Below are 72,089 nucleotides of genomic sequence, written 5' to 3'. Positions count from 1 at the left end.
CATTTCAATATAGCTCTCCGCTCACCGCTTTTCCCCCTCTCCAAAAACATTTTCCTGCTTTTGATATCAGTTGATGGAATATAAATGGGTTGGAGCAGACCGAAGGTAACCACCTATTGGCCTTCATGCATTTCTAATGTAACCTGTTCTGCCCATGCTCACAGAGTAGGGCTGGCTTCATTACTCTAAGGTGCTGAGTCTTTTGCCAGAACCCTGCCTTTTCAGCGAATAGATCACCCTTGTGACCAGGGTCTCTGATACTGTATGCACCACCTGAAAGCTGGAGCTGTTTGCCCAGGTGCCAAAATAATCAAGTTCAGCTTGCATGGCAGGTTATGAAAGAATATTAACTGTGGGAATAACCCAGCTTGACATGCGTCGCCCGCATGCATGATCAAACGAGAGCACTCTCCGAAAAGGAGTTTTCCAGGTAGGCCTACTGGCAGGGCAGCCTGGGCCTGTGATGACACCAACTCAATCATTGTTACTTTGAAGTCAGAGGGGTCAGTGTTGTAATAGGTTTGGACAAAGGTACAATGATTCCCTCTTTTTTGCTTTCCGACCTTTTTCTGTTAATCCATTTAGCATTCTGTGTCTGTAATGGATTTCCCAGCGAAGAGGTAGAGTGAAAGCTGTTGTTGAAACGCGTTTAATGACGTACCGAAGGACGTAGAGCAGAGGTCCACATGATTGCCACTATCAATAATACAACTGTTTAAGTGGTCCACTTGGAATATAGGCAAATAATACTTCCCTTTCTCCCACTCTGCTGCCTCGCACTGTGAAAAGTATTTTGTCCAATGAGCTCCGATGTGAAGGATTAGTTTTGAGTGCTCGTTTTGCAAACCGCACCAATGTGAGTTTGTTTCTGTTAAACAGACCTCAACTTTGATTTTACTTAGGAGAATTTAAGGTTTCCACCTTCATGTTTTTTCTTCACTGCTTTCCATCAATATTTCTATTTTCCTCCCTCAAACCAGTATTTCAAGCTTAAATTATGGCAACTGATGTGTGTTTGGGGTATTGTGAAGGAAAACGGAATAACCCCTGATGACTGTACTGTAACTTAACATCCTGACCGCGAAGGCGTAAATCAACCTCACGCTTCAGTATGTTTCATTACAGAAATGTTAAATCGTATTTCAGAACCTATATGGAAACATGGAAAATGAAGGAGGCATGAAGTTATGTGTGTTGTGCTCATCGAACACAGAGAGAGAATTCGAGGAGATCACCATATAATTGGTTAGAGTGTGTGTACACATGTCTCCCTCCAGTTCCAGCACAGTCCTCCAGTTCAACACAGGCTTTGAAATGTGGATTCAAAGCTAGCGGACTTCCCTGAATCACTGAAAACCCTCAGGACATGGTTTGGCCTTTGCGGAGGTGGAAGCCAAATATGAGTCTGAGAAGATGAAGCACCCTGGCCTATCGTCTGTTCCTGGTAGGTGTTCACTCCCGATAAATATTTCATTCTGGTACAAAACAAATAACTTGACATAATTCCTCCCCCTCTCTTCTGAGTAGAATGACAGAGTGGCTGATTTACGCATGGCGAGAGGTGTAAAAAGCATGGAGGCATGCCGCTTTTCTCTATCCACCATCTAATGGATGCAACCCGACGGGCTAACAACTGTATGCCTTTTTTTTTCAGACAACTGTGAAGTGAGGACACACTTGGATGCATTTGAATTGCTGACTGTGATTTGTGAAGAGATCTCTGACACCGTAGCAGTTGGCTAACTACAGTATGTTGCCCTAAATTCATCAGAGCAAAAGGCGACTATCAAAATAGTACGAAAGTACTTTTTTCCATTTACACCACAGAAATGATGGAGGTGTTAATTACTCCTGCAGAAGCCGTTTAGTGTGATCCTTCAACAGGATGCGGGGGCTAAATGGTCTGACCCGAGCCAAAGTTACATTTGAGACATGAAAGGACAAGTGATTTAAACTTAAAATTCACTGTGAAAGTGCATTAACCACTTAACTATTTTTCTCATTTCTTTCTTCTTGAATGCTTGAGGCTGTCTCTGCTTTGTTGCATTTGTCAATCACTGTAATTTGGGCTCCATTTCCAAAAATAATTATCAGGTGAGTGGCAGCCCTTTGCCTGGAGTGCCAACTTGGAAGCGACGTGCCCAAGAGTATTAATTATGCCGCTCAAAATATGAAGTCTTTTAATAGAGAGGCTGACGTGACATCATTGTTTAGAGTCTTTCTTCCCCTACAAACATGACAATCACGGCTGTCCCTCTGGTCATCAGCAAAGATGAGGAGGAATTGTCAGAGGAAGTTATTAACAAGCTGTGTACCATGTGATAAAGTCAGTCAGACTCTCACTGGTATACCATGTCTGTTGATTCGCATAGAGGAGACGGGGAGAGCGCACGAGGAGTAAGTCAACAACTTCAGTGCAGCTATGAGAGATGCAGAGCAAGGAGGAAATATGAAGAGCAACAACTGAGGGGGAGGCATTATGTGCAAAAAGCCTCAAATCTTTCAAATCCATGTACTAGAATTATTGCTGAATGTAACTGTTGACGGTGTACTCGGAGGACAATCCAGTTTCATACACTCTCTCTCTCTCTCTCTTTCTCTCTCTCTCTCTCTCTCTCTCTCTCTCTCTCTCTCCCTCTCTCTCTCTCTTATTCTGCCAATCAAATGCTCACAAACAGTGCTGCACTGTAGTTGTGGTGCAGTTGCTTCTGTGAAACCCTAAGAGGGAGAGACAGCTTCCAGGTCTCATTAGCATCCAGTAGCGGCTAATGCTGCCTCCCTATTACTGTCTGAGGAGCTGAAATTCAGTTGGAGATGAGCACAGCCCAGGGGGCTTAGGGTTGCCAGTTTAATTAGTGCCTGATAATTTCAATAATGAGTGACAATTCATTGGGGCTTTTTAGGTTGGCCCACTGTTTGAGTGCAAATCGATAATCCTCTGTTTCTTCCCCCACTCTCACGAGCAGATAAAGGGCGAGCATGGGGGTGGGGGGACGGGCTGTGCTCTATCCCTTTGCAGGAATTAAATGAAAAGAATCAACTTAAAGAATGTCCCTTTGAAACCAAGAAAAAAAAGAAGCCCATGTGATTTGATTTGCTGTTATTGGATGAGCAGGTGGGTCTTTAGTTGCTGTCGTGGGGTCCAGAGTAAAAACAATTTGCCTGGAGTGATATGGGGTAAGTGAGTGGAGGGTGAGAGGTTTACACTTGTTGTTTTCCACTCATTCAAATTATGCTCTCATGTTAAAAATCAAAGCAGAAAAAAAACCCCTCATATCTGTGTTCAGGTGGAGAGGATAAATTCAGAGAGGTAAACTGGAGATATCGCCCTCAAGAGCAAAAGATGAGAGAAAGAAACCTATATACTACATAATGTTGCACTATATGCACAAGCTGCTTAACATACAGTATGCCTGTATAATGAAATGATGAGGAATGGTAATTCATTCAATTGCCCCCAGGCCTGAAAAACATGTTTACCTTGGTTACTTGAGAAAGGTGTTTTAACCCTCTGTAATGCAGTGACAGGCAACACAATGCTGTTGATGCATTGCCAGAATTCCTCTGTTTTGTTCTGGAAGCTATTTCACAGCTCTGCGTGCAAAAGAATAGGTGACGGCGAATAAAGTTTAAACAGACACTTTTCATATTCACAGAAATAATTATGCAAGGTCGCCCGCTGTTTTACAGTGTTATTGAAAACGAAGAATGAATTGTAGGTGTTGCAGGTAGTGCATTAAAATACCAATTAACCAAATAACACCCAACCTCTGCCTGACACTTGCGTCATAATGATTGTAGAAACAGGAAGTGGGAGCATGTTATTCTCTAATACATGTATTCTGTCTTTCAAAGAAAACGCCTGATGTATGCAAAACAAATTAGCACAAAAAATTCAGTGAAAAGGAAGAAGGAAGCTGACGAAACACAGGCGAGCGGCAGATTGGCATCTTGCTCAACAATATGGAGATGCGGCGCTCTCAACCTGCGCAGCAATGATAATGGTATAGCTTTAATGCCCTTCGCAACGTGACTGCATTCGACACGGTAAATGTTCCACAATATCCTGATACAATACTGAGTCAGCACACTAGCGGCCTCTATATCCAGACCTCGCCATACAGCGACAGAGGGGAAGTGCAGTGAGAGCATGCAGCATTTTCTCACTCAGTTAGCCTGACATATTGTGAAGGACAGTAGCCTAATTATTCCTTGGCACTGGCACAGACCTGCCAGTCCCTTCAGATTGAGTTGAACCACAGAGGCTGGAGTTTGATTCCTGACTGCCTACTATGTTTTGAGTCAGATAGGATCTTGTCCACCGGAGATTTAATTTGGACATTCAGCGGTGTGAACCTGACCCTTATTACTCTATCCCCCTCGTCACATGACCTGTAGTCCTCCTCTATTAAAGGCCCAAGAAAAACAGCAATCATCACGTTAATATGGAGAACATCAAGAGACTATTGATTGTGGTTACTTGCCGAATATTCCCTCCATGACATGCGGTTCAGTGGCCCCTTCGTGCTCGTCTCTGGCAGTCGTTTTAAATATTCATGACGAGGTTGCCTTATGGTTCTGCAGCTGAATTTCTAATTGGGCCGTCAAAAGAGATACAACATGCCCTTAAGCAGGACCGTAACAGCGGTCAGCTCAAACAGAAATTGTGTGATTCAGCCACAGGGCTAATTAGCAATTAGCATTCACTGTTTACAAGGGTTTTTACCTGTGGGCCAGGGGATGGCTGAATTGAGCTTAAATCACTCCATCCTGCCTTTGAAGCTTCAAGAGCTGCCTGTCCATATCATAATGACTGGGAGGAGAGAGGGAAGTGCTTCTACTGTGTAACAACATAATCATCAATTAAGGCGGGGAAATGGCAAGAAGTGGGGATTTTAGCTCATTAAAAAAGCCCGGAAGAAAAAGTAGCTTAATATATATTTTCACTCTGTCTCTTCTCTGTCAATGTCTGCCATCTTTAGAATTCAAATGGTTTGTCTTCCAAGATGAGGGGAAATCCTGAAAATGTAATTCAGAGACTTGGAAGCAGACACTCCTAATAAGGGTTAAAATATGAATGACATTTGCTCCAAGAAGAGGCTGGATGGAAATTGGATTGCCTCTGATTTAGTCCCTCTTATTAGTATCCCCTTTTTTTGATTTAGGCTTAATATATATGTATTTTCTTTTTTTTTTAGCCATTACAACCAAAATTGAACTGAATATGAACCAGATTCCTCTTCTTCAAAAGTTCTTCAAATTATTGTGCAGTATATCTTAACTATGCACTTCTTATTGTAGATGCAGCCAGTTTATATGACTTCATTGTACCACACAGCCACCTTGTTTTTTTTAAATGAAAATAGAAAATATCTTTGACAAATTTCACCGTGCTGCAGTGAAGTTGCTAACAACCTGCAAATTCCATATGCTACAGTATCCATTGCCCCCTAAACAATGAAGATGAGCCTGTATTTAGTCCAACATGTCACTTTTATGTGCTATGCGGGGATACCCGTGGCTAACCTGGACCCATGTAGTGTATCATCATGGTGGAGCCACTACAAGGACATACAGTAGCTCATGTCTTCAACAGCTTTCCAGACATTAAAAAGAATATCAGATTCCCCCAACTTCTTTGAGGATGCACTGCCTTTGAGAGAGGACTTCTTTTGAGCATATCCGAACGTTTTCATCTCTCTCATTTTTTTTAAATCTATTTTTGCCATAAAGTAGGGACTCAACACAAACTAAATCAGGGTGATAAAACTGCTAGCGTGAATTTCCTGCCTAACAAAGTACAAAGATGGCTGATAAAGGGCTTATTAGGGAACCATCATTATGCTCACTTTGGGTTGAAAACGTTGACTGAGAAGCACCATTATGTCCCGAATTTTTCGCTGATGTGGCTACAAGCCGAGGTGATGTTGAGGCTTTCCCCTACTGTCTGAGGGTTAGTTGAGCAGACCTGTCAATGATGATATCTAGACAGCAGGAACAGTGCAAACTCAGGGATAAGAGTCAACAGTAATTAGATTCTATCTTGGGAGGCACACACACACTTACACACACACACACACACACACACCCTGCATATCATGATGGACTCATGTGTACAAACATCACTCATATGCACAGTCTGCTCAGGAAGCTAAATATGTGTTTATATTAAAAAACTGTAAATATTTCACATGAGTGAAACAGAAATGAGTGGATATACGCACTCACACACACACACACACACACACACACACACACACACACACACACACACACACACACACACACGCACACACGCACAGCACACACACAGCCATGAAGACTCATCAAAGACATGTCCTTTAGTATGGAGATTCTGACTGTGTACTCTGCTTTTTCCTTAATTGCTCATTAATGAGATGGAAATATATTTCTGCCACAAAGTTTGAGAAAGATGCACTCATTGAGAAAGCCATGAATCTAAACATTTGAAAAGGATGTAGTAACGGGAGCCCCCCATTCTTGTTCTCTGAAAAATTAATGCAGCGCATGTTATATTTATTACAAGGCTGACTGTCATTCATTTTACCCGAACTAACAGAAATTAAAAGTGACAGCAACCTCATCAAGAATGAATGCCATTGTATTCTACACGGAGCAGAGAAGACAGGGAAAATTCTGATAATAAAACACAGGCATCCACAGTGCATCTGTAACAGGGAAAAGCAAAGCTCAGAGAAACGCTGTGAATGAAGGAATGAGGGCAAAAGAAATCGGAAAATACCGAGCAAAATAGATAACTTTTATTTTGACTGCAATTCTGAAGTCACGCCATGATTAAGTTAAGAATTAAGAAATTATGAAAAAAAAAGCCATAAAGAAAATCGTAATACTTGGCATGCACAAAACAGAAATACATAACAAACTAAATACTAATAGTGACTTGTATACTGAAAATATTTTTGCTACTTCAGATCTATTTTCAAATATTTTCCAAGATGTGTGTAATTGCCAGCTTCACTCATTAAAGGAGAGGGGCTCTGATATGAGTATGCTGCAGCTAAATGGTCAGGTTCCCATGTGAGGGAAATAAATGAAATATTAGTTTATTACATATTTAAATCTCTCTCCCCAGGCTGTCTTCCACTCTTTTTTTTCTGGGTTGGTTTGCATTATAATGTTCACCAAACAGTTTCCCCAACTAATGGCTTGCAACAACGTGGTCCTGCGTTTCCCCTCTGCTTTTGGTCTAGATTTTCATAACAAATTACTGTGGTGAGGGAGGGAAGGGAGTGGGCTCCAACTTCCTGAAGAGGCAAAAGGGAAAGATTCATCTTTAAGCGGTACAAAGTTGAACGTTGCCTGTGGAACGTTTTCACAGTGTGTGTCCGTTAAACATTGAGTAGACAGTCAACTGCAGATAATAAGTCAACGTTGTCAGGGAGAAGACAGCACACTTTGGAAATAGGAAATCCATATTGCATGCTGCTTCCCGAGCAAAGCTTTTTTTTCACCGAAGAGTGCAGGATTTGGATGCACTTTTCTCTGACGAACAATGGTTTTATTAGACTCGCTGGCGTGTTAGGTCCAAGGTCACGTTTAAAATTCCCGACTGCTTTGTAAGTTCATAATCCAAGTCCTATCCATCAAAATGCTGATGTATCAAAACAAACAGAGGGCTGAGAGCAGAGATACAGCATGGGATGGGCCCTCTGAATAATCGTTAAGGGCAGCCCCCTCGCACTCCCTATCTCAGGTGTGTGATTAAAATCAATTAAATCACTCCTCCAGTGTCAACCGCCCCAAATCTCCTGACAAATGAAACGCTGCTTTAGGAAGACGAGGATGTTCCTGGTCCTGTCGTGGCTCGGCTCATATTCACAAATGAGATTAAGATTGGGCTGCTGAGGGATTTCAAAGGCCTGTTTTCCATAAGAGCATGAAACAGCCTGTGAAGCCCGTGTAGGCTACATTAAGTAGACTTGAAAGTGTCTGGAGCAGAGATCAGCTCCCAGCCCACAGTGAGAGTAACTAGCTGGAAAAAAAAGGGGAGATTATTTACCTGCATCTAAAGACTTTTACGGAGGGAAGTTGGAGCTGAACCACAATACTGTTCAGAAAAAAGATCCAATATTCCATAAATTCTTAAAAGCCCTCAATCTATTTATGACACAGTATTATGAGTTGTCTGATGCATCCATTAATGAGTTATTCATCTAATATTAATATGTATTAAATCATGTGTTTTGAGTCAATACAGTTTTCACCACAGCGCTGCCTTTGCTGTTTGTCTTCAGACAAATTAAGCCATTTACAGAGCATCAATATGGAATCATTAAATGCCCTTTGTGTATTGTTCTCTATGGTCTACGGACCACCCCTCTTTCCCGCTCTCTCTTTTTCACACACACACACACACACACACACACACACACACACAAACGGGGCGCACGCGAGCTTGGCTCGTGCATCAGATGTGAGCCGAGGTTTGAGCCCTCCGCAGGCTTCTTTATGACGACAGTCGGTGAGATCTGCTGATCCCATCTCCAGTGGGCCTCTGTAACCCCCCTTTGTAACATTAGGCAAAAGCTCTAAATCAAAGTGTGGAGTCAGCCCAGTGTGTGTGTTTAACGTCCCCCTGCTCTTGTCACCAATGACCAGGGGCGGGCCGCCACGTGTCCTTGCCCTATCCCCCGGTGTCCTATCACTCCTTTATCTGTCCACAAGGCATGGCCGCTCTCCCAAAGACAACCGCACATGCATGCTCAAGAAGGGCCTTTTTTTTTATTCATCTCAACACCCACTGAGAAAATCAGACGTCCCAAATTGTTCCCCTACAGCAGTTGTTTTATTCATGGTGGCATTTGAGATCGCCCCTCCTCCCTCTACCTTCGTACTTAAATGTATATCTCCACCAATGATCATCATTTACATCAAGCAGGGAGGTTTTTTTTTAACAGGTTCTACATAAAAAACCACAACACTGGAAACGCTTTATGTCGAATTTCAAAATTTTACCAAAATACAAACTCCCACTTTTAATATGCTGGAGAAATGTTTTCGAAACTGCAGCAAACTTATGTAGGACACTGACCTGTATTTCATTTTTGAAGAGCCAAAGAAAAAAAATATACTTTTTTAACTCTGAGGTTCTTGTGGGAAAACAATAACAGACAGTATGTTTATTTGCGATGAAGCTACACAGCACAAAGAAAAAGCAACCATACCAGGGGATTTTCCTGACTCTTGAGAAGGGTACAACCAATATTCCCAAACCCATGCCAGGACTTGTGATTCCGCTGTATGCTTTTTTTTTTTCTTCTTCTTCTTCTTTATGAAGGATGATCAAATCAAGCATGGAAGTGTGTTTCATCAGTCTGTTGGAGGGTAAAGAGAGACTTTCAAAATAATCCCTTAAGTAGATGAGGCTTCTTTATGTATTGCTTTTTATTGTAAGATGCTGTTTCGAGATAGCAGAGGAAATGACAATTATGTTGAGATACTATCTTCATGAATGGCAGGACCTTTTTTTCTGGAACCGTGCACGAAAGTGATCGCATGTCCACACATCTGATCGAGCTGTGTTATTATTCAGTCTCTTGACAGGTCATATTTTGTCAAATGAAATGCTGAATTGCCTCATACTCGGCACGGAAGCTGAAGTGATACATGTAAGTAGAATTAAATTACTCTATAGCATATTACAGCCTCGGTGGGATTGTGGCTGTTCCTCCATTTTTAATAAGTGCTTATTTCCCAGGGGGCCTTGTTGGGCACTGTGGGTCAACAGTGTCCAAGAGGGCAAAGCTTGTTCACCACATTCTGGAGACCTTTAATTGCTTGAGGTTATGTGTGCTATTATCTTCCTTTTTCTCTTTCATTATGGAGGTGCAGAGGTTCGGATTGACCCATCCTCTCAATTTTGAAAGCACTCGCCGCGTTTAGCGCACTTCAATTAAGTGTGCAGAGGAGTGCCGTGATGAGATTTATTTAATTAATTATTCCAGTTCTGTTTTGGCCCATGCATATATTCCTTTTTAAATCCTTTCTTGGGTGTCCCGGGTCCGCTCTTATTTATTCTGTTGTGATAATGTTACAACTGTAACAGCAATATTTTCGGTGCTCCCAGGAGTGCTTGGTCTGACTCAAACATAATAACCCACGGCAGTGTCTGTCTGACTCTCAGCCATTCTCATTCCTGCTTGCAGCTGATGCCGTAACCCCGGCCCCTTCCCTGCAGGCAGTGCTGACGGCTGGCTCAGAGCAGCCACACACACACACACACATGCACACACACACACACACACGCACACACGCGCACATGCGCGCACGCACGCACACACACACACAGCAAAAGACCTGTAGACCTGCATTTGCATGGACACACAAATGTGCACATGCATATATGCAAATACACACATGTACACTTGCTAATGTAAGCACTAAAGCACACACATGCTGCTTTTATTGTACTCTTCTCACATTTTACGGGATTGCTTTTAAGGTTGTTTGAAATTAAAGCGCTCTACTATGGCACACTGTTAGAGATTTAAATGCTGATTAGTGGAAACAACAAAAGTTGTCGCAGAATTCCCACCAAAGTTCAACGGTGGGAATTGTTTTGGTGCCCATTTAACTCCAGAGTGGAGCACTTGCGGGCAAACATTGTTCCCAAGTAAAGGATTTCACACTACAGAGCTGTGGCTTCATAAGGGGATTTGATCACTTTTACCTGTGCTGACAAGTCTTCCCATCAGTTCAAAAGGAGGGAAAGTGGATGACTGATCAATATAAACGCAGGTGTTTGGAGAGAAGCCGTGGATTGATCAGTAATAGTCCCTCAACCCGGAAAAAAAAAGAACAAATCACAGGAAAGAAAGTGAAAAGTTAAGTAGGACACTGTCAGGGATTCCCTGGGCACAAGTCTTGGAAAAACTGCACAGCACAAATGAAAAAGAACAGAGGAGAGCTGGTTGGGGAATTCGAAAAAGAATAATTAAAAACTCAAATCGGGTTCTTAACTGTGAGAAAGAGAGAGAGAGAAGGAGGGAGCGAGAGTGGGTTTTTTAAATCCACCAACAAGAATATACTTGGATGATAACTGCCTCAGCCGTAGGCTATTAAAATATTAACCACCGCTGTCCGAGCTGGGATTTTCCAAGCGGTACTGAGCAGTATCCTCCCCGGATACTGGGCCTGAGAGAAAGGCTCTGCTCCCGTTCGCTGCCCTGTGGGAGGCTCGGGCTTGCATGAGGAAGTGTTTTAATGTTTCTCAGATGCCTGGCTCACTGAGAGAGCTTTGACAAGGCAACTATCCTGGGTGTGATTTAAAGGTGTGCACAGAGGGAACCAGGTACTGGAGCTGAGGGCCTGTTAAGCTACCGGGTGCCTTTCTAGAGGAAAAAGGAGCAAACTTTTTTATTTTTTTTTTATTCCCCTGTTGCCTTGCAGAACTTGGTCCCTTAAGTTTGAATCGTTATTGTAATATGAGACAAAAGCTATAATGCTGCTGCTTCCTGACATTGCTCACTTAACACTTGCAAACATACCGTGAATACATTTACAGAGCGATATCTTGTTGGAAAAAAAGATAGATATATGAAAGAATGTAAAATGTTGAGAAAATGAAAAGCGACCACAGTGTTGATACGTGAATTATTTTGGCACATAACCAGATCTGCATGTCTGCAGACGTTGTTTCCTTGTTATTTAGTTCAATGACGGATGCTTCCAATAGCCTGCAATTGCCTGGAGCTTATTACACTCATAATGTATAAGCAGATACTTAGTGAGTGTATATCTAAATCATTTAGTGGGACTTTGTTTTGGGGAACACATGGCAAGGAGCGCACTCTTATCTCAAATTGTGCAATTGTAGAGGTTTTATTGACTCTAACAGATAACAGCAATTATTTCTCTGAGTGGGCTTTCTGGTCTCTGCCAAATGTGAGCTGGCAGATTATTAAAAAGACAAGTGGTCTCTTTGATAGCGAGACAAAATACAAGGGTTTATTTTTAGCTACTATAAAGGGATGCCAGCTTTGTTCAGGTGGAATTTCTGCACAGAAAATAATGTACGTTCAAGTGCTGCCTGTAGCGAGAAAGTCATAGATTAAGATACAGTGGTACATTGGAAAGTTGTTGAATATTCAGAGTGGCAGCTTCTTTGAATGTTTCATGAGATTACAGAATCACGGCATGTATCATGGCATTGACGGAAATTGTTCGAGTAGCCTGAAGTTCAACGAAAGGGTGATTTTATCTTCTTTAATTCCCCATACAGTACAGTAGTGGGTCTCTCTGTCTATCCCATTCAAGTCATGCTGTCCTGTCTCTGCCTTCATGTTTCTGACACCCAGCCCTTCTTCCCCTCGGCCTCGCTCCCTCTCCGGGCTCGTCCTCTGTAGCTTTCCCTGTCCCAGCTCTTCCTGCTTCCAGAGTCAGTCCTGCTTTTGTCTCTGTTGTCTCCACATTCCCTTCTCCTCCCCCCCCCAACCCCTTTCTCCCCCAGCAATGTCCCATCTCTCCGTGGAATCAGGAGCCTGGCTGGCTGGCAGGCAGATGGGACAGACGAGGATGGCAGGGATTGGCTAATCCCTAATCTGCTGTCTCCTTGCCACTCTGGACCACAGAGGAGTGATGGAAGCAAGAGAGAGAGAGAAAGAGAGGGAGAGGGTGATGGAGCCAGCTAGATGGAGCCAGCTGTCAGATGGAGAGTCTTTCATGGTCCTGCGCACACAACAGCTGCACAGGGCCCGCCTGCACGGCTCTGCATTATTAAGCATCTTTTTAGTTGGTTCCAGATGCAGACCTAGCTGTGTTTACCCAGGCTTTGTGCTTTCTTGCCCCCCCCTCCCCACCCTGCTCTCCACCTCCACTTCCTACTTCGCCGTCCCGTCATTTCCTTGTTGCTCTGCAGCTTGATGTGGTCAAAATCGTTTGCCTTCTCTCATGTGTCTTTGCTTAAGTGTAATGTAATGTTCAAGCATGTGACCTCTGCACCCGGAGGTAGCATTAGCACCTTAATAGTTTAGACCTCGTTTACGTATGTGAATCATTTAAACATGTGGGGACTTCTTAAGGGTTGATGCCTTTTCCGTCTTTTTGAGGAGAAATAAAAGTGAAGCGGTGGTGTAGCTTTTGAACACTCTGCCAAATGGTTACAATGATATGTGACATCCGATGGAAAGAAATGGCAGAGAACTAGAACGTAATTACAACATCATTAAATGGTTTCATCGCGGTAATTACATACCATTTAATGTGCCGCTGTCATTATACGACTGTAAGTGTCTGCATATAGAATGTGCAAACAGCCAAACTTGTTTAAACACAAATGCACAGGCGCATACAAACACAAACATATGTGCACCGCACACACGCACACACACCCCGCTTCACACCCACATTCATATACTCACACAGCAACCTTTTGCAAAAGCCAGCTTTGAGAGGGCTAATCTGTGCCTCGGTCCCGTCTCTTGTCAAGTTCAAGAGGGTTAACAAATCTTTACCTCCAGAACAGCCCTCCTCTTCCCCCTTTCATGTCCACATTTGTTCGCTGTATGTCCAAAAATCTACAGAGGCCCGTCCCGACTCAGTTGGGATTGGTTTAGCTGAAGAGCTGGAGGCTTTTCAGTTGCTGGCATCTGTTGTTCCTCTTCCCAGAGCTGCTGGCAGTCAGTTAATGGCCATGCTTGGGACCCAGAGAGAGAGAACAGTGGCTGATTTCCCTATAGCCATCGCACCAATCCCGGCACACCACCAACTGCAGATGAGCCACCAGCAGCTAGAAACATTCCGGCTAATGCTCCGCTTCTCTGAGAGTTTGGGGCAGATGTTCCTCACTTTCCATGTTTCGTCACATAACTCAACACTGTCAAGTTTGCCTTTTGAGTCAGGGTATACTCCTGTGTTGGGAAATGTTCGATTCTGGGTCACCTAACGAAAACAGCGACGGGATTAAAAGCCCATTTGAACACTTTGAAGTGAAGATAACACACTATTAAACAAGACACCCGTCTCCTTCCACTGACTGTTTTAGTTAACAATCAACAAGTTATTTCTCCTGCTCCTCTTGCCCATGACCAATACATAGTTCATCTCGACTTGGTGCGGATCATGCATCTTATTATTATTGCAGCCACTCCGGGGCTCACTCCTCGGCATCTGCATAATACTGAAGGAGGTTGCTACAGTTTAATCAGTATCTTGTTACTCTAGAGAGTAAGGCTGGATATGTTATCACTAAGGAGGAAGTTCAAATGAAGCTCGATAAATAAATTAATGCCTTGATGATTAGCCGTCACATAAGCAATTAAAATGACTTCAAATTATTCATTTTCAAACAGGTGCAGCGAAAGAAGGGTGTGATTGTTGTAGTAATTGTCAAAATCGAACAATTTGTTTTGATGAACCTTCCATATGCACCTCTTATGAAAAATTCAAGCTGGCGTGCATAAAATAATTCAAAGTCATTTAATAATAGAATCCCATATAGCATATGTATCAGGGGTATTTTTGTCTCTTGTTTCATTCTTGCCTGGGTCTTTTTTCTCTCTCTCTCTCTTTCTCCCGCGCGCTCACGCAGCTCTATGTTCGGGGCTTTGGAAATCGCCAAGACAAAACTATGCATAAAACTCAATCACATTCCTTTGGCAAATTATTAATTGTGACTGTCATAGTCACAGCATCCTCCTGACAATCTCACAACTGCCTCAGAAAAATACACTTGACAGCTCAGGACCCCAAATCCCACAATGAATTCGTCCTTGACACATCCTTAATGACGATCATCTTGATGATTGTAAATACATTATCATATCAGATCACGTCTGTGTCGCAATCATCACCTCCATTTCCTTTTAATTAAACAGCAAAGCTGACACCACATCTGTCAAAAAGGAAGTGAGACTTTTTGAAATCGGTGTGAACTTCTTTCTTTTTTCCTCATTCCTGTTCCACAGCAAACAATAGAGAGAGAAAATGGCTTTGAAAATAACAAGCTCTATCAGTGCCTATCTCCTCCTTGGCCTCTCCGTCTCTCTTCCTTTACCCCTCTCTCTCCCCCCTCTTACTCTCCCTCTCACACTCTCACCCCTTCTCCATCTCTTTTCTATCCGTCTCTCCCTTTCTCCCACCACTTGAAAGGCAGGGTAATGAGACAGCTAGAGAGCAAAGGAAGGTGTCCGCGGAGCATCAGTTGTGCATGGAAGAAGTGAAAATTTACTGCAAATGAGACGATGCCAGTAAATTCATTTTTATTCAGATTACTGTCATCATACATTACAGCTTCCCTTGTAAACATTTGGCCTCGGTCTTTGTGATGAGGTGTCATTATTTGCCAGATTACGTTATTAAGCTATTAACACGTCAAGCACGGCGGGCAACAATACAGGGGCACGCTTAAACAAGCTGAAGAGAATGGAGGAGGTGTCACTGGCTTGACATATGAAGGCACTTAATAGCTACTGCTCTGAGGACAGAAGAGAGAAATTAAATAGACAGCTTTCAGCGCAGAATGGAGAGAGCTATTCACAAGTACTCAAAGCAGACTGAACTGTCTTTACAGGGTGATTATTTACCAGGCCAGTAAATAAAATGCCGCAATTTAAGTCTATGAAAAACATATTTCCGTTCACATATATGTTTATAGCACCTATTTACATGTTATTGGTGTTGTTATTAAAAACAGACCTGCGTTTGTTATGAATTGGAAGGCCGGGAAAACTGATTGTTGGCTTTTATAACACTGTGAATGTTAAAAGATTTTATAGCCTAAATACTTTTTAAATGGAATTCATGAAAGAGAACAAAAAGTTTCAGGACCACAAAGATTTAAAGTACGCAGTTGTTAAACTGTGCAACTGACTAAAAAGTTTCCCTTTGTGTGTTGTTGTGTAGAACTTTAATTCTTTTTTTTTTTTTTTAAATCAAATCTCCTCAAAAAATGTCAGCATTATGAAATAAACAGGGGTCCCACTGGTGACATGAAGAGGCTGTACACGGACAGCCAAGTCAGCGGTTTTGAGTGGATAAATCCATGGTAACCTATTGAAATGGTTCAACCACAGCCAAAATCAGCCACGACAGCCAATGGAGCCAGAGCCCCCCGTTCAGCCAGCGCAGCAGCTTAGCAGTCTTAACAGAGAATCCACCACTTATCATCATCGGCATCCAGCACCACAACACTCCACCATGAAGAGGCTTGAGTTAAGCCGGTTAAAATAACACGAGACAATACATCAACAACAGCTTCCTCTTCCCTTTTGATGCCTGCTTAATTTGAATGGTACAATAGACTGAATCCTGTTCTGGTGCTCGACCAGAGGACCACAGAGCTCTGTCCATCTCTCCTTCACATCAGAGGCTGCTAGAGGAGCGGGGGGCCCCCTGATACTGTGTGGGGTTGGCTGATAAAGGCCTTATTTCAGGGTCTTCCAGTGAGGGGCTGGATTCTACTCCCCAGCAGGGACGGCATGGACCGCGCCGGTTAAGGCAGATGCAGGAAACTGCAGTTAGAGCTGAAACACGCAGAGAGAGAGAGAGAGAGAGAGAGAGAGAGAGAGAGAGAGAGAGAGAGAGAGAGAGAGAGAGAGAGAGAGGGTGGGATGGAGAAAGTAACGGAGAAAGTGGGAGAAGAGATTGAGGGAAGAGGGTGAGTGAAAGAGAGAGGTGTTGACTGATAATGGATTCTACCTGGAGAGTTTACCATGCATATGACACCTTTAAGCTATAAATTGGAGTTTAAAAGTTCAATCTGTTCCCTTTCCCTTTTGTTTTGGGAGGCTATAAATGTGGCCTCGTGGTATTTGACTTTTCTTCCAGGCGCTGACATATGACTGAGGTCCCATTACTGCCAACCCTGTTTGCTATCGAGGCAAACGATACCCATTGACCGGTACGGGCCCTGTGAAGCATTTTACCTTGAGCTCATCCAGGACTTGACATGACCTTTGAACCTGAGGAGCACAGCTGTCAAATGTCTCCCCTGTCATTCCCTTCTGAGACGCACGGGTTCTTCTCGAGACACCACACACACTCAGTCGCAGACACACTTTCACCACATTTGTTGCATTGAACTGAGACGCTCACACTCCTCGAGTAACAAATTCAAGGTTACATAGTGTGCTTTCAATGGAGCATATGGTGAAATATTCATAACTTTTAATGGCACGCTGAAATTCCAGGATTAAAATAGCTCGACATGCATATGAATATGGATTCACTTTTTCTTAATTCTTCAGACTATGGTTTATCGGGCCTCATGAATATCCTCCGTCATCTTATAAACATGTACATGTTGTGGGAGGAGAAGATGGGGATTGTATTATGAAAAGTGGGAGTGAAAGAATCTAAAATCAGTAACGGCAAACGCAAGTTTCTGTTGCAAAAGAGGAGAAAAAGAAACAATTTTTCAAGCATGTCTCGATATGAAATCTAAATTTGCATCATTGTCTTGTGTTTCTCCAGCCCAGTTTGGAAACAGCGAGCCGTGTATGTATCTGAAACAGAAAGAGAGCCAAGCTTGTGAATTCACTGTGACAGGAGCACCACCAACTGGTCAAAACATGCCTCCTCAACACTAAGTACCTGCCTACTCTCTCTTCTGATGTGCATTGAAAGATTAGTCACATGCATCCAGTTGCAACCTCTACATTTAAACAGTCTTGATTTATTCTTAGTGTGATCTGAAAAACAAGCAAGAGTTGTTTTTTTTTCCACCTTAAAAACCCCCTCGGAGAGGTTGACTTCATGGTATCCATCATCATGCATCTTTAATGACGTCAGGCCAGGAGCATGGGGTAAAATCACAGTAGTGGCCCGAGGCTAAAACCAGCTAAAATGAGGTTCCTCTTACCCCTTCCCACGCAGAGAGAGCTGCACACAGGCCGAGAAGGGAGGGTACATCGCACCCATCGATCGCTGAGGCGGCGTGGCGGCTGGCGGCCACTCGGTGGGGTTGATGGATACATTTGTGCCGTAAAAACTCGGAGTTGGAGCGCGGCGGGCCCGAGCCACGAGCTGAGAGACAGAGGTGTGAGAAACGATGGATGCCTTGATTTATGGGTCCTTCTGCAAGATTGGGGAAAGGACAATCTCCTCTCACCTAATTTGGTTTAACTGTAAAGGGCCTTTGGAGACCCACCACACAAAGCCTAAAAAAAAAAAAAAAGTGGAGGAACTTCACTCGATTCAAAACACATGTCAGAAATTGGAGCGGCGGAGCAACACTGTGCTTTTGTCCCAGTCTAAACTCTGTCGCACAAATGTCCACATTTCCCATCATCTATAATTCTATTAGTCACAGCACATCCACAGACTCAACAAATACTGTTTTTCACATTATAGAGATGAGAAATGGACTTGAGCCCAACTCAATTACATACAGTAACCCTCAAACAAATAAGTCAAATATAGCTCAGGGCCAAAATGCATTTCATGTCACAGAGAGCAAAACAAAAGAGCAAGCAATAAAAAGATCTTCACATTTCACAGCATACAGTATTTCTAAGCTATTTCCTGTAAAACTCTATGATGGTCTGAGTGTGGCTTGGAAACATCTTTCAGTTGCCGAGCCCCCAGCCTTGACCTCGGGGGTCAAAGTCAGTCAGGCTCTTCCTGTCTGTGGCTTTTCCCAGGATCCCCTGCCTGTCGGCATGTCAGCACCTCTCCTGTCTCCTCACCAACTCAGGATGTTGCTTTTGCCTTCCAAGAGTTTCCTGAAACCGGAGGAAAAAAAAAAAAAACGGATCGGTTTCCATGCAGGGGTCACTTGGTGTGAAAAAAGAAACGCCATTAAATATTGCTGTTTTGTATATTTGACTCAATTTTACAAACTCACTGCCCCTTGACTTGTGCCTATTTGTGGATGTGAGGATGCGTCAGCCTGTGGGGAACGAAAAAGAGGAATCGTTTTTACGAAGGGTAAATACAAGACCCACCTTCCCCATTTTCCATCCTTTTTTTTCTCAACACAACAGCAACTTATTCAGTTCTGTTTCAACTTGTAATATGCATTGCAAATTATTTCCGTTTTATCCTTGTGTTCAGGACGAGATGCTTTTGACATTTAAACATTATTCTGATGAAGGCCGCGCAGAAAGCCTCAGCTTTTTTTTTATTGCTCGTTGCTAAGATAATTAAAGCTAGCACTAAAACGGGGTCACGTTCTTAATGGTCTGATTAGAGGGCATGATGGACAATTAAGGGTGACGTTGCTAAAAAAGTGGACTGCTTTTGAGCAGAGGTGACTGGAAATGGGGCACATCATTAAATGACATGTAGATGCATCTCTCTCTCTCTCTCTCTCTCTTTCTCTCTCTCTATCGCTCTCTCTCTCTTTCTGCAGGTACTGAAAGGAGGAATGAGGGCTAAATGACAAGGTTGCACCCCTGGCAACAGACGTCCTGATTACTTTTTTGTCTCAAGCCTCGCAGCAGCCCCAAATAAACCAAAAGGATTCAAAGCTATACACTCAATTAACAGCCATGTTTATGATGCAGAAGTTAGCTATACACACACCTTTGTCTAAACTTTGATATTAAGTCTGTCATGGATGCTTAAAAATTCTTCCTGGCCCCTGCAGTATACCCGTAACTCTTATTCCCTTGTTGAGCAGCCCAAAGAGTATGTGTGTATAAATGGAAGGCCTGTCTTTTCACATTCATTAAAAGTGAAGTTCCAAAATTAATAATGTAAAAATATGGGTTTTAATTAGTCTTCTATTCTGCCCAATGTACTTAAATTGGATCATCTGGTCCCCGATGCCCTTTCACTTAATAAAGAATTAGCCTGTGATGTTCTGAGCTTGACAGGTAGGATAAAGTGGAGAAAATCACTGCTGTTATATAAAGGATATATCCGTTTGTACGTAATTTGCAGCTTAGTCAATTTGACAGGGGGGAGGTTCCCAGCCATGGATCCCGTGCAGGTTTCCATTTAATGCATTTCTATCATGTTATGGCGTGACCACAGCATTGCTTTTCACCGCTCATTTCTGTCATATAATTAGTGACATTAATCCAATTTGATTGGATATCTGCCTCACTTTGGTGAGAGCATTACTTTTGACTAGAACCTGCACCTACATAGACAGTGTGATCAAGTCCATTGAAGTTGAAGTGCTATTTAACATTTACATTTCCTTTTTTATTTTGCATGCATATATTAAACCAGATTTTTTTTTTTTTACTTTAAACGTGAAATTAAAGTAGATTTATGTTTGTGATGTATGCATGAGAGTGCACATGCACACGATAGCCGACACTTTGCATTCGTGCTTTGAACTTGTACAGATAAAAACAGCTTTCACTGATGATCGTCCAAAGCGCGAAGCTCGTTGTATCTTCGAGGTTAAATAGGGGGGTTTAAAAAGAGGCTTTAGTTGAAAGCATATGGCATCCATGAGTGATCCTTTACATTCAGTGGCCATATACTGGTGTTTGTGTGCGGTTGAGTGGGTGTTGTCGCGCTATTCTCAGGCAACGAGCCCAGACATCCCTCACCCTCTCCTCTCTCTCTCTCTCTCTCTCTCTCTCTCACTCCCTCGCGCGGGACAGGCACAGCTGTCAGATCAAAATCAATCGCATTTTAAAGGACGTGCGAGCTAAATATTTCATTCTTGCCTTGGGAACCAATTAAGTGCTACATATGAAGTCAGAAGGACTGGTTGAGCCGGAGTCGTACTGGTGCGTACCAGCTGCTCCATTGCTTACACCAACCCCCCTTTACACCATGCAAATGTGTCAGTGTGAACGTTCGAGTTCAATTACCTAGTGATGTTTTAAAAATGCACCAAAGCCAGACTGGCAGTCCGGAATTGGAGGGGATCCACCCCAGGTATGTTGTTTATTTAGTTGTTGTCTGTTATGCTGGCTGTAACCCATTTGCCCTGATTGCAGATGTAAAGGATCGCAGCGATAGGCGGGACTAAGGCCTTCAAAGCGCCATGTGTCAGAAAACACCTCACACCGGATGGCAGGGACAACTGGCATCTATTCCTCAAACTATGACCCCTGACTCCATCTCCCATTACACTGCGCCGCTATTCACATGAATACATTTAAAACAAGTTATTTTTCAAACTTAATCTTTTTGAATGTTTCCTCTGGTTGTCCTCTGTTTTTTATTTTTTTTTGCTGATTTCTTTCCCCTTTTTATATTTGCTCTTTTGTCCGTTTCTCTATTTCCTGTGCATTTAAATCAAATTCCCTGGGTATGATGAATCACGGTCTATCTATTCCTTTTGGAATTGGACCAAGGTATCGAGAACTTCTAGAGCATCTGCTTTGTCAATCTAAAGGACAGGTACGTTTTGTTTTTTTTTACTAAAACTGTGCGCTACGACCAAAGAAAGGCAAGGGTGAAACAGATTAGAGGGTGAAAGAAAGAAAAACAGTCACACTAGGAAGGTTAAAGTGTGTATATATAAGCAGAAGGCGTGTACAGTATGTGACTGAAAAGGAAAAGAGATGGTACAGCCTAAGTGGAACAGACGATATCTAAAAGAGAGAGAGAGAGAGAAAAGAAAATGTGAGAGAAAAACAAAAGCAGACCGAGGAAGGGGACACGACAGAAAGTGATGCAAAGTGAGAGACAGTGTAAAAAGGAAATAGTGTGAAAGAGAGAGTGAGAGAGAGAAAAAGTAGGAAAGACAGAGAGAGAGAGAGACAGGGAGGGAGTATGATTGATAACGGTGCTGACAGAACCCCTCTGGCCATGCTCTCTGTGGCAGTTTGGGGAGACAGGGCCTCCCCGCGTGAGACCGAGCTGCCCCTCGCCACTGTCCCAGCACACACTCCACATCTGGTGGGATCGCCCACGCTAGGTCAGGGGTCACGGCACCATGGGGCTACTTTTCGGACTCACATCCCCAGAATGCTCAGAGAAAAACACGAGGCCTGTCGGGGACCGCCGCTATAATCAGCATCTCGAAAGTACAAGCATGAGCCTAATCACTCCTCGGGAATATTTCTGCTTGGCACTGACCTGGGGAAGAGGTAGAAAGGAAAACATTGTTTTTAGCTAAACTGTGATGGCACGGAGTACCACAAAAACAAAAGCTCTGTTGAAGGTAAGCAGAGATTAATGTGCTGATGTTCAATGTGTGTCCTGTGTGTGTGTGTGTGTGTTCACAATCAGGATATGTGTGTGCATTACTGCCCGTGTGCGAGGAGACAACACTGATGAATTAGAGATAAATAATGAAGTAGCTCTGGGACTGATTTGTGATAGCAAGAGGGCCCATCAACAGAGAACACTAATACTTTTGAATGCAATGCCGTTTGATGTTGATCAAGTTCAACTCGGTTGACAGGGCTGAGAAGACTGTGGGGAGCACAGGGACCGTACTAGAGAACCTACTCAGACAGGTGAAAGAGGAGAGGGACAATACCACTCAGACACACTCACGTACGCAGCCAGTCACACATAAAACACACACCAAACCACACACACACACACACACATGCCGAGGAACCCCGATCCGGTTCACAGAGTTATTTAAACATTTTAGTTTTAAATGAGGGAATTAACCCTTTGCTTGTCGACTCTAACTGTATTTTAATCAATTCGAGACCCTGCTTTTTTATAATTAACTTGGTGAGATTCTAATAAAATCCCAAGTTAAATGATATACTGCCCTACCAATTTGTGTCTATAGACATTCATGACATGCCACTGTTCCTCCATTGCTTGGGGCATGGGTCATTTTGAAAGTGTCACCATTTAACCGGGGGGAGGGTTGGGTCTCCATACCTCCAGCATTAGCCCATGTGGGCAGAGTTCGGGTGTGTGGAGAGCGTGGCCTCATTATGAAGGAGATAAAGACCGTTAAGGCTGTTTGGTCTTGGGCCGGCTCCAGCCCCTATGGTGAAACACACCTGCTCCCCTCTTTAAAAAGCCCTGCTCCAGTTTAGCTCTTGGCCACGGACGAGTAATGACCTATCCAGGGGGCCGTAACGCCCGCTTCGTTTAGCCTGTCGTTAAGACCCAGAGTCAGCAGCATACTGCGGCACAGTACTGTGCCAAAACTCAGTACAGGGTGTCCTTGCCAAAGATCTAACATCAAGCCTACTCTGTTAGAATATGGATAACTAACTAGCTAACCACATTAATGAAATGGCAGAATAAATTTGGCAACATTATTCTTCACTTGAAGAATTTCTTTCGGACATATTGTCAGTTGGGGTTGGATACTTTGATAATTCAACCGAATCATCAACATGAATATAAATCAAAAAATAAGCCCTTGTATCTCAGCCAATAGGAGCACACTCAAGAATACAGTATCCACTTAGTAATTAGAGAACATAAAGTTGCAGCTTGACACTGCTTGGTTTCCCATTGTTGTCCTGTCTTTGTTGTTACACACACAAGCATTCACAGACATGCACAGACACACTCGGCGAAGACACACACCAACACATGCATGCATGAACGTGCCCGCACGCAACATGCATGTGCGCACACACACACAGACGCACACACACACACACACACACACCCGCGCACACGGAGGCACACACACGCATTCACGCACACACAAACGCACTCACACACATATAAAAGATTTCCCAGTTTCCCAGTTATGTTTTCATCAAAGCTTTTCTTTGGCACTACAGAGCAGCGTCAGTATGGTAATGTGTTGTGCTGCCTGGAAAGCTGTCAAAAAGCTCCCACCTTGGATGAGAGACCACGGTAATTCAACTGGGCTCCTGTCTTCTGTGTGTTCAGGTCTCCTCATTATTCCGCTTTGCAGGGTAATGGCGTCTTGCGCTGTTTTATCTGTCAGCTCACAGCAAACTATAGTTTTTTAGCCCTGTATATTAGATGCTAACATCAAAGGCAGCTGTCTTGACACAGGAGAGAAAGCAAAAAAAAATGTTGCGTAAAAAAATGGAAACACTCCCGGTAGGCGAAAATTGAATCTCTTTACGTCTGGGGTGATGTGTGTATTGAGAATAGATTTGCTGGTTGGCGTCTATGTGTTTGTTCTCAAGTAAACAGCAAGGCTTGTTTGGGTGTAACTGTCAGGTATATGCGTGTGCCCCGTGTGAAAATGGGTTTGTTCGCAAAGTGGGAGTTAGAAAAAAAACAGCAACACAAATTCACTCTAGCTGTCTGATCAATGGGGATTTAAGTTACCAGTGACAACTGCATAGCAGATGTCAAGAGACATAGACCCCTCACATAACGTAGCGATGCTAGCCGCGTATCATAACTGCCGATTTTGTGACTTGTCTCTTTTTACCCAGTTGAACGCCTCTGAGAAGTGATCTGTACATGCACCAGTTAGATCATTTGAGCACACATTTTTGTGAGGAGTTTTATTCAAGTTTTAAGAAAAGTGTGCTTCAACAACTAAAGTCTGACACCACAGACACACACACACACTCACCTCTATTCGGGCATGTGGGGCTCTTGTCCCCATGGATGGTGGCAGATTTGTGTACAATGTGTGTGTGTGTGTGTGTGTGTGTGTGTGTGTGTGTGTGTGTGTGTGTGTGTGTGTGTGTGTGTGCGCGCGCGTGTGTGTGTGTGTGTGTTTACTGCTAGTGTGTGTAAGGTAAGATCTGTGTTTATAGGAGTAGATGTATGTGTGTGTGTGTGTGTGTGTGTGTGTGTGTGTGTGTGTGTGTGTGTGTGTGTGTGTGTGTGTGTGTGTGTGTGTTGGGGGGGGGCTAGGGTTCTTCAGAAGACGCGGGTAGAGCAAATTAAAACTCACCGCAGGAAATGAGCGCCCTTGGCACTCCTCTTCCCAAGCAGCTGCACACACCCCAACCATCATCTGCCATTTTGACACATCCACGGGGCGTAGCAGGCAGCGACAAGGGGGGAGCGAGGGGTGCCAACGCGACACCCACGGCTGCGAGCATCGCCGGGCCGCAGCCTCCAGCCAAACAGGTGTGTGACATCATGCCGCTGGTTCCTCTTCAGGGGCCCGGGGAGCAGGCTGGGGGACCGGAGCAGAGAGGGGGGTGGAGGAGGAAACAAAGGGAGGTAAGGTCTCTACCTGACAAGCTCATTGATAACGTTTGGGACACGAGCCCTGAAGTCGATGGCAAATTGCCTCTAATGTCTCCCGGAGATCACGGGCCAAAGTCAGGTGCTGGGCGCTAAATGGGCTCATTAGTTATGATTTTTTTCTTTCCTTTTTTGGACTTTGCAAGGAGTTTTACACACACACACAAACACACACATGCACACACACTCCATGTCAGAGATAGTTAAAGCCAGAGGGCTTTTGCAAACTTGGGACGTCATCATAACTCAAGACAGGGTTATAGTTGAGCCCAAGTGTTGAGACCTTTTCCTCTCGGCTCTTGTAGCACATACAAAACAGGACCTCTTTGGTTTGGAGTTTGACTATTTCAACAACTGAGACATGTTGCGTTGTCTGGGGAATACACAAAGTCAAATCGAAATGATCTGAAATCAGGTTCACGCAGACAATAAACCTTGTACATTTTTCTTTCATCAAATCTGCAAGCAGAACACAACTTACCAGAGAAGACAACAAATGAAATCAGCACGTACATATTTAGAATTCTCGGCACGTCTCCCGCATACACCCCTCTTCTCACTTCAGTTGAATCCCCCAGCGACAGATCCTGTAACAGAGGAGAGGGAGGCTGTGAGTAGCCTGGGGGGTTCCTAAAGGCACCCGTCTGGGACCTGCTTCATAATCAGTGGACAGAGAGGATAGTGGTGGTACGGCTTCCCAGAGCCACTCTCTCCCCCCGGCTGTCCGAACTCTGGTAAGCACCCCAGGGCTACCTGTTAAGGTGTTCCCCCTGGTCCAGTCTCTCTTCCTGGGCAAAAAAAAAACTCACAAGCAGTCGGCAGTCTGCAGTGAACAAGATCTGGGTCCTGATTGGATGACGGGGACGAGGAGTGCGTTTGCAGAATGTCTTTTTTCGTATCGATTTGTACGCAAATTGATGTTGACGTACACATGCCTATGCATGTGTCGCCGCATTATGCATGTGTGTTAACGCATGCACATGTTTGTATGCATGTACAAATGCTGTGCATGATTTCTTGTGTTAACCAAGAGGAGGTTATATTATTGTTAGTTGTCAAGGAGACATTACAAGGGAGCTGGAATTACTCACCCACATGGACATAACTGTATGCCAAGTAACAGCCTGGACAATATGAGTCTCTCTGCAGACCTCTTTGGCCCTTATCAACAATAATGCTTGTTAATAATGTGCAATGTCTCTAATTAGTCTGTAGTGAAATTAACTGCTGTAGCATAATAAGAAATTATCTTCTTGACAATAAAACATTTGAGAAGACAGCAGCTCAGGGAGAACGGACACTTAGTTGGAATATGGCTACTGATGTGTGTTGTTGGATTTTCCAGCTTTTTAGAAAAAATACATTATGACATGTTGTCTCGGGTCTGTTTTATCTGAGTTTTTATTGTAGTTACTGTAGATATATGTAACATCGGCTGTGTTTCTGTTTCCATAGTCAGGAAGAATATTCCCTTGACTGTGCCTCGGGGTATATCTCCTCCTTTCCGCTGTTCTACAGCAGACTTCAACATCACCACTGCTGTTGTAGACGTTGAAAACACTGTAGTGGTAGAAGCAACCAAGGAGGCAGGTCTGGGGCAGCAGCCGAGGACTTTCTAATTCAGGCCTTGGCCAAGGGATCTGGGAGACATAGTAGATTTTAACAAACACACTGGCCATTTCCAAATCTGCCGTGTGTGCTCAGCCGTCCGTGGTTCTCCAAGATATCTGGAGGAGAGGGAGGGTGGGTGGGCTTTGGGGAGGTGGGGTGTACAAGGCGGAGAGAGCCAGGACTGTGCCGTCTCTCCAGTTTGGTTTGGTCCGAGCACAGAGCCAGCTGGCCTCATTAGGACTTGATGGGAGGCGGGCTGGCATGAGACGTGCACATGCATGCACACATCAACAAATGTAGTGTGAAGCGTGGCCTGATGCCCGTGAAAGACCCACACGAAAGTTTTTTTTTTCTTCCCATTTTTTTATTGAGTGCACTGTGGCTTATGGGCAGAGTGTGATGTGGGGGAAACATGATCATTAGTTTATGTCTCTCTTTAAGGTGCTGTCTTTACCTGGCTCACCTGAGCTACTTCAGTGCGCTTGAGTGCCTGTGTGAGGGAAGAGCGAACCATGAACAGGGGCAATGAGGGTTGGGGTTGGATGGCGTGGAGTGGGTATAAAGGGACGAGAGAATATGATTCATGGTAGGGTGGGTTCATCACGAGAGACGGCCGCTGACCTACAGTCTGAGGGCCATTGGACCGGAACCAAGGCCTTGTTCCGACAGAGCGAGTGTAGCGTGAGCTGTGACGGATGGCGCCGGTCTGTTTGAGAGCCCCTGAGCAGGTGTGTGTCTCGCTCACATCTGCAGGCAAGCACAGTGAACCGAGACCAAATGGCAGACGCACGGGGCCCATCGGGTACCTGTGCACTGAGACACACTAATGATTATGGATGCAGGCCTATTAACGGTCACATCTGTAAGGGAGAACAACAACCAGCGCACTGGGAGTGAGTCAGCAGTTTTAACTCCCCTCTGGAACATAGACATGCTGGTGTCAATGTTGGGATAAAAAACTCCAGTCAAAATGCCGCCTTTCGCTCAGTTCGCGTCCAGCCGCGGACCTCCGCGCCGCTCAAGCTCCATTGGAAGTGATGAGGCGCTCCGGCCTCCTTGAGGGAAGACTTAAGGGAAGTTTACTTGTTGAACTTGAACACCGACACACACTTGTTCTGGATTTCCGCACAGAAACTGAAGGACACTCTGAGGAGAATGTAAAAAAAAAAAAACTAAAAAAAAAACGCTGTTGCAGCTCAACACTAAATTATCTAATGAATTCATCAGCTTAAAAACAGCGTTAAATATTCATTCTAAGAGTATAGGTAATAAATTAAATATTACTCATTGACTTATTATTTAAAAATGCATAATATGATTTGCATAGTTTTATCCTGATAGGAAATAATAATGGGTAGTTGTCTTGTAGCGTCTTTCATGACGGATGAAGCTTGCGTCTTTTTGTTCCCTCATCATCCCTCTCTCCTACTTGCTTCTCATTAAAGTTTTAACAGAGGCTGTTTTAATTGTCAATCCTTTGACAGGTTGATAAAAGCAACTTGACAATTAAGTTCATTGGCTCTGCTATGCATATTAATTAGGTCTTATTTGGGTTTCTATTGTTATTGGAAGGAGCACTCATGGTGTAGCAAAATGTCATCCATTAACTTCCCTCTTCTCAGAACTTAATGTAATTAAGCTTGCTATTGTATGACTACGAGAGAAGACTCAAGAGAGGGGAACTTTTAGTATTCATTTTATAAATGAGTAATGCCGTTCCTGTGACACGGCAACAACGCTATTTCTCCAAAAATCAGCCATTCACAACTTTATTATCTGTAACAAGTGCTGCCTTCTCTTGTTTGGTTAACAGACAAAGGAAGCTTGCTTTCATGTAATTGTGTATCTACACGTGCGTGTGCTAGTGTGTTTGTGTGCGTGTGTGTGTGTGTGTGTGTGTGTGTGTGTGTGTGTGTGTGTGTGTGTGTTTGCGTGCATCTGTATGTGGGTTTGTTTATGTATGTGAGAAGCGGAGATGAAGCGAGAGAGGGAGTGTGTGTCAGAGGGGAAAATGAAGCAGGACATAAAAGGTGCAGAGAGGCTCAGCATCGGGAGGGAGGGGAAAGAGAAACGAAGGAGTGGTGGGGTCGGAGGTGGGGTGGGAGTGTTCTAGCAGATTACCCAGTGCACCTTGCTCAACTCTGCAGGCCCACACACTCACATCAAAGTGGTACCCCCTATCTGCCCGAGGCTTAGTCGGCCCCTGTCCACCCCCCATGTCACTCCATACATCCTCCCGTTCATGTTGAATAATTGACAGTTCTGTTTTACATGCTCAGCATTTGCCAGGACATGGAAGTGTGACTCCAAACAGGGCACGACTCTGAGAGGTGCTGTGCGTTGGGTTGACTTCATTATAGTGCCCTGCTAATGCTCTGTGCACACCCTGAGCTGAATACCATCCAGCATAATCCACGGAGGGACTGTGTGTTGAAACAGAGAGGTGGTTGCGGTAATAAAGATGCGTTTTTGCTGCGGTTTTATCGAAACTTAATTGTCCACATAGCTTAAAGAGTTCCCCTTCCCACATGTGAGTTGACAGCAGGTTCCGTTTCCAAGCCAGGTTTATGACGGGAGCAACAACTCCCTTCATTCCAATGAGTCTGTTTCAGTCGCTTCTTTGAAGACACTATGTGCTGTCTGGTGTGCACTTACATTCTGAATCTGCTGAACTTGTTGGATGTCACTCAAGACCAACAGAATGGCCGTGCATAGCAAAGGACAATGACCGCCATGGGTATGCGAAGGGGCTGGAGTGTTTGTGCCAGGACGATCTCTGAAGTCAAATAAGCCATTATCAGTCTGTCAAGCCAGGTCTCATTCGAGGTCTCTTAATAACAGTTAGGCAGTTTGGTGAAGTCTCTATCAATGCCTCGGTAATAGCTTTTTACAACTACTGTAGAGAAATTAGACAAAGAACTGAAGTGATAAAGTCAGGTTGCAACAGGGTGCCGAGTTCCACTTGTTATTACACCCTCTGGTACACGCGCTGTACAAAACAAGCATCAAAATATGTCTGCTGTGTCTTTGCGTCACATGGGTTTGTATGGCGGTTGAGCCTTTACTGTAGTTGTGTAGTATAGTACGGTCCTTAAAGTAAGGGGAGAAAAGGCCTTGCTGTTCATTTGATAGTTTACCTTGACCCCTGAAGTGTGTCGCTCGCACCCTCAGGGCTTGGGCTGGCAAAACCTTTCTCAGTCCCCCCTGGGAATGATAATCTCAACGTGGGCGTTTACTATGGACACCAGACACAACACCATTAGCTACAGCTCCGCTGCTGCTCATTAGGACCCCCGATCGATATAGGCGGCCACAGAAATCGCCAGTGCTGCGGAACCAGCTATCACTCTTCAGAGTTATTATCGTAAACAGTACTGGCCAAGATTTAGGGCGGTAACCCACTTTTGCTGTTTCTATCAGAAAGGTTGGGAGGGCGCGAACTGAATGACTGACTTCTAAGGACAGTCTATTCTATCACTTGTTCTGAAACTTTGTGCTGTGCGGAGCCATTGCCTTGCGATAAAATTAGAAGCAGTCAGGAAGCATTACTGTGTGCGCTGCTCCGTTCTCTGGGGTTTGGTATTATGACATGGCCGCAGCAGAAAAACACTGACACAGAGGAAGTTCACTCATTACTGTGGAGATATTTGAGTGCTGATGTCTCCCTTATTGAGTGTCAAAAACAAATGAGTAGGTTAAAGCACAGCTACATCATTTGCTGAGTTTGCAAAACAAACCCTGGACACGACATAAAATGTGTTGTAGGGAGAAAAAAAAAGTGGAACTCCATGGGGTTAAAATGGGAGCAACTAAATGCAGAATGATCACACTGTTTTTAAAAGGTTTCAGCAGTGGGACAAGATAATTTAATTATTTTCCAATTCTTCACTTGCAAAACATGAGATGTGGAGACATAAGTCACAGGAAATTGTAGATGAAAAGACAAAAAAAAAAAGGATAGTCCATTGGTTTGTGGCAGAGGAGAGAATAATATTGAGGCAAAATTGTGAAAATAAGAAAAAGGGGAGATGTATTGATTTTTGGTGGAGCCAGGGAAAGAAAAGAGAGGGAATAAAGAAGTGCTCTTTGGCCGATGTGTCCAAATGATGTCTCAGGGGAGGTTCTTAATGGTAGGGGGAGGGGTGAAGGGGGGTTAAGGGGGTGAGGTGGGGGTGACGGGGGCAGGTGCCTACCCTGACTAAGGCATGGAACTGCCCTTAGGCTAGGGCTAATGGTATTGGCTGAGCTTACTTTAAGCAGCTCTTTCCTAATGGCCAACTATGAGTGTGCCACAGGATAGACAGGTATTGATTGGTTCAAATGCTCTTGAGTTGACAAGAACTGAAAGTCCCTCAAGCATATACAATCTTGCAGCAAATTATGTCACACGGAAAGGTGATTAAAAACAGAAGCTTGGGGCAGGCACACTCATTAAAAGTGTATATGATATTTCTCTTGTTGTCCTTGTATCGCACGCTCTTCTTTGTGTTTACTCCATTTTTCTGCCAAAGCCTTTGTCTCTCTGGTGTTTTTTTTTTTTTTTTTTTCCAGTTTCCCTGATTGAGAAACGTCTGTTTGTGTGAAATTCTTCAGTCTTCAAACCGTAGTTGCCATATTAGAGATCCAGAGTATCGACTGTTGGACCGCCATTGCATCAGTCAAAGCAGGGCATATGCTGTAGTTATGCTCTTCATCAGTGGTGTAGAATTGTCATTTAAATAGAGTCAAATGGTCTGACATTTTTTTTAAAATGAATGCAGGTTTGATGGTTACATTCACCTTTAAAAAAAAAAAGGTGCAGCATACGGCTATAGTATACAGAGAACAATGCCATATATTTGCTTTGTTGTCATGCCCCCCTTTCTCATACACACATACAAAAAATGCTGTGTACAAGATTTTCTCTTATTCACATGGGGCGCTTTCTAGACTGCTTGAGGCATCTGCTTTGATTGCATAATTCCCAAGAGACGAACAATACAAAACAAAAATACTGACTGAATTCAGACTTATAATATACCGAACAAATAACATACCAGCTCCACTCTTCAAAACCATAGTTCTCTAAAGAAAAGGAATTGGAGAGTAAATTCAAAGTTGAAAGCTTAGCTCTTTCGCAGTGAATGCAGGGATGAGGGTGAAAGATGAAACAAACTTTTTTCCTGGCTGAAAATGTGCAGCATTACCAAAACAAATAGGCAATAGCGTACGCATTTACGTACACTTTAACTTAAATGGAACATATCAGAGATGCTATAAACCATTTTTAAGCCGAAAAGGCTGCAGATATTCCAGGAATGACGGGTGAGGAAACGTTTTATTATGCAAGGGTAATACAACAGGTCCCCCACGTCATCTGCTGCTTTGCCAAGTGTAGCATGGCAGTTTCAAGCAAAGTTAACAGTGTTGAACAAATGAAAGTTAAATGAAATGACGGGTCCTTTTTCCTCAGGAAAAGAAAAAAAAAAAAAAAAGAGAGAGAGAGAGAGAAAGATTTTCTGCATCCAAATGATACGGCTGCACTCAAAGCTCACAGTTTTCTTCTCTTTCGATTAAATGCTCTTTCTCTGGCTGTTTGTGCTTTACAGTGGAGTGTGCTACATCGCTACTTTCTTCTCTACAGGGGCCCCTGGGCTCCCCAAGCAATAGGAGTAAATTAGAGTGCACCTGTTCCAGCTCCAAGATAAGCCATCTCCAGAGGATTTCCTCTGAGTAAAATGAAGTGAGTGAAGAATAAACAGAATATCACAGCATTACTCCGCCAAGGTGAAGTTGCTGCTGCTCTGGGGACACGGTTCGTTTTGCACAACACCCAGCAAAATATCCTCTATAAACCTCTGTATGTAAGACCGTAGGAATGGTCTCTGCTCACAGCGGAGAGAATACGAGCTGCACTTTTGTGTTCCAACCAAGGCAGTGAGTCTGCTTCCAGACTATATCTACTCACAACCTTGACTTGAAATGCTCTTATTTGTGCTCCGGGTTTTTTTTTGTGGTTTGTTTCCAGCATGTTTTGACTCTGTGTCAACACATCTGCGATAGTCAAACATCAAACCACATACTTCCCCTTTTTTCCATTCCTGTACCACTGCCAAATATTTCTGAAAGTATCTAATTAAGTCAAGAAAATTGTCAGTGCATTTCTCCCCCCCTTCCCATCAGCATAGCCACATGAGTGACTCCTTGTATGTTTCTTAGCAGAAATAAAAGATGTAACCCCAGTGTGATGCCCAAAGACCACTGACCATAGATGTCTAGAATGCAAAATTCACTCAGTTGGTTTACACATAAAAGGCATGGATAATTAGAGGGAAAATGTAATTCATCATACGTTTGATAATCAGTCTGATTTGGTCTCCTATCTGCACCAGAGCATTCAAATAACCCCCCTACTATTAGCACCCCACTCTCCCTCACACCAGTAGTCTGTTTTACCCTCTCTTTGTTCCCCTACAACACATTATCATTATTGTAGCTAATTGCATGGTTTGCCTTGAAGTTGTGCTGGAGACTCGTGATCTGGGGTTGAAACGTGGACAGGGATCCAGTCTTCTCCACAGCTTGCTTTACACTACTAATTGCCGTTACCACAGGATAAGGCATGCTCCTCGCTGTGGCCAGCCGGACGAGGCTGGAACAGGCGCGGGGCTGGGTTGGGTGGGGGGATACTATCACACAAGGGTGGTAAGACGTGGGAGGGAGAGCCAAGGGTGGCATAACTGAAGTGGGATGGGTAGACCAGATTGGGGAGGGAAAGGATAGCGGTTGGGGGTAAGCGGGGGGGATGGAACCAGCGTTAGATGTGGGTCAGCGGGAGTGGAGTACCCTAAAGATTACAGTTGGTTAGTGCGACCCCTCTCTGACAGGATCTGAGCCCTTACTCCCAGCAGAGGTGGACCGTGGCATTTGGGAAGCCCAGCTATTAGTGAGGCTAATAAAGCCCGGGCAGGAAGTTTTGAACCTCCGGTAGTCCAGAGACATTGTCCTGCCACAGGTCCAAAGGCTGGATCTTAGTTAATATTGTCCTAAATGACAGCAGTTTGTCTTTAAATGATTGTTTTAACACAGTGGAGCTGCGATGTGGTGTACAAGACATCTATAGGCACCCATTTTCCTTTTACTAGCTCTCAAAAAAATAATTGTGTTTTTATGAGCATATCTTTTTTATTATCTTTGTTTATTAAAGAAGTGTAATGTGAGCGATGAGTTCATCTAACTCTGAAAATTTGAGATTTGTGCGCGCTCTGATAGTTTCTTAATTCAGATGGGAACGTTAGTTTTTACACCACAGTATCAACTTCCAACTTCAATATGAGTCAGAGCTCCCCGATGGGGTTTTAGAAAAGGAAATGGAATCACAGACATAACTAGTGACAAAGCCTCCATCACCTCATAGAAGATCTCACTCCATCTGTGAGAACTTTGGGTCTACCCTAGAAAAATAATAAATATCCTCCTCTCATGGCTGGCGCTCGTTTTGTTCAAAAGGTGGTTTCAAGACCAAACAAAGGAAATGGAGTCATTAATGATATATATATATTATGAACTAGGGCCTCTCAGAACAGTTTCCTACAAATGCATGGATAAGGGGTTGATCTCTTTCCTAACAAAGGATCTCTAAAATATGAAGTGAAAAGCTACCCAAGATGAAGCTGGTAAAGAAACAAGCGAGGAAGAGCCTATTTCCACAACACAAACAGATTTCCTGGCCTTTAGCAGTCTCTTACTGGGATACTTTGAGACATATCCATCAAAACACAGCTGTATTCATTCATATTTCATACCTCCTCCTTCTCCCAGTGCTTTAACACTGTTCTTTGATCAAAGGAGAGGAGTCGGATCACAACAGGAAGGTTCCCTGTCAGCTAAGAAGGAGAAGGAAGGCCAATCCGCTACTGTACTCTATATGCTACCATATAGTTTGCTGTACTTCAACTTCAGTCGCAAAATAAAATGGGGGGAAAAAATATATAAATGAATCCCTTGCCAGCGCATAACTAAGAACATGAGAGAAATGCATGTCTTTCCAGCGATGAAATGCTTTTATATGCATTTCCACATTTTATAATGAGCTTGGTTTCAGGCCATGCACAGCTCCGCTGCAAAATTGTACAAAACACTTTTTGTTATAAACACAAACTCCATCAGTCAGCGTGCAGGAAAATTAACAATTTTCGTGCAGAGCTCGAGATGATTGATTGAAGTCTTTGTTCGATTTAGAGGAATAACAGTTTCTGAAAACTTAAGTGATGGAATTGCTGAGAGACCCGGCAGCCAGGAGCCCATTTCAAAACACGCAGCTCAAGAGTGTCACCATGTGGAGACGCGTGGACATGACAAACCGGTGGGAGAGCGGACGCTTTACCTCAGGACGCTCAATAAGAGCAGTTGCGGCTTCATTTCTTCTGTGACCGAGTCCTCCGTTTTTTTAAACTTGTTTTTTTTTTTCAATTAAATTTCATGTCAACTGCTTTACATTAGGCCTCGTGCGTCCCTCCTTACCTCACCTCCACCGTATCAATTCCAAGACATAGCGCTTCCAAAGAGCTTTCTCAGTAAGGCTCTGGGAGAAAAAGTGTTTGAAGACCTCCCTGACATTTAGACTCTCTCTGAAGATGACTTTGCCTTCTACTATAGCCTGCGGGAACATAGTAAGACCCACACTAAACTTCAATTGATATGCAGGGCCAGATTCCTCTAGGGGAAATTATCATTCTGTTCATAATAAGAGCCACAACAAGCACCTGGAAAATGACTTTATTATACACTCCGCTTCAATAAAAGTTTCCTGTGACCCATCGGAAACACACACATGGCGCACGAAGCGTAATCGCGATGAAATGAAAACTATATTATGCATATGATAGAATGCTTATTTGATGGTGGGCTGTGCAAGGATGCACATCTGCTCGCGGTGCGCTTGATTGGCAGGTGTGTTAATGCAGCGCTGTAGCCTTGGATGGAGGTGCTCTGAGACCTCTTTTTTTTTCCTGAAGTCATTATCCAAATATGTTCTGTTTTTCAAACAAATGAATGGCACAAAAATCAAAGTATCAAAAATGTATTGCCCTTCATAATGGAATTCCCTCTGAGCAAGGACATGTAACAATGGGCCATTCTCAGCTTCCTGTGCTTTCCCTCTCTATATGCCAATGGACGTGACCTCCACAGCTTTAACAATGGGGCATCCAGCAGCATAAGCACTTGGCTTCACGCCACAGTCACTACGTGCAGTAAGGTTGCTTTCATCTTTGTTGTTATATTTAAGGATGACATCCTAGCCTGTCGGCCTCTACTATTGTCTTCGCCGTGATTATTTTCTACCGTTGTTTAGCCCCAGTTGTGGCTCTTTGATGAAAAGGTCGCCACTCAATTGGAAAACAGTCATTAAAATGCGGTGGGTACTATTCACCAGCGTTCATGGGGGAACCAACTCAACTGAGCTGGTTAATCAAAAGTTAATTATATAATTTTCATGCAGATGAGGGAAACATTCAAATGAATCCCAACTCTACAATCATTACAAAAAATAAATAAAGAAATAATTCTAAAATGCTATAAAATGTTCAGGGACCAGGAGGCTGTAAACAATATGAAGTTTAATTTGAGGTAAACAAAGTGAATATCCACCAGGGGGTCCGGGGAAGGAGAAAGTGAGGTTAAATCAAATTTGGAAACATAGATACCAGCAGGTTTTGTTGTCCTGATATACGTGCAATTAGGCAGGTCCTTGATGAGGACACTGGGACGCAGAAAGTTGGCTTTCACAGGAAATGCTTTGGGATTATTTAAAGGGAATTCACAGGATTTTATGCTTTTTCTGTAAACATGAATTATTCTCACACAAGTATACCAAATTGAATTAAAACCATATTTTAGGAATTGTTGTTAAAGCATAATTATCCTTTATGGGGGGATGCTGCAAAATTATTGAATACTCCATAAAGATAAGAATAAATCAATTCAAGCAGGTCTCACAGTGGCTCTCAGACGAAAATGCCCAGGACAACATTTTATTCTGTAACTTTGTCAAAGAAGGTAAAACCGAATGTAAGGCTTAAAGAAATAAATAATCTTAAGTCTTTCCTCATCAAAGGAAATGATTGTGTTATGCAAATTACAACCATGAATATTAAACCAACGATGTGAAGTATCACAAATGAACAAGCATTGTTCTGGAAGTGCAATGGAATGTGGTTTAATTTCTTTTTAATTCTATGTGCTTTTATAGTGTTCACCTTTTCCCAGTTGTGCCAGCGGGTTTGGGTTCATTGGCGTGCATTACAACCACGCTCTAACAATGCAGGGCCTCCACGGTGTCAGCACAGTTCATGAATCCTCGCCCCTTATGCACCAGGCGATTAGTATGGTGCTCCGTCTGTGGGGCTTTGCCAGAAAATGAGTTCTCTTTAAAACATATGCCCCCTGCTGATTCCTTTCCTTTCCTGATATGAAATTCCAATTTTTATAATGAACACCAATTTCCTGTTCGGCGAGGAGGGGGTAGAAAAGTTTTACTCTCTCTCTCTCTCGCTCTCTCTCTCTGTTTTGGATGGCTGCAGTTATCCCAAATTTGCAGAAAGCTGTTGACATCGCAAGCAGAAAAGATGCAGTCTCTTTCAGTTTGGGGGGGCTAATCAACATTCAGGTAGGAACACACAAAATCAGCTGGTGTGATTTTCCACATCACATATGCACGCGACTGGTGTGGCAGAAAATAGAATTACCAAAAGTGTAACAAATTCAATTAAGTCATTGATTTCTAATAAATTGGCTTAATCGCCAGCTGTTGTCATGCTAAGATTGTTGTGTCACAAGTTTGTCATGCTTGTCGGTCGTGGCTGCTTTATAAAGGCAATTGTATCTATTTAACGGTGTTCAACCTGCATTTTATATTTAATTAGCATCCTAATGACCACATCTACTCAGTGAGATTACAATCTGATAATCGGATTGAACAAAACAAATCATGGGATTTCAAAAACTTTATTACAACTTAAAATGGATTTAAATGTTACAGACATACATGTAATTAATCTGTGCAATAAATGTGATGATTTGTTGAAGTCAGTATCCCGCACGCAGGCGCTCCAGCTCAGGTGTTGACGGAGATGCAAATACAGTCCTTTTTTTTTTTTGTTGTAGCTCTTCAATTTTTTGGGACCTTTCTCTTTCGCGCAAAATGACTGTAATCATCATTCATCTGGAGAGATTGAAATTAAATCTCAGTGAACAGTTTGCTCTGCTGCTTGAATATTTCAGACAACAAATGCATCAATCTTCATTCATATACACAGCACCAAACCAAACAATTTTGAGCAAATTAGCGTTATCTGCCAACATTCAAAGAGAGTAAATTAAGCATTCGCTCATGCAAAAAAGGCAAGAAAAAAAAATAAAGCAGTTTGTATACTGTCATTGTTGCTTTGGAACACAATGGCACACAGTGGTGTAGTGTACATTAATATTGTACAATTGAAGTAGACATTGGCGATAAATTATGTATAATAAGCACTTACTGCATTGTATGGTCTAAATCTCTCTTGGGTCTGGGCACTCGCCTCTTCGGGAAGAGACACCACTCCTCCTGTACCCATCATCTATAAGCAGAATAAAATACAGATTTTAGTCGATGCAACCAAGATTTAGCTGGAATCTAAACACAAAAGCATAGTGTAACTTGAAACACTGTGTCGAAGTATTTATTGTTAGATTTTGCTTGATATTATACAAAGAGTGATATCCCGAAACGTTGAACTCCACATATAAATACAACTGAAATCACTCACCCTGATGGTTGCCTCCAGCTCTCCCACACTTCTCTTTCCACCTGGTAGCCACCCATAGGACCAGTGCTGGGACAGGGTGACCTGGACCACCAACGCCAACAACAACACCTGCACCATCACTCTGCCGCTCGCTTCCATTAGAGCTGTGGAGGAAGCCGCATTTGTAATAAAAACAATAATGTCACAGCCTTTTTCTCTCACAGCTCCACAGCCAGGGGTTATAAAGCATCGCAAACAGCATGTCAGACAGCAGTTAATAAGGAGCAATTCTCACTTAATGAACATTGAACAAACTTCATTGAGTACTGACTCACCTCTGTATTTGCCTTGTTTGCATGTGGTGCATTAGCCAGAGGGGGATTTTTATAGGTGTTAGAAGACTGCTGTCAGGATTATAATCCCCTCTCTGCAGGTGTGACACATTTACTGACTAATGGAACACAAAATACTACTAATGGAGCTGGCTAAGTGCTCAGATATGCTGGCACCACCATGAGGGTTCAAACAGCATGAAATATATATGTATCATCATATATATCAACGTTATTGTGTTTGTATTGAACGCATCTGTGTAGGGGCAGACAAAAAGACAACATGAAGTTGAAACCTGTCATTTCTCTCCATCTATAATTTATTGGAATCAGCTTTTAGCAAACAGATAGTAGTTCAAGTCCACACAGATTCAAAAGGCAGAAACATCATTGAAACAAGATGTTTGTGCATTTATGTTACATCAGCTGGAAGGCCTCACTGTCATTGCCCTTATTCATTCTTCTTTCAGCATGGCAATACATTAAATTAAGATCAACAATGCAGTTCACGTCGGAGATGATTAATGACAAATATAAGAATTTATGTACAGTAAATAAACAAAATGTGGAGTGTATGAACCCATTTTACAATGTAATGGCAGTACAAACACCGTAGAAAGTTTTGATCCCCCAAACTTAAGACTTCCAAGCTTACTGTTCTACAAAGAAGTAAGCAGAGGCCTTGCAAAAATAGATGCTTTTGATTTTGCAGTAATGTTGGGGTTTCTTGTTTGAATATAAATATCAAAATGCCTGTGCATGCATATTTCATATTTTGGCTGAGCACTGGTTCTTGATATCAGTGCTTTTTACACTCAGACAAGGTTCAAATGCATCTCTTATCATATTTAATTAAAACACTAATTTCTGCAGGGTCTTCTCAATTTCTCAAACATTTATTTGCACAACTAATATGTATTTATATAAGGAAATATATATATATATATATATATTCTAAGAAGAACAATGAATTGATGATCCATACAGGACACCACCATTAAAAAACAATGCACTTTTAGAAATGTGTCTATTATAATAAATTAAACAATATCTGGCTTATGTGTATTACAATGATGTCACTTGGTGACAAGTTTTTCATGATTAGAATTGTCTTTCTAATCAATATGGCACTGCTTTATGCAAACATACAAGTGTAACGTCTGCTAGCTAATGTGAGTAAAAACGGATGGAGGTGGTGCTTGGCTGTAAAACACGGAAAAGAATGAAACGTTCAGATGGAGCAATACATTATTTTCTGCCTTATCCAATGTGGGCTAATTGCATTTTGCAGCGTCAGGCGCCAAATCCACTAAGTAATATTGCCACAGGCAACACAGGAAAGTTGATGAAGTTGAATACAATTGCAACAGGCAGCAGCTGTTAAGTTATTCACAGACTGAAGTGAGGAAACTTGCAGCATCTAACGGAATGAAATGTATCTTGAGTTTTGTGTTTTTGTTTGAGCTCAAAGTAGATCATAAATACTATTCACACATGTCTGACAGGACATCGTTTCAGCAGAAGCGGTAATTATTTTAGTCTACTTATCAAACGCACAATTTATTCTCATATCACTCAAAACATGTACGGAGGGCAGCATAAAATGCACGACTAAATGTAAACCACAGGCGTCGTGGTCAGTCAGAAAATAAAGCAGAAATGAAAGAAGAATGCATGACTCTACGACACGTTAGTGATGCATTTCAGGTAGTGAGCAAATACATAATATATATTTCTATACACATTATTTCTATATGAATAATTCCTTTATTGACCCTCATAATGTTGCAACATAAAGCAAGTTGCTGAAACCTATTTTAAAGAACCCAACCCACCCGTTAATAAACCACTATAATGTATCTGACATTGAGCAATCCTAAAAGAGACAGACTCTCCTGGAGCACAGCTGTTTTCAATTATATTACAGTATGTTACAATTATTATGTTGTTTTAGATCTGTAATCAAGTGCAAAATGTAAAAAGAGCTTGCTTTAGAAAACAACATTCAGAGGAAAAAAAAAACATTTGACATAAGGATACAGAACAGTATCCGATCATTATTATTTAAAATTGGCGTAGTCTGAGAAAATGTCAACGAAATCCTGAACCACTCTGTAGCAGAAGTCGTATTGCTCCTGCAAGGAAAAGCAGAAGGGAAAGTGTTACTGTGCATACATGTGCAGACATTATTCCAATCACAAGTGGGCCGCACAAAAATGTCGGATTTTATCTCGTTTTCCACCTACCACAGTCTGAACCATGTGTGGTCTCTGCATGCGTGAACTCTTCACTGTCTGAAACACATCCAGGAGGCCTTCGGCTTTCACCCTCTCCAGAATGTTACTGAGGGCGATGAAGGTACCGGTCCGGCCCGCGCCAGCACTGAAACATGAAGGACAACACCGTCAGCCGCAACATAATGGAAAATGCTAAATGGCAGTAGGGACAAGGACATTTAAAATGCAAACCACTTCTCGGTTCCTCAACAACAATGCAGCAATGAAGCTCTTGGAATCTTTGCAGCACATCCCTTTTTTTTTTTTTTTTTTTTCTTTCTTTCCTCCAGTTGAATGAAAAAGTTTGCAAGCGAAAAGGTGACCTTTGTGTAATAGTCCTAATAATTATCCTCACTTAAAGAGAGGCTAATCCAAATGCTAACACTAATCAGTTTGGAAGCTCAGTGTTTGACTGAGTCAATGTTTACAATGACGGCAGGATGGAGAAAGAAAGACGGGGAGCGAGCGCGAGAGTGATGTGCGATTCGGAAGAGAAGTGTAGGGAGACGTTGGGGATTGCAGCGGGTTAGCCCCATTTCCCAGGGGCAGAGAAAAAGCTTTAAAAAGCCCTTCTTAGACAAGTGGTGATGAAGGAATAGAAGAGAGTGATGACACCATTTCCTGTCGTTAGCTCATCTTATCAGATTAATCATAGTGGGAGTCAGAGGAGATTTCACTTTGAGAGGTTTTAATTGACTGTGAATCAGTGGATTGGATCAATCCCACAGGGGCATGCTGCTTTAGAATCACTTCACCTGAAGCTAGGTTCTGATCAAAGCTTTCACAGCTAAGTCTTTATAAGGGATCACATAAGTGGTTTAGGCACAGAACACCAGGTCTACTGAGGCAAAATGTAGAATTCACTGTAACAGACTTGGAGGAAAGCAAAAAAAAAAATGCATCTGTACAAATGCAATTCCGAAAATGTCCAGGTTCATGTTATCGGGCGGTAAACGCACAGTGGAAAATTAAAGGAGTTGAATTCACAATGTGCGCGGACAGACGCATTATTCGCTTATTTACTGGATATAATTTTCATCTGTGGATGCGCATTACGCTGCAGAATTGTCAAACTCAAGTTCCTCACCTGCAGTGCACAATTATGGGACGGTTTCCAGACTGCTGCTGCTGCCTCTGCACAGCGGCAATGATGTCAATCATCCCTCTTCCCTCAGCTGGTATTCCGATCTCAGGCCATCCGTGGAAGTGGAAGTGTCGGACATGTTGTGATTGCTTTTCCTGGTGAGATGGAGAGCTTACCCTGTTATTTTAAAACAGCTACAAATTGTCTACGTATAAGGGCATTTGATGAACATTAAAAAACAGACAGCGCAACAAAAACAGGGAGGGAAATATGTCAATTTGAAAATTTCTAGTTTACTACAAGATGTTATAATAAAACGTTACGCACTGGTCTGTAGGTGAGCACCATGTCTTTGAGAGTGAAGGTTTCACACTGTGTGTCTCCCGTCAGCTCCACAGTATAATCTCCAAATGTTACACTGCCCTCTGATGGCCAATACTGGAAACACTTCTCCTGGTTGGATAGGTCAGATGGAAATGCAATCAGGCTTCATTTTGACTGATTTATGTCCTATTCTTCTTCTTTTTTTTAAATATATTTTCAGAGTGCACCACAACAAACAATATTAATCATTTAAATACATACGCAGACTGTCCGGAATAAGACACAAGGAACACGTGATTGTGAAATAACAGAATAAAAAAAGATGGTTTAAATGTGCAACTCAAGCACCATACTGTACCTGCTCCCTCTCTTTGAGTTCGGTGAGCATAACGATTGAATGACACCTCCACTCCCACACCATCCTCCAGAAGTCCTCCACTGTGTGAGACAGTGGGCCCTGGGTTGCGATAAAATAGTCCTTCTGCCTGTAGCCCTGCAGGGCAGATCATCCGGTAAACAACACATGCGAGTGAGCGGCAAACATAATATTTTGCATTGTTTGTAAAGGAAACAATGAGCTTTATATATATTTATATGGGAAATCTATAGAGGAGGTCGTGAGGGAGTGCTTACATCAATAAAGGAGGCATTGATGTAGTCGGTGAACTCCTGTCCTCTTCTCACTGAGAGTATTACTCGGTTGAAATCATCTGCAAAAGAAAAAAGGAAAAATGAAACTTTCCACAAGTGATTCCTAATAAAATAAAAGTTTGAAGAGGCTGATAGAAATAGAAAAAACAGGGAAGTAAAACTTTAGCTGTGTTAATAAAGCAAAAATATGCCATAACCTATATCAGTTTTCACTATGAAATGTTGTAGCCAGGCTTTCCATTTCCTCTCTTCTCCCTACTTTAAGTCGTGATACAAGCCTTATTTAAATGCCATTGATCACACAGACATGATCTGATTAGCCAGATATCTGTGTACGGCATCTATAAAATCACCAGCAGTGTGAGACTTTGATGTTTCTTGGATGTGATGTATTATGAAAGTGTTCGGAGTATCAGAGTGGTCCTTACACGGAATGATCTGAAGCACACGGTTCTTCTTCATGTTGGCAGGAAGGTTCCCAGTTCTCATGTTCTCCTTCATTATGCGGACGTTGGTCAGCTTCTGACGGGAGAAAACACTCGTGAATTGACATCCGAAAATCCAAAAGTTTGTTTTGACCAATGCAGAGCAGTACGATGCTCGTGAGACAGACAATATTTAATCAAAAATAAAAAAGTAAAAATACAAGAGGCTGGAAAAAATATTGTGCATTTGTGAAAAAGAAAAGAAACAACAAGAGACGATGAAGAAGAATAACAAGACGGCGAAGCGGTAATAGGTAATAATCCCGTGTAGCGTGCAGCAAACTGTGAGTAGCAAAAATGAGAACGTTTCAACAAGCCACGCTACATCCTACGAGGCAGATGGTGATGCCTTATGAAATTTGAGTTGATTCAAAGCTTTGTGTTTGTGTGTTACTACTGCCAAGAGTGGCACCCTGGGCAGAATTCTTTTCCTCATGAAAATATAGCGATACAGGGGACAGGGTTGACGGGCACGATTAATTACTGTCTGAAATGTTCACGAGCGAGCTTCTGTCTTCCTACCCTGAACTCCTCTTCCAGGCCCAGCCTGTCGTGGGGAGCTCTGGTGTTGTGAAGCCTCTGCAGATGGCCCTCCAGAGAGCACACATCTAGCTCCGTGTCTCCATACAGATAGTACTCCAACAGAGCCTGGTAGATGAAGGAGTACTGCATCTGAGGAGGAAGACGGAGGAAGTCAAGGAGACGAGGAGGTAGAAAAGTAGTAGCTTTAGTTTGCCAAACTATTTCCTTCTATTTTTGGCCTATCATAGACGCGGTTGTTTTTCCACAGCCTCGCTTGTTTTTTGCCGCGACTCGAGCAGTGAGTTGAGCTGTCAGCCCAAGGTACAACAGGTCGCAGAGGGTCAACACTTACATCTGTCTGGATGAGCTGACAGCGCTGTTCCCGTATTCTGCTCACAGAGCCGAAGACATCCACCCTCTGTTCCATGTGCATCATGTCGATCATGCTGTCAATGACAATGAACGTCCCAGTCCTCCCCACCCCGGCACTGCGAAAACACAGACAAGGAGGAGGCACGAGGTCCTCTCTCTGTCACAAAGTGTTGCTACAAAATGTGTTGGGTAATAACTCAACACATCGTGTATCCACAATGCACGAACAGAACCACGGTAATAAAAGAACACACGATACAGCATAATGGGCAGGATACTTTGATACAAAAACACTTTTGCACTCTTGTTGGTACATGCTTTGCCTTTCTCCTTAACAAAGACGTCAATTGTGGACAGCCTCAAGCATGTGTAAAAGTGCTTCACCTCTGAAGCCCAAACACACTCCTAACAGATTTACAGGGGTCATTTCAGCAGACGGCACCACTGGGAGCAGAGCTGGGATTCCACAGCGGGGCGGTGAAGCCTCCTCAATGGGCCCCATTCAAGAACAACAGTCCCCGAGCACCTGTTGCAGCCGTTGCTACAATCGGCTGCTGATTTCTTTGTTGAGGCGTTACACTGACTGGCCCCAGAAACTTATGCCAGACTATATTGTATTGATGCTTCACATTTGACCTTAGGTTAATTTCTAACTTAACAAAACTTGATTAAATAATACAATATATTAGGTCTATTTAATATAACACAATGATGAACCTTTAACCTTGTATTCCACAAAGAAGAAAAAAGAAATTGGACATAAGGAGTGTTAAGAACTGTTGCTTTTACACACACCACATTTTAGTTTTTTGCAATGTATTTCTAAATCAACTCCTATGCTATGATAGCTCTTCTTCTGGCTGGCTGTCTGGCTTCCGTTATACTACACGTTTTACCTGCAGTGCACAACAATGGGTCCAGCATAGGATGGATTGACAGCCTTGACCTTCTTGAGGAATTTCAGCATGCCGATGGGTGAGAATGGCACCCCGAAATCCGGCCAGCTAGTGAAGTGGAGCTGGGTGACCAGCCGCGGCGCTCGAAGACCGTCGCTGCCCTGCTGTGAAGTTAAAAACCCGTTCATGAATGTTCACCGTGCCCACCAGATCCGTCTACAAAATACTTTTACCGACAGGAAAAGGAATCCTTAAATACACTGAAACATTTGCAGAAGAAAAAACTTGTCATTTTGCTACTTGTGACGGAATAGGATTATTAAACATGTGTACTGGTTTGCTTGTGCCGCGCTCTCGTGTCGCATGAACGCTCTCTCAAGAGGACATTATTCTCTTGAAAACGTGGTTGTTCTGTGTTCAGAGAGCTGAATGTGAGAGCACTCGGTCTGTTCGGCTTGTTCTGCAGCGCTGCAGCACAGTTGCCACAGAGTCGGAGCGGATCTCCGCACTTCTCTGGCTTCAAATGGAAAGGGAACAAAGTGAATTTTGCAATCTGAAGGCTTCTCGGTACACCGAGATGGCGCCCTACTCGGCAGTCAAAAACACAGGATGAGACATACAGATACTGTGAGTGTGTGAAGCTCTAAAGATGAGACATTTGTACCGTGTTTTCTCTTTGTTAAATACACCTCCTTATTGATAATTGTATGCAGTCTATTGCATATATTCTTTAATATTCCTTAATGTGTTTCCATTCACCTATTATATTTTGCATTCTTTTATAGCTTTCTCAAATTCCTCCCCGGGGAACATTACTTTTGTTTAATTTTTTCTTTACACTATCTCAATGATGCTTTGTTTAATTTTTAATAAGAATCTAGCTATTACAATTATAGTTTTTTGGAGCAATTAACAAGTATATTAGGGACAATATTGAAAAAGCATCCTATTATTTTCAAAGCACGTCGAGATACAATCATTATTTATCTTGATTTTAGCTCATTTCGGGGATAAATGTTTCCTAAATCCTGCTGTACGGTATAATTACATTTCTGCTGATGTGCTGTGACGTAAGTCGGTTGTGTGTTTGAAAAAAAAGGTAATTCAACGCTAATCATGAGCTTTAAAAACGCATCCCTAACATTCCGATATGTAAAACCACATATTTTACTTACATATTGAACACAGAATTTTCTGATAGTGTAGTCCACCAGGACAGTGAAGTCCTCCATCGCCACCCTGACGTTCCCGTACATCCAGCAGCCTTTTTCTGGCCAATACTGGTAACATTTGTCCTGGTAATGGAATCAAAGCAATAAAAGAGGTTACTCTTTGAACTAGAATACATGGATATCTATAATATCTATCATTGAAACAAATCAAACGGTTGTAAAGCACCATCTATTGTGTATATCGTGTGTGTGTGTGTGTGCACGTGTAGAAATGTGTATTTCACAATCCAATCCAAAAGCAATCACAGAGACTTTCTTCAAACTCTGTCAGTCAATACGATCTTCACGGTGACGTTTCAACTCATTAACTACATTCTCAGACTAATTATCATGGAGCCTCTTAGGATCTTATCAACAATTATTCCGTCATTGATCCCCAATGCCTCTATTCTGCCCTATCAAACCTGCCGTTGAGCTCTCAATTGATCATCCCTTTGAGGCTGAATTTGATGCGATGCTAAGTAATCTGCCGGGTGACACTTTGTATAGATTATCAGACGGGGAAAGGGTCAAACAAATTATGCCCGTGACTTTGGGTCATGAGAATACAAAAGGGCTTCACTAATGGTGCACTGGAGCCGTATAGATTGTAGAGCTTCGTTCTATAACAGCCAGACCTGCTTTGTAACATCAGTGCAGAGGGAGAACGCTCAGAGACAAACCTCTTTCCTCTCCTTCAGGTTTGTCAGCATCACTATCGTGGCTGTTTTCTGTTCCCAAATCATCCGCCAGAAGTCGGCCACCGTTTCAAGCTTTGGGCCTGAAGCAAAAGAAAGAAAATGGTATTCAAAAAAACTGTCATGAACAAAATTGCTTTGATGCTAAACCAAGCTAAAATCCACATTTACCTTGAGCTGCGATGAATCTGTTCTTCTCTTTAAAACCCTGTGTGGATGAAAAACATTATTAGTAATCTATTAAGAAACCGATCATCTGCAATACAACCTAAATTGCAAATAAGACTCACGTCAATGTAAGATGCGTTTATGTAGTCCGAACACATGTGTCCATCAAGATGACTTAACAACACTCTTGAATGATCATCTATGGAAGAAGTAAAGGAGGAAAAAAAGGAGAAATTAAGTTGGTTTTCATTTTTCATTCAGCCCACATCACCTTTCCTTACAGTTTCGAGATCAATAAAACAGCCAGTCTAAAGGTTACATTAATATTGTCTGCTGCAGAATATAGATCCTCACTCACATGGTAAAATGTTTGGGTATCTGTTTTTCTCTCTGTTGTGCTCTCTGCTCGCCTCCTCAAAGGACCCATGGTGGTAGTAACACGGCAGCGACTATAAAGAAAGAACCCCCAATCCTCATGAGATAAAAAAATAAAGCCACGGGTACACAGCCTTCTAACATAACATTTTATTACTTATTTTCTGTACTTGTTCAATGCTTGCAGGACAAAGGTCTTAGTCAGACTGTCGAGTAAAGTCCACACAAACTCGTGCTTACGTTGAACTCCTCTCTGAAGAGCTTGCCATCGTCGGCGGAGCGTATCCGGTTCTCCTCCTCCAGCGAGTCCAGAGGGATGGGGAAGTACCTCTTGGATGGCGAGGGAGATCTGGGCAGGAGGACCACTGTCTGCTCTCCTGTGTTTAAAGGAATATATGGCGGTCAGACAGCTAATGTTTCCCAATAGAGAACATTACAAGCTCTCATAGCACCTGCAAAAACAAGCCTGATGGCCATTAAGATTTCCTACTTTTGTGGGTACATGACAGAAATGATTTCTTGAGTCATAAACATGCTGCAGCTGCTGCACAAAACTGTCTTAACTCAGAATGTGGCCTATCCGTTAATTTATTTATTTTCTACTTGAAGTGAAAGATTATACGGCTCCCTATGTGCTAGGAAAACGAAGGGCCTTCGAAAACCTTTCCAGCTCCCTCGGACTTCAGATCGTGAAACTTTCCTACTCTATGAAGAATGTAAACCTAGACTTAAACTAAAAAGAAATAAAAAGTTAAAGGCTGTATTATATTTTCATGCACGTGTGGTTATATTGAGTACAGCACAACAGTACCTTGTTCCTCCAAGAAGCCATTTGGAATCTTTTTATCCACCGAGGTAACGAGAGCTTTCCTGTGGTTTTTGAACCTGTGTGAGTGAGAAGCAGAGGAAGCAAAACCATTAGAGAACATAAAGGGCATATATCTGTATTGAACAGAGCTCGTAAGCACATAACCTGAAGTAAACAACAAATACCAAAACCAATATCAACCATCTGATCGAGGAGAAGCTGTTTCGCCTCATGTCGTCGTCAGGAAAGAAAAGAGGTCTGAGCTGGCTGGTCGGGGGATGAGTGTCTGGGATCTGACTTGAACTATCTGTTTGTGTTTGCCGTCTTGCTTGAGGTGCAGCTGTTTACCCATAAGCCACTGCTCACCGCCTGTTTCTAAATCACCACCCACCCCCACCCGATGCCCTGACCCGACACACTCACATGCTCACACACACTGAAAGGGAGAGAAAAGAGGACGCGGCGGCTCATTGAAAGACACACAAGTGTGTGTGTGTGTGTGTGTGTGTGTGTGTGTGTGTGTGTGTGTGTGTGTGTGTGGCTTTGTTCACCTCAGACAGTAGATTGTCAGCAAGACAATGACGATGAGAAGCAGGGATATGACCAGTGTTGAGGGCAGCACATGATCACCCTGATGGGTGGGGTTTCCTGAAGAGAACACAGTGATCATAACATAATTAATATTACAATAGAGGCAAACAAATTAATGATATCAAGTGTAGTTTGAGGTTTTAGGAAATACACTTTTTAAAAAAAATATAAAACATGTTTTGAGCTATGGCGTCAATAATCTTTTCATCTAACTTTTTGCAAGAAAGCAAATATGCATATTTTCCACAATATCAAGTATTTCTTTCAAGCAAGCAAGACTATGTAATATTCTTTGAATGCTTACCACTGTAACCACAATTGATGGGAAAAGTAGAAAGGCATCAAATGCAATATATGTCTAAAATTTGCAAACATTAGTCATAAATATCTGAATGTATCAAAGTGTGCAAGACTGATTTCATGCAAAGAAATGTGGCATTTTATGTGTTAATAACATAAATCCACATCATTATTTATCGTTCTAATTTCACTTACCTGCAGTTTGGTTTTCATGAGATGAATTATTCACAGCAATAGAGATCCCAATCAGAAACAACACCATTGTCACTGTGGACAAAAAAAACAACAAAAAAACACAACAATTACTTAAAACATGGAAAATAAAATCAAACCCTGTATTTCTCCACAAAGTCCACTAGAAGGCGCCTCATCAATAGGAAATGCATCTGCAGCCTGGTGAAGCATGCAGGGGGCAGAAAAGGAGCGCTCTGCTTTGATGAGGCTCGAGAGTGATGTCTGTCTCTCTGCAGAGCAGTTAAAGTCCTTGTGGGAAATCTGCTCGCAGTCTTGTCCTGCCAGGCTGACTTGAAAGAGCAGCAGCATATCAAATCACCTAATATTCAGACATCAAACCAGAGAGGAGGCTTTAACCCTCAGGTGACAGTAACCATATCCCCTGTGGACTCTGTCGATTTGACACTTGAGTTCAGCTCGACGTAGTGTTTGTTAGAAGCCGTCCCATTTTGCTGCCTTGTCTTTCATGTACAGCACTGTGAAGACCGCAAAAGCGGACCTGCACAGTGACAATATGACGTGCACACTCCTCAAAAGTAGTAGCTGCTTTTAAATACAGTGGACATACTGGTAATGCATTTTTTTTTTTCTTCCCCAGAGTAATAGTGAAATTGATAAACAGGCTTTAACAGAGCGTACAGATTAGCATATGTACACGGGTTATACCATGTCTCACAATGTCTCTCTTTTTATTCATAACCACATGCTCCCTTCTCACTTTTATTTTACCGCTGGAAGCTATTAGGGATTTATTTGGGGCAGAGCTCTGTGAGTGGGTTTCCAAAAGGAAAAAGGATACGTCAGGTTACACCAGAATTAAAACGACTCTGACACATTATCCTTGTGTCTTATTATCTCCAAAATGTAGCTGCCAATTTCTCCAAACTTGCATCCATTCCCCTTGTCATCCAGATGAGAGGGTAAGACATCACAGAATAAATTGGGCAAATGGCGTAAATCTGCCTAAATAGCTTTGATGGAATAAATGAGCGGCGCAAGAAGCGAGTGTCCTAATTTATCCTCTGTTCCAAGTCCCCTCCTCGTTATGGAGGCCGCGAGACTGGATGGAATAATTCATTGTGTCAATTTAGTTCATCCAGAAATGGGTCATCTAGGGGCCTAATTTGTGATGTTTGAGAGATTTTCTTGCACATAACCCTAGGGGGCTTCATATAAGTATATCTCCCAAAGCTTTTGGAGAAAACTGAGCCACATAATGCTCTAACAATGTGCACAAAACACAATTGATGTTGAAACTTATAAAGTATTATTGGGCAACAAATTAGGGGCTCTGTGTTTTCAGAATTATACAGTCCGTCTCTGCAGTCATAGACAGAACAACAGCACGTATGCCGACATGCACAGTTTTTGCACAATATTTAATCAGCGCGGCACCAGCTGGACAAAACTCCTTTTATTTAATGTATTCAATATGCAATCATGTTTCTATTTTTACACTAGTAATCATTGGACAAACAAATCAAATTACATTTACACCCATGTAACATAAATGTGTGCCACACACACACACACACACACACACAGTTGTTACTTCACATGTATGCATGCCTGCACATACGTCCCACAGCCAAAGGCTATGTGTTGCATATGTGCCACACACTGTTGGAGAAGCCAATTCTCTCCCCAGTGTTAACAAGCCGACAGTGTCGGCACCTGTTCCCCACTTGCGCCCACTGGGCAAGTCACACTCACTCACACAGACTCATCCTACAGCTCCACGCTGCACGGCGTGCTGTGCGCTTGGGTCACTGCTCAAGTTGCAGCATAGCTGTCATCTCCTGGCAGCTACAGTCTAAACGGCATTCAGCCAGGATGTGAATGAACAGAAAGCAAATATTAAAGACATATGGAATTATTCACTGTCACTTTAAATTAAAAATAAATTACAAAAAATATGACTCCGAGATAGATTGAATATTTTCCTGCATAAACTAGAATGCAATTGATAAATTAGGTATTGCAGTGTGACCCTCTGGCCAATAGAGGGAATTGACAACAGTTTAAAAATATGCTAAGCAGAGCATGAGAACGCACTATTACCAGTGTGGCTACGTTTAAGTTGATTTATATAACACACTTATGGTCACTTTATTTTAAATTAGTTTTTTCTAATTTTTCACTTTTTTTTGAAGACAAAGGGAATCAGATGTTTTGTGTTCATAGTGATTGTTGCAGGTCTTGACGAGGTTCACAGTGTCAAAGCAAGACAAGTCAAAAGTATTTTATTATAAACAATATTTAGCTCTTCAGCTGGGCCTTAAAATGTTAATATTGTAGTTGAGGAACCAGCAGTTGACTGACAGGACCTACACTATTGCATCTTATTAAAAACGCAAAGTCTGCATAATATGTCTTAATGAAACTTGCCATGACTCATGACATATTTTTCATTATGGCCCATGCCATTTACAATACACTATTTATATATCTTAATTAGCATATGACATCATCTGACCCTGAGAGGATTTGCTGGAGAGACCCAATTTATACAAGAAAAAAAAAAAGTGTCTCGGTATAATTGGCCCCGCCATCCCCACCAGCTATTTCATCATTCCAGATCCCTGCGTTCGCGTCTGTTTAATGAAATACTAACAACAAGGTGAAAACTTCAACCTCCTGCACCTGCTTGACATAAATGTTCACAGGGAATCAAATTATACTGCACGAGTTGATTTGGGCGTGCAGAAGCCAATCCTCCCATCCATGCATGATGCAATGCTAACATTCAGAATGCATCACATGCCGGTTGAACCGGGAGGGTAATGTTAATATTTTGAGCACGAATGTGCATTATTCTACATTGATCCGCTTTGCTTTTATGAACAGAGACGGGATGAAGATCGGCACACTACTGTGCATTAAATGAGCTGGCTGTAAAGAAACTTTACATCTGTCAGATTCCAAGACTCACAGCAGCCTAAAATGAATCCGTTCGGCTTCACTTCAACATCTCCCTCACCTGAGCTCTCACATGAGCGAGACTCACAGAAAATAGACTTCAGAGACAGAAACACTGACTCCAGATATGTTTCTTTTTCCTTTTGCCAGATCTTCAGCCTGTTCACGCAGGTTTATCATGAATTCAGAGAAAAGGTGATGTGTTATCCATTGCCGATGAGAAACATAAAAATATAATGGACACAGGTGAGACTTTTTCCACCATGCTGTTTTAAAAAAAGACTGCACAGATTTAACCTAAAATATGTGACCAGAACACAGATGTTCGTGAGCAATAGCCGCAGAAAAATATGTCATATCGAACAATGCAATAAGTCAGAGTTGTGAAAATAAGATATTAAAACACAATGACTCCATGCTGAACTCCTGTCCTTGGTTAAACATCTCATATGAATAATGGAATGTATGCACACTTCTCTGAGTACAATATATGTCTTGTTCTGTGCAAGCGTCTCATTTATCAGACGCACGGCTACCATAAAAAGTTAAATGTCTTCCACAATGGTAGGTTTAAATTAATATCTTATTAGATGCTCCACTGGTAGTTGCAGTAGCTTCAAGGTGATTTGTGTCATCTTCCATCTCTGTTAATCTGCGAAACATTTAGAAGAGTGCGTACTAAAATGCAGCTATGTATATGTGGATGTTCTATTTCAGCTCCACAGTCAAAAATCTCAATGAGTAGCTGGCTCAGCAATCCTACTTTCTAGCTTATTCTAAAAAAAAATAATAAATTGAAAATGCAATAGACGTTGCACATTTACGAAGGGATACCATTGGGAACCAGCTGGTAATTATGATGGTCACCTTTTTTTCTTAAATAGGTTGTCCTAAAATCTACAAATTAGAGAAAAAGAAGATTCAGCAAAGTGAAAACACTGCTTATCCTGCATATTTTACATTAGTACTTGGCCCTGTTAAAAAGGATTAAGCGCTAAAATCAGTCTTTTGCTTTTATACTACATCTACAGTCGTCCTCTTTTCATTACAAATCTAACTGAACCCTAAATCCCTGCTGGATTTAACATTCACAGTTGATCCATTATCTTTTGTTGTTTTATTTTGCACAGTTGTGAGTTAATGCAGCGTCTATTTAACACCATATCAAACCATTAGCAAAGCAAACAGATGAGTTAGATATCATCTTATCATGTTTAATTATACTGTTTGATGTAAATGTAGGTACAATAATCTTCAATGCACTTCCATTTTCTATGCAGCTCAACATGATGCTCAGCACAGTGCAACAAAACAAGACTAAGAGTCAACTGCTACGCTGAGGTAACGTTCAGGCACAGACATTATTTCAGCTAGAAGCTAAATCATCATGCTGGTGTCTCGCAGATATCGTTTGACCGTGTACTCTGTTCCCCATTTGTTTAGCATTGAAGTATGCTAACATAACTCAATGCTAAGCACAAATGCACAGCTCCGGTAGGTTGGTAATCCATAGTAGCATTGGAAAGGGGCTGGATTGAAATCTATGGTAAATAGATGATGGAACTAGATACAAAAAAAAGTTGAGTCACCAAATTCCTTATAAATTCCTCCTGAGGGGGAGATACATATCTGTACCAGATTCCAAGACAATCTAGTCAATATGTCGGGAACAATATAATAACTGCACGCTATGAATCATTAGTCAAGTATGAGTAAACACTTAATTCATCATTCATAAACCATTGTCCCACACTGTATAAATTATGGATTCCCATTTGTATATTATTATATAATGCTTGATAGCGCGCAGTTATTATAAAGTGTTATTGAGCCACAGGACCAGACAGACTTCTTTAGGCCACTGCTGCCTCTAACATGACCAAATATTACAGAGACAAACAAAAATAAACCATAACACTTCATAATTGCTGCATGCTATAAAGCATTCTACTTCATTTGGTAAAATGATAAAAAAAAAATAAAAAAAAGTGTGGCACAATAATTTGTAAATGAAGTGTTTACTCATACTTAACTAATATATCATAGCATGCAGTTATTATAACGTCTTAAGAATATTTCTTGCAATGTTTCAGTCTGAACCAAAGCAGTGAATCAAATGACCGACCGACAGACGGACATCTGAGAAAGTCATGCACCGTTGCGTCACCACACACTGCATGTTGGTTCGTGTGTATGAACCTCAGGACTGTCGGCACTGGGATATGTTGCATGTTAAGTAAACAAGCAGGAGCCTGACTGACCTGACCCGGCTAAAAGCTTACAGCTATTGTATTTCCCATTGATTGGAAAAATGCATGCTTTCTACATTGTTCAACATGGTCCATCAGTGACACTGTGTGGAGGACATTCATGGATTTTTGCTAGACGCAATGCTTATTGAACTATGATTTCTAAACCAGAACAATAGGACTAATATTGCTAAGTTTAAGTCACTTCAAATTCATAGTGAGACATCAAGAACAGTGGTTGAAATATGAATTCACTTAGACGGAGGGTAGTTTGCGTTAAAATAAATAGGCAACTAAGATTCTTTTTACCAGGGTATCTCAAACAGAAACTAAATATATTAAATCATGTCTCAGAATCTTCACAAATCAATACAGCCTGAAGAAGACAGATCCACATTTTGTGCTTGGCACAAAATGGATGGCATGTCTTGTACACAAAAAGATAAAAGATGTTTTTTTGTTTCCAGGGAGAGGAGGAACAAAGGCAGAGGGAAAAAAAAAATATACCAGAAACAGCCATTGTCGAGTGCCAAGGAAAAGGATGGGACGAGAGCATAAACACATGTCAGTGACGTGTTGCAGAGAGAAGGAGGAAGATGAGAGAGGAGATGAGAAGTGAGGGGAGAAGAGTTGGAGCTGGGGAAGATAAATGTCTATATTCTGGGTTCAGAGATAACAGCCGTAATGGAAGACATCCCTAGCACACAGAGGCCGTAAAAAGGATGAAGCTGTACAGACTGGAAAGCTGCTATATCTTCAAATGCACTTTGCTGTATTTCATATATGAGGGAAGCTTTGCAACATGGCTGCCAAAAACACATCACAACACGCCCTACAAAGAAGACATAATACTGAACACGGACTGTATATTTATCTCATCTTCTCAACCCTGTTTACATGTCTCCGAACACTATCTGCTGCATAGTGATTAAGGTCAAAGGAATCAATCTAGAAAGGAGACACTGTGATTATTAGATTATTTCCCATTAATGGATTGGATTTCAATTGATTCCGTGAAACACAATTGACCTAATCTGGGGTCAGATGGATTAATGAAAGACTTACACTTTCAAGCAAAGCCAGTGTGATCAGGTATCAGTTGACCCGGCGGTCCATTGCGGCCATGTGATCCTAGTTCCTTTCTTGGTTGGACTTATTGAGGTTTTCTCCCCTCAGCCCTTCTCCTACTCACATCCTCAGATATCGACTATCGTGCTGGATGAAGAGATGGCTGAGGTAGGTCGTTTTTAAAGCTTTCGATTGGGATCAAGGCACAGAAGATCATGGGAACCTAGGAAATTAAGCAAAAGACAACAGTAAGTAATGGTTAAAGGTTTAAAACAAACTCAAATACTATTCTACTTACATCATTGTTAAGCCATAAAAAAAGGCAGATTTTCTTGGACTCGCTATTTGGCGCTGAAAAAGAAAAACAACCTCGTAATGCATGAATAGACAACATAAGAGAAGTAGGGTGAGTGAGAGTTTGCATCTGTGCGCAGCATGCAGGGGAATGACTGCACTACATTTAATCAGCTGGGTGTGGACATACAACCATATGTACTATATATGCTGAATGTGTGTGTATCGTTTACTGCAACATCCTCTGTAAAAGCAAAAACATTAACAAGCTCTATAACCAACCACGCAAGACTAATTCTTCCCAAATTAGTCTTCCCAGACAGTGTTTGGTGCACATGAGGAGCTTGCACACATGCACCACTTGCTTCTAACGATATAATTGTAAGAACTTAATAACATTAACAGAAGAATGGTGTTCACAAACATTGTCTAATTAAAAAAGGTACCGCTCTACACGTTTCTGGATCTGTCCGTGACTGTATAAGAAAACCATTGCATTGAATATGTTGGAATTAATTCGCCATTAATTACACAAAGACTTGACTGTGGTGTTATTCTATCGTCTCGCTCGAGTGTGAGAGAGAAAGTGTGCCCCCGTTGCCCGTCACTTCTACTTTCCAAGAGTCCCACTGCCCACAGGTGTGACACACAAAGCCATATTGTTAACACTTGGCCGCTGTGACCCAGCAGAGTAGAATGCAGAGGAGGACAGATGAATGAGTCACTACTCAGCTGGGCAAGCTTACTCAGTCAGAGCCGGGATGAGGGAAATTAATGAACAAGTTATGGAAAACACCTTGTTTCCCTGTACTGTGGGAGCTGAGCTCAACTTTTCCAAATGTTGCAACGTCTTTGGCATGTGAACAAAAACATGTTTGCCATTAAAAGAACCGACTTTAACCTAAAGACGATAAACCTGGTAAAAAGGTTCCATAAATTAGGCTTTAAAATGTGCTCTTGCACTTACAAAACACAGATTTCAGTTCTCAATTGTTAGAAACAAAGCCAGGTTTCACTGTAATGAGCTCATGAATTTACCTATCCATCACAATACATCTAGCTAGCAAGTATACTTATTTTGGCTTGGCGTATGGACCTGTAATGATAATAATTTACTGTTTAATACTTTAAAGGGTAAATTCTGAGCTTTTTTTAAGTGTAGTCGGTCTAATACTGAACAAGTCACAGTTGAGCTGTCCAAAAGTCTCAATGAAATACACATTTTCACAATTTCTCTGAATTATGATAGCTAAGCACAGTGAAAAGTACAAAGGTCAGAGGCAAAAACAGTTAAAAATCTGAATAATCCCTTTGTAAATATAAGAAATTGACCCAGTCTATCAAATTGTGTGTCATGGAAAGTGGAGCAGGTGGTCACAAACGCAAGAGACTGGAGGCAACAGGAACATGGAGAAGGTCCAGTGTAGGTAAAGCAGAACTGAACAGCTCATAAGAAAATCAATGACCCAACTAAAAAACAGACCTGGAAGTTAGGACATACAACCTAATCTGATAAGAGACTGAAGTGCAGGTGTAGAAAGCCCAGGTGGAAATGGTGCAGATTGGCCCTTATCACAAGCAGCCATTAGACATGTCATTGCAGAGTAAACACAGGTGTAATTAATAACATTAATTATGGCCTGTTCCATTTTGGGCCCCTGTGTTGTGAATGTTGGCTCGCTGTGACAGACCGTTAAAAAGGGGGCAATCATTGTTTGATCAATCACACCTGTGTTTACCTTGCTATGCCTGTGAAAAGGACCTATATGGGAAAACAGAGGGAAAGGGAACCGAGCTGATTGGCTGGGGAGAAATAACGAGGCTAATTCCGAGCAGGTGTGTAGGTAGGAAAAAGGAGGGAGAAGGCAGACTAGAAAACCTGAAAACACAGAAAACAACTCAATCCAGTCTACAAAAAGTCTGAGGGCACCTGAAGACAGTGCCAGACTGTGACAGCATGTGGTGGTGTTGGTCTTTAAATTTGAATCTATTTTATCTGTGCCTTCTGTTCTAACCTGTAGTCTGTGCGGTAATAAGCAAAACTAAATTAGCTTAATGTTTTAGTCAGTCTGTTTACTAGACTGTGATTTACATCGCTTCATGACAGCCACATCACACTAATAAAATGGAGCGTTCCTAATTGATGCAGCAGATTTATCTTAATGTTTAGTCCTCAGTGAGGGTGAGGTCCAAAACCATTATGTAACTCAATAACATATTTTTCTTTCAAACTGGAGTGACGTCAATGTATTATTTTTCCCAGATTTGCCAAAGCTCTTTCAATACCACAGAATATATTGTACATGTGTTTTCCCAGGCTGCGTAGCACATGCTTGACGCGTTCCTTAAAGGTAACCTATCTCAAATAGGGCAAATATGGCTCAAATTTCTCTGATTCAAATAGCAGTAACAAGTGATTTTATTCTGCATGGAAAACTTGCGAATGTACGCATGACAAAAAAAAGCACATGACCTATGACCAGACCCGCGTGTTACTGAATCTGTCAATCAGACATGAATTACAGTGTAACCAGGCAGAAATTACGCTGTTCTCTGTATGTGAGCACTGTTCAGCTCTCAGGTTTAACTCCATGCTAGTTGTAAGTAACACAGCCGGTTTAAGAAAAGTTCAGTTACACAGCAGCAGTACAACAATGTTAATAAAAAATACATAATGTGCTACACCGAAGCAATAATATGCTCCGAAGAATTAGGCTAGGCTTCTTGCAATGGTAATATATTATCAAGCTCCAGCTAAATGTATAAAATATGCTAAGTTATTACTGTATTTCACTTGCGTTGAAGTCATTTGGGAGACTTTTATGAAACCATCCTCATCTTTTCAGAGTATTGTCCTCCTTTCAGCCCTCCACATTCAGTCCTAAGAAGAAGGAGACATGCTCACGGCATAAGATTACTGCAGGCACAAGCGCTTCCTTTCTGTGCCGCTCTGCCCATTGAGTAAGAGGGGAAACATGCAGGCTATTAAAGTTTTATGGGAGCGCAGTCATCACCCAGCACTCTGTGGTTCGATCATTAATTCATACCAAAACAGGCACTGAGACACTAAGTACTGTAGCTAAGCGTGGCTGTGCGGTAAAGTTGGATCTTTTGATTACATAAAGAATTAAATATAATATTAGATTTTTTTTACTATTTTAATTGTCATTTGAAATTCATGCGCATCTGATGGTGCTCTTCACACACCCCGCATATTCAATGAATCTATTCACATGCTGCTTTCCTGACACATAAATCCAATATTGATGGCATCTACCCCAGATGTGGTTTCCTGAGATGATGAATCCACAGTTGTATATGTAATGGGGTAAACAGCTAGGCCTTCAGAGAGCATAGATGCTCTTCATTGAAGATGCTTAACTTGGAGGGCAATCTGAGGCTGTGTTTTGTCAGTAACATACAACAATGTGATGTCACACTAGTCATATTGAGTATTGAGTAACTCATATTCAGTTGAGTATTTATATATTTGATTAAATCTGCCTGGACAACAATACAAAAATGATGCTTTTTAGAGCATGAGATAAAGATATACCATGCTGAAATAATGTGACACAAATGTGTCTTTTGCAAAATTAAATACTTTAAAAGATCCTTCTTCGTGCCCAAGATTTGCCACTTAGAGACTTCATATAACTTCCTACTCACAAGAGTCCTGAACCTTACATGACTAGTCTACTGAGCACCCTGAGCCTCGGACACCCACACTTAGAAATAAGTGGTTATTGTCGGGGGAAGTAGTGGAGGAATATTGTCTTCATGCCTTCATATCAAAGGATGAGTAGAGTAATCTCCAACTTCAAGTTTGAGGACTTTGAAAATGACACTTCTGGAGCAGACAGTAGGTCAACCAGGGACAAGAGATAATAATCATCGCAATTACAGCTTCACCACTCGTTCTATGGCAGCTCAACCAATGGTAACAAGGCTGTCGCTGTCACTAGAGTTCAGTATAAGTGTAATGAAACTGAACAGTGAATCAAGAAAACAGTGCAACAGCAGTCCAATCCTCACTGTTACATATTTAAATATGAAGTAAATACATTGTTCGGAGTTGAACTTTAAACCATGCTTCAGTCACTTTCTTCCCTCTCTATCAGACAGTGACAACACAATCACTTCCTTTTCTCACAGCAAGATACTCCACAAGTCATGGTTTTCTTATGAAACGCTGACCTGGCAGGACGAGCAGCGAATGCTGTGCATTAATGCAACATGACGTAAGTCAGAGGTTACTGTAACTGCAAGCAAGACACCTTTTGTTCAATTAGGTTGTGATAATGCAGTGGGTGTTTATATTTAATAAACTGTGTGTTTGGGTGTACAGTAGTGCCTGAAGATTGTAAAGGAACACAGTCAGTACCGCTTGTCAGTGCTGACAGTCCAGAGAATAAAAAACACAATCCTTATTTGCAAGAACACACATCTTGTTTTGGTGACAATCAGTAGAAATTGCGAAAGACAAAGAAGGCAACAGTGACGGGTCCAGACAGTTCATATCAGGAGACTATGAAGGATGATGAAACAAGCACCTAATGGAAATTGTATTATCCCGAATTAACCTTCGTTTAGTCCTCATGACTGAATGTCTCTCTGGCTTAAATATGTCTGCATGACTATAAAATCTCGACAACATCATCTGTATGAGTGCACTTAAATATGACACTAAACAATTGAAATAGCAAACTATGGCAAAGTGTCCCATAACTGCTTGTTTTCATCATAAGACTTACACTTAAATGTCTCAATTTCTAAAGCAGTCACTCACACACTGATAAAAGCGGTTATCTTCCAGCTCCACACCCTCATCTCCCCTCAACTGCTCTTTCTTCTTTCAGCCCAGGTGTGCAACACTAATCCTTTACCTGATGACACCATTAAAGAGCTGAATTAGCTTTGATGGCCATCATGTGATAAAGCATCAATGGAAACCTCTGAATTATCCCCCAAGCAGATGGACGTCATTTTATGAACGATATCATGTTGACTCAACAATGATGTGTGTTTTTCTACATGGGCTGTTGTCTTATCAGTGTCCTGCTTTCCTCTGTCAAATGTGTCACACCCACAGCTGTGCTCAAGCACTTTAAAACATATCGGCATCATTCTCACCTGAGGATATTGAAAAGTCATCATCGAGAAATGAATCTTTAATGAGCATGTGTCTAACTATAGCTCATGTATCCCCCAGGTGAACAAGATGTGGGCGATGTAGCCCAACATTCAGACCACAGATGAGCAATCTGAGATAATTCTAAAATTAATTTCATCTTTTATCAGGTCATTTAATCAGGGATGGAACAGAAGGTGGAGTTAATGTGAATAACGGATATTTACGATTCATATGTGAATACATGGCACTTCCACCGTTTTTCCCATACTGAAATTATTATGGCACATTATTGTCACTTGACGATTAGAAGGGCAGAGTATATAAACTACTAACCAAGTATAACTATGACAATTAAATTATTCCTGTCTATCACTTATGTGCACCAAATTCACTGGTCACTCATTTTCATTAGCGCCACAATAAAAAATGGTACAATTATGAGACAGTGTATTTTATTTTGAAGCCAAAATAACATTAATCAATAGGCCTTTACTTCAAAATGAAATGTATTTAGTTGAAGACGACCGTACCTTGTAAGTAAGTAGTAATGCATAGAAAACAGCCCATATTGTGTAAGCTATAGCATCAAAGATGCTTGTTGAGTGTGCATGGTACAGGCCTGTCTCCTGGGCTACATGTGTACACGCACACCTTTCCTGTCTAGACCAGTGAGGATGCTGCAAACCCAATGCGACACTTCCCCATCAAATGTGATATCGGCATTTATTTTTTTTTTAATTAAATCAACAATTCATCAGATGGCTCTACCTTGAAAGTAGAAAAAAAACAAAACCAGTATTGGCGGAAGAGACGTAAATCTCATGATGGAGCATCTTGGTGGTCGCGGGGATCGTGGATTTGCTCCACTAACCCATATTTACTGGAGTTGTTGTCTGTGCACAGGAATGGCAGCGTAGACAGAATATAAATCCCCGTCCCCTGTAGCCTGCATGCCGTTTCCCGTCTCTAGAGATCTGTGATGGCTGAAGCATTTTCTGCTTTTAGCGAAATGCAGAGGAGGCTCATTACGAGCGAGATGCATGGAGGCTAATACACCCCATGTACACTGAGTAGGCCTGCCGGGAAGGGATTTTTTTTTTTTTTTTTAAACGACAGAAAACAGTCGATGTTTACGCATAAATGCGCTGATGGTTTCCACTTGTTTTTTTTTCCCCCCCTCTTACCGTGGTACTCTGCGATGACCTCGCCTCACACGGCGCAGCGGCTGGTGATGTCGGCTTGTGTCTCTTCCTGCGCGGACCCGACGCCTGTCTCTTGTGTTACGTCCTTTGGAGAATAACACACCACATACACAAAAAGCTGAAGTTGTCGAACCATCTGACTGGAGACGAATAACGCGTCTATGTTTCCCTGATGATCATGTTTCCAGCAGTTATCTCCGAGGATGCGATTCCCACCCTCCCCTTCGCCTGCCCGCCCGCCTGCCTGCCTGAGCCGAGCCGTGTTATGGCAGCCGGAGTGGAGACTGGAGACTGGAGACCCTCCCCCGGGCGCAAAGCAGCGGATCAGGTGGACACTCAGCATCCCTCACATTCCTGCATCACTGGACGATAAAGGGCAGGCCTGTGCATAAAATGCTCGAGTTTGTTCTATATCCTCCTTTTATGATGGCTTTTAGCCTGACATTCAACCATGTGACGTGTGTTCAAAACATGAGGAGATGCTTTAAGCTGTAACGTCCCTATGGTGTTCTTCTGGGGGTTTACATTTTTACATTGACCTTTAGTTTTTTTTAAGAGGGGTGGGGGTGGGGGGGCATGTTATGACACAAAACAAATGTGCATGTTCTGATCTGTGGCATCTATTTTATTCTTGACAAACAGATTTTACTGTGTGTGTTTTCGTATTTTCCCATGAGCCTTAGTCGGCGAGGCGCTCCATGGTACAAGTACACCATTTCATCTTAACTCATAAAAAAAATATGATGGTCAGAGTGCTTTGGGTCAGAACATCACAAAATCACACAACCGACCTTTCCAATAAAATACAAATTGAACATTTCACTACTTTTAGACCCCATATGTTAGTAGAGCCATCTGCTGGCAATGATGGACCCCTCACGTTGCCTTCAATAAATAATACTAATACTAATAGTTGTAATAAGATGAGCAAAAAGATAAATTAGGTTATCATCTTGTAGAAATGTATTAAAATGCAAAATGTAATAAGAGTGTGTAAGTTATGTGTAAGTTTTGTGTTGTTGAGGAGTAACATTTCTTATACGTGCACTTTGGTACCATTCAAGACTTGTGCAGAGCATGTGCCATTTCCACGTGTGACTCATGAGTCAGACATATTAGCTGTGAAGGAAAACTTGAGGGCATTTTTGTGAAAGGGCAAAGGCTCGTCTGTTCTGAGGATGTGCAGTCATACAGATGTAGTCATGTCTGCAGGGCTGTTGATTATCACAAATACATTTTAGAGCATGTTTAGCTCATGTGATAAACAAAGTGTGCTTCATATACAATAAATGGGACAATCTTCTTTGGCTTATATTGATTTTCCAGAGAAGTGAAAACTCGTAATTTAGTATAAGTGGGTTGTTTTTGTTGACCTCTTGTGGATACATTAATGGAGTGATGCAATCAGGGTATGTGTACATGTACTGCTGCCAAATAAAGACCTTCAAGAGGTGGGACGAATCATTTAAGATAATCCTTTTAGTCCCTCGGTGGGGAAATTACAGGATTACAGCTGCATTGCTCACAAGTAAATAAAGATTAAAAATCAAGTAATATAAATAAACAGAACGGTAATAAAAACAAAATTAAAAATCAAACAGTAAGAAGTAATATTAAATATACAGATGGAATAAAAAAATTGTATAAAAGTACTTAAACGTACTTAAACGTAATGGATATTGCACGTATTAGGTATTGCACCCCGTGATGAATTAAAGTGTTCAGAATGCTCAAAGTGATTTGTGTTCACAAGTTTTCAGAGTGTTCAAAGTGATTTGTGGCCTACTGGGCTCAGCTTGTTGTGCAGCCTGACGGCAGCAGGGAGAAAGGACTTGCAATGCTCTACCTCGGACACCGGAGATGAATCAGTCGGTCGCTGAAGGAGCTGTGCAGCGCGGCCGGAGGGATGAGAGCTTCGTCATCATCCTCCTGTCACCCACCACCTCCACAGTATCCTAAGGACACCCCAGCACGCCGCTGGCCCTCCTCACAAGTTTGTCCAGTCTCCTCCTGTCAGCCGCCGAGATGCCGCTGCTCCAGAAGGCCACTCTATAAAAGATGTCTGATGCCACCACAGAGTCAAAGAAGGTCTTCAGGAGTGCTCCCCGCAACCCAAAAGACCTCCGTCTCCTCAGCAGAAAGAGTCTGATTGAACGTTCTATTCATTTAAAACCTTTCAACAATGTGTTCAAACGGTGATTTCTCACTAAAGGAACATTGATAGCGGGTGCTCAACAAAAGTCATCGTCACAAAGAAGTTCCATTTCATTTGAGTTATATTGGTAAGATGTTGATTATTGAATTCCATAATACAATCCAGACACAACAAAAACAATCTGCAATCACTGTGACATTTTTTTTTTACAGATGTCTTTGCTTTCGTACAAATGTTATGTTGTGATTTACAGAAATCTGTGAGGTATTGCATAATAACAGGTTATAATGAATAAATATGAGTCCACATGGCAGCGGCATCCTCTGGAGTTTGATTCAGTTGACTTTATGTTGTTTTGTAAGGATTAGTCAACATTTCATGACAACTAAACTAATTCTTCTCTGAAACATAACCTCACCACCCCTGTGTCAGTCAGCTCAAGTCTGTACTGAGGCAATCACGTGCTTGTGCTGTCAGAGGTCATCAAATATCTGCAGCTCGAGCTGAAAACACAATGCAGCCCTTTATTGTGAATCCATAACATGCAGAGTTGATCAATGAAAGATGCAACGCTGGAGCGTGACTTCTCTTTCACAGCCCGCAATGCTTTACGTCGCATCTTTCGTCCATTTACTGCCTTGCAAAATGAACATTTAAAGCATTGATATGCATTGAGAGCAGTGCGTTTGTTTTTGTGTTCACTTTTCTGAAGCATGTATTGCATGTAGCACATACCATATTTCAGCGGGGGGCAGTGTTGCTCTATAAATACACTTGTGCTTCACACTGCTCAGTGATGTCTGTGTGTGTGTGTGTCTCAATCGCTTACCTAATTTACAATCATCATATAATTTAATTATTTTAGTTTCTCTCCAAACTGAAGTCAAAAAGAGATCCAACCGTCATGCTCAGCTCTAATTAACCAAAATGCTTTGTGAGTGAATCATGTGGATTGCTCGCCCAGTTGAAATTAATTACCATAGAAGAAACCCTTATGCCTGCTGAAAAGGGGGAAAAAATAAATGAATAAATGATCTCTTAAACGCATCATCTTCATGGAGCGTCACTGTTCCTATCAGTGTAGAGACAATCAGCACTTTGTGCAACATAAAAAAATCTATTCCAATTGACAAAAAAAGCATCGGTGTATCAATACCAAGATCAATAGTATACTTTGCTCTGGTCCTCAGTGACTCCATACATTGTTTGTTTCTTGCTGGTTTCTCAGTGAAAACAGCACTGATGCTTTCAAAAAAGGTAATTTCATGGCTGGACAATGAGGCACTGTGTTATGGATGTATTCACTCATTTAAGGCCCAGGAAACCTTCAGTGGCGAAAGTGTTTCCTCTCTGGATGTCAAATCGACCTCTGCCCTAAAAAAACAACCCAATCTGACCTTCATCACTTCATTGTCATCTGAGAGAGAATCCTCCAAACTGATTTTAGCATTTGACGACACAGTTTACTGTATATGTTTTTCACATTTACTACAAAACAGTGATTGATTGCACAGATTTGATTTATTAATGCTTACCACAGAGCAGAGGTATGCTCACTGCGACCAATGACAAACCCACACCACACATCTTAAGCTGTGCCCTTGTACTTGACGCATCCACAGCTTGTCACTAGCAGGCATATGGTTGGGAAATAGGCCATGATGACAAGTTGTTCACTAGTGACCGCTGGCTGTGAGATAAATGTTTCTTTTTGTCCTGCCGGTTGGCTCTAATGTCAGGCCGAGAGAAAAGACGCTGCTGTGAGCTTTATGACAAAATGTTTTATCCCCCATTAACCTCCACAGAGTGGGTATCAGGAGGGGATTTCAAGTGGAATAAAGTACCGGTGTCAATAAACAGGTTTGTCACTGAGCTCAAAAGGAGATGACGGGCTAGCATGAAGCGTCCTCCGTCCTTCATTTCTCCTCTTTCTTTTGGGGTCATTCCTTAGCTGCGCTCTGACAGCAACCGATGATAAGAAAAAGATTAAGTATCACAGACTCAACCACAGTCCAATTCACATTCCCAGTTGCTCTGCAGACTCCAAAAAAAAAGCTGTGTCAGGAGCTCTTTTTTTTTGTAATCAGGAAGTTCCATTAGCTTTTTGATTACTCGTCATATAAGCCATATTGGTGGAAGGCCGCCTGACTTACATCCTGAAATCCATTTACAGTACATTGTGTCGCTGAATGTTCCAGACATGATCAAAGGATCAAAGATGTCAATCAGACAAATCAGGCTGAGCTCACCACTGTGTCTGAAATGGATCAGTATACGAGTATACAGCAAGACACAAACTCTGTGGAAACAGATGTGGAAAAAAAGCAGATGTAGTCCACAGGGATCAGCAATCAGCCGTGAAATTCCACCCGTGATGCATCTGGGCACCCATGAAAATGGATATGGCAGCGGCTGATCTGTCAATGGGGACCAATCTGCCTTCTCATCAGGGCTCTTCATTAAAGTCGAGCACTGTCTATTAGAGCCTGTAATCCTCCTCACCCAGTGCCACCCACGACCTTGAGGTGTAACAGCACACACCGCTTTAACAGCTCCTGAGATCTCACAGAGGTGCAGTTAACGTCAGAGGCATTTATGGCTGAACAAAAAAAAACTCTTCTGGAACATAATGTAAGGAGATCTCTTCACACCCCAATTCCTTTTTAAAGTTGTTAGTCACATTACAGCTAAACATAACCAGTAATTTAACTCATCCTCGTGGCGCTGCCATCGCACAGTGTGACTTTTTTCACTGCTCACGACAGGAGTGTGATCACCATAGTGGCTGCTTAATTGAGCTGGATGCATGTCAATGATTTCACTTAGAGGGGATCATCAAGATTCAGACAAGCACCTGGTCCTTTATGCGCCTGTAGAAGCCTGGCAGGAAAAAAACGATTACCGGCCCCATTTGTTCTCTATAGACAGTTGTGACCTTTCCAATTGGCACATCCTCTTACGAATATGACGGCTTTTCTTTCCCAAAACCAGGAGTGATCTTGCATTTAATATGCACATAAATTGCATATGTGCTTGTTGGGGCGCTCAGAGCAAGAACATACTGTACAATCAGAGTGGTGCTGCTTTTAGACGTCGGATGTGTCCGTTGTCAGGAGAAGTTTATACTGTAGTAAACCCATTGTCTTCGTCTTTCGGCTCCACTCTCACAGTTCTCAGAAAAAAAGGGCTCCATCCAGGAAATGATTTATATCGTCGCCTGTGCATCTGTTAACAAATGGCTTCATTTAATGTCCAGTGTGGTGAATAAATAACAATACGAGTCGTGTGTTATTACCATGAGAATGTGGGTTCAGTTTGCCGCGGACGGATGTAGCAAAATTAATACAGTATAGCAAAAAACAGCAAATTCAATGGCTGTATTGTTATGGATGACTAACATAAGCTTTTATTTGGCATTATGCAGTGTAAACAATAAGATGCCAAAAAGACAAAAGTATTCCTCCCGAGCCCTCTGAGCGATTGTAAACCCCATGAGGACTATTGGCCTGTAAGATCTGGTTTCTGGACCGTTAACTCGTGATGTAAGAAATACAAGACAAAACACACACATGGGAAATACAAAGCCGAATACGAGCTTTTACAAATAAAATTTCCAGTCTCCCTTTGTACAAAGTGGTTAAAGATTGTATCACAAAATGAATTTCTGCAGCGTGGTTGGGGTTAGGAGCACAGGGAGTTATTGCCAAAATCATTGTTTACTTGAATGAATTACTTCGTTGGTAGAACTATAGGATGCAGGACGAGCAAAAGAAAGAGCTCAAAATGTTTGATTTGGAAATGATTTGAGTTAATCTTTTTGTACCTGATGTTTATCAATTGAATTACCATATGACCGTTTTAATCATTTCCAGCGTATGTTGTATTACACTTTACTTTAACTTGTTAATGCTTATGGTCTTGAGTGGCACCTGAATTGCATCGCTTGGGCCTTTTCAGTACTGAAAGGGCCAGGCTTTCAGTGGGAAGCTGCAAATGAAGCTGTGAAAAGAAAACAATTCAAATACTTTAAACTGCTTTAATCAATAATGATATGTGTCTTAACATAGTGACTGGGAGGAACAGGTACAGAGGTACAGACAGGAAAATGTGGCGTGATGACGGCCTCCGAAGCACAGCTGACAGCTCGAATTACGAGCACTATGCAAAAGGAAAGACCTGATGAAATATTTCTGCATGACACAAAAGAGAATCTCGCTCTCTCTCTCTGGGAGTGTTGATGCTTTTTGTTGCCTCTGTTTGTTGTGCAGTTGATCAGCGTCTGCTGTGGAGGCAATCTGATGAGATTGTACAGACTGAAGCTCAAATGTCCACACAGAATCTCATACAGTGCAAACAGAAAAATTAGTTCATGGACACAGGACACACACACACACACACACACACACACACACACTTCACTATCGTTACCTCTATCACTCACACTTTTGCATCACTGCTTCTGTTTCGAGGGTTTGTGCTGAAGGTTTTTTTTATGTCCTTTTGAATCCAGGGGCTCTTCTTGTCCATCACTGCGCTCATATCTTCACCAGGATTGGAGCACAGTCCAAACCTGGGCCTTAGCCGTGATGACCACAGGCGCAACAACCATCTGTAATGTGTCCGCTCCTTCCCTTCAGGGAGCCGGAGAAGGATCTGCTGTCACTCTAGCAGAGGAAACATCTGTTCCCATTAAATTACTGCGGCCCTGCCATGCAAGTTATCTCTACTGCACTCTATTTTACCGCCTCAGTCCTGCGCCTGTCGACAAGGGTATAAAACAAGATTAGTTAAATGACTAGAAGCTGGGGAAGTACGGAGGGGAGAGGAGAGAAAGAGAGGGAGACGTCTCTTCCCTTTTTGTCTGCTCTCTTACCAATTAGGAACTGGGGACTGTCCTCGAGTGAAGCAAAAGAACGATATAATCACCTCATCCATCAGCTTAGTTGTCATCGCACGGCCTAAACCCATTACATGAGTAACACTAAGAATGGCCCGTGAGAAGAAGCCTGTCCATGCTGAGGACCTCTCAGCTTTTCAGTGTGTGGGGACATTGTTCCAATATTTACTTTTCAAACACTGCTCAAAACTTTGTGTTTCACTTTCAAACTGAAATCCATTTGAGTAGCAGTAGCACCCAGAATACAGCTGCTGCGGCACGGTGGTATTGTAGAACGAATGCATAATGGACAAGGTAAAAAAGATAGAATATTTGCAGCCGGGCATATGGCACATAACCACAGCCTGTAAACAGCTGGTATTATCTGATTGTAGATGAAAGAGCTGCAACTGTGTCGCTTCCAGTTTTGTTCTTTTTCTGTCAAAGGACACATAAATAAACAAAGTGCAGCATCATTTGGACAGTCTGTTCAGTCAGCATGAATTAAATAAAGCAGAGGAAGGTCTGTGCGTGTTCATGATGACTGCTTTTTTGTGACTAACCTTTGTTGTGCATTTCATTGTAGTTTTGACATTCTCCTCTGACAACTAGAAAAAAGGCAGAACAATCTTGATATTTATGCACCTGTTTGAACTGAAGCGGAGCAATATTTTTTGGATATGCTATTTTTTGTTATGTTAACCTGTGTCCCTATTCTTGGAACCAGATACTTTCATTAGGTATTCAACAAATTCAGATATACGCTAAATGAAAGGCTGCTGTCGACTCAGACCACCTAACAAACATTTCTGCTTTCGTAAGAGTTCACTGTGCTTTTTCCCCTCAGGAAAAGTCCCACTGTTTTTTACACATCCTTGTAAAGGTGTAAAGTTTAACTGTGTCCACATGTGCCGATGAAATGCATCACTGAGATTTATTTGTTTTTATAAAACACACTTGGCGCACTGCACACTGCATTTGCCTTACGACCACTTTGGAGAGTAGTATGATTTCCTTTTTTCAGATTTTATGTTGCAATAATGACACAAGCCAACACAGCCCAATTATTAAATTATTACATTATTAAAAAACTAAAAGTTATTTAAACAAAATGTTAAGTCAGTGACAGATGATTTCTTTTTTAGTTTTAGCTTTAGCTGTAATTGACACGCATGCATTTTAGAGGAGTGCAGGAGAGAGGTGGTGTGGTGAGAAGACGGGGTGAGGATTACGGGAGGCCAGGTTGGAAGAAAAACAGATATCTGGAGGGGGAAAACAACAGGAGAGAAGAAATAATGAAGGCTATTGGCTGAGAGATAGCCCTGCTGGGTGTCATGACAAAGTGAGAAGGCCACGAAATTGGCTAAAAATAGAGAAACTCAAATGGAGAGACATAAACACAATGAAAGCAATCAAGTGACTGTTGCATAGCTCTCCCCCACACAAATCCTTGCGCACACTGCAAATCCGAGTTTTGAAGATTTGTAGATCTGGAGTAAACTGATATGTCTGGAAAGACTGAAAATCCTCTCAAACGCTGAAAAGTTGATAATTTTAGGACATTTTGATAAAACTGTATGAAAACAGGAACAATGGTTTAATGCAACAGTGCAATATTTTAGTATACACGCTTAATTGCTTTCTGGCAGAGAGTTGGACGATCGATGCCACTGTAATATCGGTCTGCTCAATATAAATAGTCAAGAGACTGGAGGCCGGGGGAAAGCTTACCTCAAACTCGCCAACAGTTATACAATCTGCCTCTACATCTCTAAAGCTCACAAAAGAACATGTTTGATCTCATTTCTTTAATGTGTGCGAGTGTAACAATTGTTGTTTTTCATGTGCTATTATACCTGAATATTTCCTGGATATTGTTAGCCCTGGACAACCAAACTGTTATGCTAAGCTAAGCAAACCAGCTGCTTGGGGCCACCTCATATCTATTCAATTAGCCCTCAAGACCCAGCCATTTTTCTCAAAAATTCCCATACCCATACTAAATATGTCCTAAACCACAAGGGCTATTTGAATAATTTTTAAAGTGTAATATACAGATATACTATAGAATAGCACTATATGTTAACAGTATTTCTGCAAAGTTTGACTTGACTAAGTGAAGTTAAATATTTTTAGTAATTCATTTAGTGCAGATTCCGTGAACCGTAGGTTTAGGTCTGCTTAAAGCAAAAATAATTGACATTTTTTCCAGAACCTTGGACGCCTCTGGTTACACAACGAGGTGCTCTGCCTACGTAGATGCACCAGTACATACCAGGCAAGTATTGTTTATTCCATAAGTAAGTCATATTTCAGTTCTTTGGGACATGTGGTTGATATCTCGCTGAGGCTTTGTCTGACAGTGGTTTTGGTTCCATACGTCGTAAGCTTTCCAGAAAGGTACGCCAATCACGTGTGGCATCAAGCTCGGCTGTTTCAAAAGGTGATCTCTGATCTGAACTTCCGCTATAGCTGCATGTG

General features: G+C 42.0%; 2 protein-coding genes across 6 annotated transcripts; both read right to left on the bottom strand.

Moving 5' to 3' along the window:
* Positions 1–37,538: 37,538 nt before the first annotated feature.
* Positions 37,539–38,846, bottom strand: gnrh3 (gonadotropin-releasing hormone 3). The gene is made up of 4 exons (XM_068567931.1): positions 38,720–38,846; positions 38,406–38,548; positions 38,136–38,216; positions 37,539–37,819 (listed from the first exon to the last, which is right to left on the bottom strand). The coding sequence occupies exons 2-4, from the start codon at positions 38,541–38,543 to the stop codon at positions 37,766–37,768; spliced, it is 273 nt and encodes a 90-aa protein (XP_068424032.1). The 5' UTR covers positions 38,544–38,548; positions 38,720–38,846; the 3' UTR covers positions 37,539–37,765.
* A 139-nt stretch (positions 38,847–38,985) lies between these two features.
* LOC137779871 (receptor-type tyrosine-protein phosphatase epsilon-like) lies at positions 38,986–62,834 on the bottom strand. Of its 5 annotated transcripts, none has more exons than XM_068568079.1 (21): positions 62,560–62,834; positions 55,945–56,170; positions 49,673–49,744; positions 49,138–49,234; positions 48,590–48,663; positions 48,019–48,155; positions 47,762–47,852; positions 47,526–47,602; positions 47,407–47,443; positions 47,221–47,318; positions 46,502–46,621; positions 45,327–45,490; positions 44,411–44,546; positions 44,059–44,208; positions 43,480–43,570; positions 43,034–43,110; positions 42,759–42,893; positions 42,404–42,529; positions 42,080–42,231; positions 40,963–41,098; positions 38,986–40,851 (listed from the first exon to the last, which is right to left on the bottom strand). In XM_068568079.1, exons 3-21 carry the CDS (start codon positions 49,737–49,739, stop codon positions 40,777–40,779), a joined length of 2,040 nt encoding a protein of 679 aa, XP_068424180.1. In that variant the 5' UTR covers positions 49,740–49,744; positions 55,945–56,170; positions 62,560–62,834; the 3' UTR covers positions 38,986–40,776. The 5 variants fall into 5 exon arrangements, with proteins under 5 accessions (XP_068424180.1, XP_068424176.1, XP_068424179.1 ...); XM_068568075.1 differs by having other exon boundaries at positions 38,987–40,851; positions 43,480–43,573; XM_068568078.1 differs by having other exon boundaries at positions 38,987–40,851; positions 43,480–43,573; positions 56,072–56,170.
* Positions 62,835–72,089: the final 9,255 nt, after the last annotated feature.

The sequence above is a fragment of the Clinocottus analis genome, unplaced genomic scaffold, assembly GCF_023055335.1.
Source record: "Clinocottus analis isolate CAN_PGR_092001 unplaced genomic scaffold, fCliAna1.0.p SCAF_8, whole genome shotgun sequence".
NCBI lineage: Eukaryota > Metazoa > Chordata > Actinopteri > Perciformes > Cottidae > Clinocottus > Clinocottus analis.
Note: the sequence above shows the minus strand (reverse complement) of the source record. Positions and strands in the feature narration are given on the sequence as shown.

Bases quoted from the DNA above. Each gene is read 5' to 3' on its own strand.
- gnrh3 (XM_068567931.1), bottom strand. From the start codon at position 38,543: ATGGAAGCGAGCGGCAGAGTGATGGTGCAGGTGTTGTTGTTGGCGTTG. The intron at 38,217-38,405 runs GTGAGTGATTTC...TTCTGCTTATAG, and splicing joins AGCTGGAGGCAACCATCAGG to ATGATGGGTACAGGAGGAGT. The intron at 37,820-38,135 runs GTAAGTGCTTAT...CAATCTCTCCAG, and splicing joins GATTTAGACCATACAATGCA to ATGAATGATGATTACAGTCA.
- LOC137779871 (XM_068568075.1), bottom strand. From the start codon at position 49,739: ATGGTGTTGTTTCTGATTGGGATCTCTATTGCTGTGAATAATTCATCT. The intron at 47,853-48,018 runs GTAAGCACGAGT...CTTTCTTTATAG, and splicing joins TCTTCAGAGAGGAGTTCAAC to TCGCTGCCGTGTTACTACCA. The intron at 42,894-43,033 runs GTAAGCACTCCC...TCTGCCCTGCAG, and splicing joins TCAATGCCTCCTTTATTGAT to GGCTACAGGCAGAAGGACTA.